This window comes from Triticum aestivum, chromosome 6B (assembly GCF_018294505.1).
Source record: "Triticum aestivum cultivar Chinese Spring chromosome 6B, IWGSC CS RefSeq v2.1, whole genome shotgun sequence".
Taxonomy (NCBI): domain Eukaryota; kingdom Viridiplantae; phylum Streptophyta; class Magnoliopsida; order Poales; family Poaceae; genus Triticum; species Triticum aestivum.
In genome coordinates this window covers 393,345,150-393,417,238 of record NC_057810.1, presented here as the reverse complement: position 1 = coordinate 393,417,238, position 72,089 = coordinate 393,345,150, and positions in this window count along the sequence as shown.

The window sequence follows — 72,089 nt, the reverse complement described above, 5'->3', positions numbered from 1 at the left end:
CGGCCGTGGTGCCGAAGGCCCGGTTTCTGTCCTCGTGGCCCATTCCGAGCGGCGCTGCTCCTCGTCGTCTTCGTCGTCATCCGTCTAGGACCGGACGGCACCTCCTCCTCTCACGCCGCCTCCTGAGGATCTGCCTCCTCTGGCGCTGCCTCCTCTGGTGGCGTCGTCCTCGCCTCTGTCATCCAAGGCGGCCTCCCCCAGCTCAGGGTCGCCAACGTCGCTCGTCTCATGGTCCAACAATCATTGATGGCCCGGAGCCGGCGCGCCTTGGCCTGCGAAACGCTGCCGTGAGGCCGGGTGGTCAGGTCGGATGAAAAGTACTGCGTGGGCGAAGGCGGACCAGACACTTATCGGTGATGGCGGGTTGGCACGGCTGTATGGCTCCTTGCCGATGTGCCAATTAGTCTTGCTGAGCTTGCTGCCGAAAAAGTAATTCACATGTCTGACCACCTCGATAGTCGATAGATCCTTGGTGGAGACCCGGCACGGATCCTGGCGGCCGCTCATCTCGCAGATCAGATGCGGCCGGAGTAGGAGAGGCAAAACCCGGCGCTGGACGAAGGCGGCCAACAAATCCGCTGGCTTGAGGCCATCCGAGTCCGTCATCTCCTGGGGCTGGCAAGCGCTTGGGCGGCTGCTGGCCCCAGTTGTCTCGTGGCCTAGCAGGCCGCCCGATCACGAAATCCGGCAAGTTGATGTAGTCGTTCGTCGGGTGGAGATTCCATACATAAAAGTAAGATTTCTAGCAGAGCTTTGCCGACTCCAGCAGAGCGATAGGCGGAAAGCGGGTGCCGCCTCCTGAGCGCCGCATGGCGACGCAGGCCATGCACCGAGCCGTCTATTCCTTGGCTTGGGTGCCCAGTTTGAGGTATAAAAACCTGCCCACAACTCAAGTGAGGGCAGGACCGAGGTAGCCCTTGCAGAAGGTCATGAAGGCAGGCAACAACACCACTGTGTTGGGGGTGAGATGGTGCGATTGAAGATGATAGAAGTCGAGAAAAGAACTGAAGAAGTTGCTCATGGGCAGCGTGAAGCCTCAAAGTAAGTGGGTCCTAAAGACGATGAACTCGCCGGCCTATGGTGCCGGCGAGATCTCCCGCTCATCGGAAAGGCGCGCCTCCAAGACGCCTGCATGGGGAGGCCTCCGTGTCGCGCGGAGGAAGTCGATGTGCCCTTTGTGCACATTGGAGCCGTCCCACCCGCTCTTCACCATGGATTTGGGCAGCTCGGTGATGGCTCGGTGAAACGCGGGGGAGATGGTGCCACGGCGATGTTGCGGCAGTGCGAGGTATGGTGCAGCAGCAACGGTGGAGCAGCGACAGTAGAGCACCAGCATCGAAGCAGCAACATCGAGGGAGAAGAGGCGAGGAAGAAGATCAAGATGGAGGGGGCACGCGTGCATTCTGCCGCCCCCCTCCTCCCCTATTTATAGGTTGCTGCGACGAAGCTGAGGCGATGTGGGGGGTGTGGGATTAACTGCTCCCACTCACCACACACCCCCACAAATCCTGCGTCGTAAAGGCGCATTCAAACCACCACGGAAGGGCAACCACCCACCTCGGTCGCAGTGGATCCGCGTGCCATCGAGGCCCTGTAGCGGTGGGCCCAGAACTGCGATGACATCCCGTCGTGCGCGTGGGCTGGCAGACTGACCTAGTCTGCTGGCGCCGCGTGGTGCTCAAGCGGCGGGCGGCGTCTCCCCAGCGCCCGCCTCGCCCATTCAAATTCCAATAAGAGGTTGCCTTTGCCGCGGCCGGCTCCTGGTACACGACTTCTCCCAGCCGGATGGAGCAATAGTGTAGGATCCCTTAGAGGGGGAAACTACTGAGGCACTCCGGTTTGAATCTGTAGCGCCTCACCAGCTTCGGGGACTACTATCGAGGGGATAAACCCCGGGTAGCCTCATCCAAACCCAAGGATATTTCAAGACGTCGGGGCTAGCAGAGCCCCTCAGGCTGACTGGTCACGAGGCCGGCTTCCAGGGCCGACCGGAACCATGCGACCGCCTCCTAGAAGACGGCAAAAAGTGCAACTAATCCCTTGGTGGTTTTGGTAATTTTTAACGACATATAGTTCATTGAACTAATGCACTTTCAAGATGATCATTTCAGAAAGTTCAATGAATGGCATGGCATGGACTAGAGATGTGGACCCCTCAAAAATGCTAAGGACACATATTGGCAACAAGCTCAAGACTCTACATTTTTTCATTTAAGTGATCCAAGATCACATTGAGTCAATAGGAAAGCCAATACTATTAAAAGGGGATGAGGTGTTGCTTAATGGCTTACTTGCTCAAAATGCTTATTGATATGCTCCAAAACCCTCAACCACTTTCTCATTTCCACATATGTCCTAAACCCAAAAGTCAAATTCGGCCCCACCGATTTGATCTATCCGGCGCCACCGAGTTTCATTTGACATAGCCACTGCCACAAACCCTAGTCACTTCGGTTTCACCGAGATGGGATTGCAAACTCACTTTTCCATTTTGTAACATTTCGGTCCAGCCAAAATGAGTGAATCGGTCCCACCAAGTCTGCAATGCAAATTCATTGTTTCCCTTTCGTAACACTTTGGTCCCACCAAAGTGAGCGAATTGGTCCCACCGAGTTTGCCCGACCAACTCTCTGTCGGCGTTTTCGGAACGGGGGTCACCAGACATGCCTGCCTGCAGTCTACAGCTTGGCTCGACCGGTGGCCCAGTACGGCCCGTCTTCATCAACCAACGCTCAAGAGCCTCGTGAGGGGCCAAGCCTCACGGGGCGGACGACGCAAGGCCTCCTCAGGGGTGGCCTCGCTAGGCAGGCTCGTGAGGAGGCAGAGAGATCAAGGCGAGGGGTACCTCGCAAGGTGCCCATGACGCAAGCCATGACGACCAAGGCCAGGCGGGCGCCAGGCGGGCACCAGCCCGCGCAATATCCTCGTTTCCTCTTTGGTGCAAAAGGGGCAAGCGCAGGTGCGGAGTACCGAGGCAATAGGTAAAGGTTTCCTTGTCGGTGCAACAAGACCAAGACCAGCAGAACGGTAGGATGGAGGTCACCATGGAGCCCAAGATGGCGTCACCACCAGTGCCTTTTGCAGGCGAAGACCACCTTTAGCCAGAATAGCTTGTACTAGCTGTCCCCTTTTAAAATGGCCGTTGTTGGATCCCTTCCCGCTCAATATTTGGGAAGAGGACAAGGGCCTCTATAAATAGGGCTAGCCACCACAGTAGAAGGCATCTCATCTGATCCAGAGATGGATCGATTCCTCCTCAAGCACACCACCAAACAAAAGAACACCTCTCCTCGCGAGGCTGCTCTTCCCTTGTATTGTTCATCATCAGCCCAAGAGGCAATCCACCACACCACACACAGGAGTACGGTATTACACCACAACGGTGGCCCAAACTTGTATAAACATTGTGTCTCTTGTGTTGTTCATCGATCTAGCTTAGAAACCACGGCGAGGCTAAGGGCGTGTTTCGGTAGGGAGAGATCTTCGTGCGCAGCCCAGAGTTCGAACCTTAAGGGTTTTGCTGGAACCCGTTATCTGACATTTGGCGCGCCAGGTAGGGGTGCGCCGAAATCTTCTTTCCGCTAATCTGCGTCCCATTGCTTCATCGCATCCATGGCAGATGCTCGCCAAGCCCGCGCTGAGCGCCGGGCTGCTCTCGCCGCTTGCGTCGCCCAGATAGCTGCTCTTGTCGTTCTCCGTCACCTGCCGCCAACGCTGCCACCGGCCCGGTGGGGAATGAGTAGCAAGCATCTTCACTGCACCCCTCGGTGCGGCGGGAAGGCCGCACCGCTACTCCGTCGCTGACCCCAGTTGGTTTGTCATCTCACACTCGTCACACCCCCACGGACAGGTCGTGTTGCTCCTGGCACGTGAGCTCCTGCACTACCGTCCCGTCGACGACCTCTACGAAGAATGCCTCGCTCCCATCACCCAGCTTGTCAGCGCCGCAGGGGGCTCTCCCGCATTGTCCCTCTCGCTGCCTCGCCCTCCGTCATGCATGGGCAACGCGGCTCAGGGAGCGCCTCGGTCATGTCTCCCCAAGACGGCGCCCTAGCTCCAAGGCGCGTGGCCCCTGGACGTGACCCACCGCATCCAGCACCCGCACGACAAGAGAGAAGCTGCCAAGAAATCCCTCGACCTCAAGAAGGCACTCACGTGCTCCCTGCACCAGCACAACAGGACCGCATCCCGGCGCGCCCAGACCTCGTGCTGCCCCTGGCGGCGGTGCACAGGTACCACCAGGAGCAAGCCCCGCGTCAGCAAAGGGCCCGGTGGCCACGACAGGTTGCCGTGCCTTCACCATCGAGCTGCGTAGCGTTTCCTGGCCGGGCAAGTTCAAGCCGGACCTGCCTCCTTGCTACGACGGTATTGCCGACCCCGCGGAGTTCCTGCAGCTCTATGAGTTGGGCATCGAGGCGGCAAACAGAGATGAAAAGGTCATAGCGAACTAGTTTCCCATGGCGCTCAAGGATGGTGCCCACACATGGCTCCTGAACCTACCTCCCGGCTCGATCTCCTCCTGGGACGAGATGCGTAGCCGCTTCATCACCAACTTCCAGGGCACTCGGGACCGCCCTCCGGCCGCGGGTGACCTACGCCGCATCAAGCAGTAGTCTGGAGAGACCCTGCAGAAATACATCCAGCACTTCAACAGCCCCCGCCTCAAGATCTCCAAGGTGACAGACGAGGCCATCATCTTAGCATTCTCTGATGGCGTCCGCTACGTCAAGTTGAAGGAGGAGCTTGCCATCCACGAGGAGCTGTGCACATCTCTGGAGCTATTCAACCTGGCGACCAAGTGCGCAAGGGCTGAGGAAGGATGCCTCTCCGTCCTCGAGCTTCTAGCTGTTGACCCAAAAGAGAAGAAGGCCAAGGCCAAGGACGTGAAGCGCAAATGAGCAGCCGTGCTCGCAGCAGAGCCAGACACGAAGGGAGGTAGGGACCAGCCGGACTCGTCCAAGGGTAGCCGACCATTCTGCGCCTACCACAACCTCCACACCCACAACACCAACGAGTGCCAAGAGCTCAGGGCCATTCGAGAAGGACGCTTCGGTTGACGCCCCGAGCGCAATGACCTGGGCTACGACCTAGGAGGAGGACGAGGCGGAGGACGATGGGACGACCATGGCCCTCGCCAGGAGTGGCATGACCGACCTCGTGAGGATCGCTGGCAGGACTAGCCTCGCGAGGGAGCCTGGAGGGATCAGCATCGCGAGGACTGCCCGCAGGGTAACGCAGGTCTTCCTCCTCTGCCTCCACCACCAAGAAGGAACGACGACCACCACCAGGACGAGGGGGCTGGGGGCTTCTAGGAGCCACGTGCTATCGCTTGCATCTTGGGCGGAGCTCAGGCCCCAGCCTCTCAGCGCATCTTCAAGTAGTTTGATCGCGAGGTGAATGTGGTCCTCCCCAGGCTTGAGGCCACATGCCCGCTCTGGTGGTCCAAGTGCGCCATCACCTTCAGCTCAACAGATCAACTCAAGTGTGCGGCTACCACTGGCATCCTCCCGATGCTTTGTTCCCCAGTCATCAGCAATGTGCAAGTCACCAGGACACTCATCGATGGTGGCGCAGGGCTTAACGTCCTGTCCATGGAGACGTTCAACAACCTTCAAGTGCCATATGATCAACTTCAGCCTACCAAGCCTTTATCGGGAGTTACTGACGGCTCCACCCCCCGATAGGGCAGGTCCGCCTCCCTGTCACCTTCGGACAGCGCAACAACTACCACACCAAGCTCATCGACTTCGACGTCGCCCACATCCGCCTGCCATACAATGCCATCCTCGGGTATCCAGCCCTGGCCAAGTTCATGGCGGTGACCCACCATGGTTAAAACGTCCTCAAGATGCCAGGAAGCGGTGGAATCATCACGGTCCCCTGTGAGGAAAGAGATGCGGTGTGCTCCCTCGAGCGCGCCTTCCAAGCTGCATCAATCAAGGACCTGGACAGCATGGGCGAGAACCCTCCTGAGGCAGTCCCCAAGAAGAACAAGACATCGTTCAGCTCAAGGCTTCAGGAGGTTGGCATCTCAGGAGATGCCGCATCAGTATCGGCGCCAGTGCTAGGGGCGCCTCCTTCCATCGCATAGGAAGGCGCGCCCGGTGCCCTCCTCGGGCAGGGCTCGGGGGCTCTCTTATGGAGGGCTTCGGACTTCGCCAAAATCACGAGGGAGGCACTCGGGCACCACTTGGAGGTGTGCTTCGCAGCATGTTTCCCTCAGGAAGGCATAGGGCGAGGGAAGCCCAACCCTCATGAGATCATCACCAAGACCACTCAGGAGCTTCAGGAAGCAAGAGGCATATGCGGTGGTCGATGTTTGCCTGGCGTGGCTCCCCATCCAGGCGAGGATGGTGGGCTTCGCGTCTGCATCGACGTCCCAGGGCTCAACCGAGCCACATCCCAGGAGCGCTTCTGGCCTTCGCGCGTCGAACACTGCGAGGGTCCGCCACAGAACTACGTTCGCATACCTTTCGGCCTGGGGAACGCGGCTTCCACCCACCAGCGCCATCTGCGAAGCATTCTGGCGGCTCAGGAGGCCAGGCATCACGCGGTCCTGGCGGAGATGGAGATGGTCCTCGGGAAGCCGCCTAGACCCCCAGAGCCTCCCGAGGCTCAGGGCTCCGGTGGCTCATGATGGTCGGCCTCTTCACCGTGCGTCTTCAGCTACTCCAACACCCCCTCTACAATGGTACCAAGTGACATTTTCCAAGTTCATTTCAGCTGGGAGTGCCCACAGGGCTGCCTCATTCCCAGGCCGCATGGGTCCGTCCCTGCGACAGGTATCCCTTTTGCTTATGTCTTTAGTTTACCTTGTTGGGGCGCCCCTCGGGCTGCATCATCCCCAAGCCGCTCGGGCCTAACCCAGTGGCATGTATCCCTCCTGCATTCACCTATGCTGATTTGTTTTTCGTGCTTAACCTGCCTGTGATTATCACCTGCCGCCCGCTATGGGCCTCCTCTCTCTCTCATGCAAATCACTTGCACATTAAAAGGGGGTTCCTGATCATCGCGACTCAGGAGCTCTTACTGGCTCTCCAGCCCTCACCCCCTGGCCTTGTCCACGGCATCGCGACCTGGCATACCAGCGGCGGCTGAGCTCGCTCGAGGGCCGGGACCTGAGGACGTAGAGCATTTGTATCTAACCATCTCACAGGAACACACAACTATCAAAGATCCAAGACTAGGCGCAACCCGCCTTGAGGTAGGGCCTCGTGAGTCCCGCGCTGGCTCATGAGTGCCCAGATACACCTCGTCTAGCCCTACCATGCAAGCCACATGTCAAGGCGGGGCTGTACATGCCCCGGGGGATCCTCCCGGAGGGGCCGCCCCTCCCACATATCAGTGGAAGCACCATGGTCCGTGCTGGCTGACGACATTGCCGAGGAGCGGCTATGCCCGTACACAAACGGAAGCGCTATGCTCCTTGCTGGTGATAAACAACTGAGGGTGGCCCACGGCCGTATCAACCCAAGGGAGCCCAGAGCTTAGTGTCTGGCCTCATCGCAACACCTCGCCTCGGAAGCGTCATGCGAGGGGGCTAGGCACAGGGGCTGTGCCCGGGTCACGCCCGAGCGCACGCCACCCAACTAGGTCCCTCGGACCTAGTCATCGCGCGCCCCTCCCCGAGCGGAGCCAAGGTATGAAGATCGATTGAACGTCAAGGGGGAATCCTGAGCATCACAACTCAGGAGCATAACTGGTCACGTAGTCCCTCACTCATTAGTCCCCTCCTGGTCGGGGCTAATGGCGGTTGAGGTATGCGTAGGGCCGGGCCCTGCCGATGTAGAACGCCAGATCTACCCCTACATTCCCTCCCTATTTGTTGTTTGCGTGTCAAGGGGGACTCCTGAGCATCGCGACTCAGGAGCCTAACCTTTCACGTAGCCCCTCACTCCTTGGTCCTGTCCTCGTGATCTGGTCGGGGCTAACGGCGGTTGAGGTATGCGTGGGGCCGGGCTCTGCCGATGTAAAGCATAAAGAAAATAGGAAGGAAACCGCAAAATCTCAAAGCAAATCCCGGAGCAAATATTACAAACCATAATTGTCTTCATAATACCAAACACAAGTTTAAACGCCTCCACAAGGCACGGTGCACATTGCAGGAGTTAATACAGGAAAGAATCCGTGAGGAGATCACCCTTGGACATTGCCGTCACCCGCCACAGACTCCACCCCCGTGGTGGCGCCACTCGGGGCCGCAGGATCAGCAGCTCCGCCTGCCATGGGCGCTGAAGCGATTGCGCGGAACTTCCCCAACAAGGCCTCCACCTGGCTCTTCACAGCTTCAGCAGCAGTGGCGAAGTGCTTGTTGTCCACGGGATCCAGCAGCTCGTCAAGATTGGCGTCAGGATCGCGAAGGTGGACGTGGCTGAAGACGCGCGTCAGCGCCATAGAAGAAAGGACGCGAGCTTCTACCTCGGCCATGGGGCTGACACCGGTCACGACTTCCTCGAGCGCCTCGACCTAGAAGGGAAGCAACTGGGCGGGGCCGTCCTTGGTGCCGGCTAGCGGCTTCTCCAGGCCATTCTCGTAGAGCGTCTCCACTGCCTTGCGAGACCTCTCCTCAACGAGCATGGAGGCCATGCAGTCCTCGGCCAGGACCTTCACCTTGACATCCAGCTCGGCCCTCTCCGCCCTCAACTTCTACTCCAGCGTCCCAAGCTGGCCGCCCTCAGCGGTCAGCTCGGCGCTGCGGTCCCTGACGGCGTCCTCCCGAGCCTTCATATTCTCCTCCTTGCCTGGCGGTCGCGAGCTTCTTTGGCATGCTCATCATGCAAACCCTGCAGCTCGACCTCTAGCACCTTGCAGCGGTCCTGGGTGACCGCGACATCCTTCAATACCGCCTCGCAAGTAGCTGCAGCCTGGGTGGCGGCCTGCTTCTCCTCCTCAGAAGCTGCCACGGCCCATGGACGGAGGTGTCGGAATGAATCCATTCGGAGACCAGCACCAGGGGCCCGACTACCAAGCGAGTGCCTTGGAGGTCTTCTCGTAGCTGGCCCAACTTGGAAAGGGCACGGTCCAAGACAACAGAGGAGGCAGAAGGACTCAGAACCAACGGTGCAGGAGGAGGAGGTGGCAACGTAACCACGGCTCGAGACACTGGGGGCTCCTGAGCCTTGGGTACCTCAGCAGCAGCAGCGGGCACTGGCACCTCCGGAGCCAGCAGGACCATGGGGGCTGGCCCCCCGCCAGGGTGCTCCTCCAGGACTCACGAGGATGATCGGGCAGGGGAGGTGCGAACGTCATTGCCTCCCCTTCCCACGGATGAAAGTGCGCCCGCGGCAGATGAGTCTGCCCCAGACGGAGTCACCGTGTCCCCCTTCTTGTTCTTTGCCGCAAGCGGCAGCCTAACCAATTGATGGAGAATGTCAAGCCCCGGCGGCATAATCAAGAACAAGATGGAGTTCGAGCACTTACTGGTCCATCACGGCATAGTTCACCGTCCTCTTGCCGAGCTTGAAGCCCGAGCGCCATGTGGCCCGGGGCGTAGCTGAAGGGATGGAAGCGGCTCTAGGTGGTGCCTGGGCAGAAGCAGCCTCTCGGGAGATCAGCACCGACCTATCCCACTTCGAGATCATGGGTGGATCCCCATCCTCCCGCCTGGCATCGGCCTCGTTGTCATCCAGCAAGGTGCAGAGGATGTTGGACCTGCATGGGGGAGAGGTCTCCCCCGCCCCCTCAAAGGTCGCCTTCGAGTCGCGCTCCTCTTCCTCTTCTCCGTCTCCTCCCCCGTGGGAGTCACCTGAAGACACGTCCACCGGCACTGTTGCTCCCTGGGCCACAGGAGGCGCCGCCGGCACCAGGCCGTGGCCATCAAAGGTGCACATAGCAGCCACCACCTGTTCCCGGTCCTCACGAATGAACAAGGAGGCAGTGGTACCCTCCAGACCTTCCTAGTCGTCTCCAACCAAGAGGCGAAGAGCCGAGGCCAGTTCATTGTCAGCTAGAGCCGCCGGATTCAGGTGGAGCTTTTCGTCTGCACCCCCAAGTGTCCATAAGGGGCGCGAGTGCGCCTGAAGCGGAGCCACCTACTATGTCAGGAACTCCCTCAGGAGTGTGGCCCCCGTCAGCTCCGCCGCCTTCACGTTGTCCGGCTTCAAGTCGACGTTCATCTTCTCCTGCACCAACTTCGCCCAATCATCGGCAAGCTTCACGCAAGACCACCCTTCGTCAAGTTGGGGCACCTCCATTGGCAACACCAACCGGGAGTGGACACATCTGGCATCCATCATGACCCACTTGCTCCGAAAGTTGTCGGCCCTCTTCCCGGTCTTCGAGATCGTGTTGGCCTTGGCATACCCGACGAAGTTGGCGCACGCCGAGGTGTGCTCGCTGTTGATTCTGAGGGAGAAGAAGTGGCGCAGCAGAGCCACGGACGGCATCACCCCAACATGCGCCTCGTAGTAGTAGGCAAAAACCGACAAAAGGAGAACGAAGTTGGGACGGATATGAAGGGCCTGCAACCTGTAATGGCGGAGAACGGCATAGAAGAAGTCAGAGAGGGGAGGAACCAAGCCGGCGACGATGGAGTTCATGAAGAAGGGGTAGAAGGTACTCCCCTTAGCCTCCGGCTCGGCGGAGCCAGCCCGGAGTTCGGTCTCCCCCATCTCGCTGCCCTCCACCACCGTCATCAGGTGCGTAGCAGCGAGATTCTTCTCCGACATATTGGGGGCATCCAGGGCCGGCGAATACCAAGCCGGCAGCACATCAACCTTGACCTTGCGGGGCACCATTGCTCGCTGAAAGGGAAGGAGTGGAGCAGATCTGGAGATTTCGGAAGCGAGGAAGCAAGGAAGGGGATCTGGAGCAAGACGAAGGAGAGCAATGAAGACAAGCCTTGCCCACGCCAGCCTTTTGTCAGTCGGGCAGTTGCCGAGGCAGCGTGGAGAAGCGGAGACGCCCACGTCCAATCAGTCGCCATGCGGCAACCAAGGCCGCAGGATGTTGGGGCCCGCGGCGCTCCGCACTTGACCTTTGGCATCGCCGCTAAGCCAAGTCCAAGCACACCTTGGGCCCGAGGACTACAGTCGGCGTTCTGGGAATGGGGGTCCTCAGACTTGCCTGCCTGCGGCCTGCAGCGTGGCTGGAACAGTGGCCCAGTACGGCCTGTCTTCATCAACCAACGCTCAAGACCCTCGCGAGGGGCCAAGCCTCACGGGGCGGACGATGCAAGGCCTCCTCAGGGGCGGCCTCACCAGGCAGGCTCGCGAGGAAGCGGAGAGATCAAGGCGAGGGGTACCTCGCGAGGTGCCCATGACTCAAGCCATGACAACGAAGGCCAGGCGGGCGCCAGCCCGCGCAATGTCCTCGTTTCCTCTTTGGTGCAAAAGGGGCAAGCGCAGGCGCGGAGTACCGAGGCAACACGCAAAGGTTTCCTTATCGGTGCAACAAGACCAAGACCAGCAGGACGGCAGGACGGAGGTCACCATGGAGCCCAAGACGGCGTCACCACCAGTGCCCTTGGCAGGCGAAGACCACCTTTAGTCAGGATAGCTTGTACTAGCTGTCCCCTTTCAAAATGGCCGTTGCTGGATCCCTTCCCGCTCAATATTTGGAAAGATGACCAGGGCCTTTATAAATAGGGCTAGCCACCACAGTAGAAGGCATCTCATCTGTTCCAGAGATGGATCGATTCCTCCTCAAGCACACCACCAAACACAAGAACACCTCTCCTCACGAGGCTGTTCTTCCCTTGTACTGTTCATCATTAGCCCAAGAGGCAATCCACCACAGCACACACATGAGTAGGGTATTACACCACAACGGTGGCCCGAACCTGTATAAACCTTGTGTCTCTTGTGTTGTTCATTGATCTAGCTTAGAAACCGGAGTGAGGCTAAGGGCATGTTTCGGTAGGGAGGGATCTTCATGCGCACCCCAGAGTTCGAACCTTAAGGGTTTTGCTGGAACCCGATATCCGACACTCTCTATGTGCCTATTACTGAAATTGGTCCCACCAAGTTTATGTAATCGGTCACACCGAGATTACATTATGCCCTAACCCTAGCATATCAGTCCCATCGAGATGTCTATATCAGTCCCACAGAAAAGCCTAATGTTCATATTTTGACCTGAATCAGTCTGACCGAGTTTCACCATTTGGTCTCACCGAGTTTGGGAATTTGTGTGTAACGGTTAGATTTTGTGTGGACGCTATATATACCCCTCCACCCACTCTTCATTTGCGGAGAGAGCCATCAGAACGTGTCTACACTTCCAACATTAATTTTCTGAGAGAGAACCACCTACTCATGTGTTGAGACCAAGATATTCCATTCCGACCACAAGAATCTTGATCTCTAGCCTTTCCCAAGTTGCTTTCCACTCAAATCATCTTTCCACCATTGCCAAATCTGTGAGAGACAGTTGAGTGTTGGGGAGACTATGATTTGAAGCACAAGAGCAAGGAGTTCATCATCAACACACCATCTATTACCTTTTGGAGAGTGGTGTCTCCTAGATTGGTTAGGTGTCACTTGGGAGCCTCTGTCAAGATTGTGGAGTTGAACCAAGGAGTTTGTAAGGGCGAGGAGATTGCCTACTTCGTGAAGATCTACCCGAGTGAGGCAAGTCCTTTGTGGGTGATGGCCGTGGTGGGATAGACAAGGTTGCTCCTTCGTGGACCCTTTGTGGGTGCAGCCCTCCGTGGACTCGCACAACTCTTACCCTTCGTGAGTTGAAGTCTCCATCAACATGGATGCACGATAGCACCACCTATCGGAACCACGTAAAAAATCTCCGTGCGAACATTGCGTTTGCTCCCTCCAAACTCCTCCCATTTACTTTCTAGCAAGTTGCATGCTTTACTTTCCGCTGCTCATATACTCTTTTCATGCTTGCTTGAATTGTGTTAAGATTGCTTGACTTGTGCTAAGTTGCTAAAATCTGCCAAGAACTAAAATTGGGAAAAGGTTAAGTTTTTATTTGCTCAAGTAGTCTCATCACCCCACCTCTAGACATACTTTCGATCCTATAAGTGGTATCAGAGCTTTGGTTTCCATTTGCCTTGGTTTCCATAGCTTTGGTGATCACAACCTTGGTTTCACAACCTAGGAGAGTATGGCGTCTAGCGAGGGAAATTACCACCGTAGAGGTCCTTACTTTGATGGTACTAATTTTGCTAGTTGTAAACATAAGATGAAAATGCATATTCTCGGACATAACCCCACCGTTTGGGCTATTGTGTGTATTGGTTTGCAAGGTGAATTCTTTGATGGGAGAGAACCAAACCGTGAAGCTACGCGGAAGAATTGAAGATGTTGCAGTACAATGCTCAAGCTTGCAATATCCTCTTCAACAGACTGTGCCTCGAAGAATTCAAGAAAATCTGCCGTCTTGAGAATGCAAAGGAGATTTGGGATACTTTGATTGATATGCACGAACGTACTGACTCCGTCAAGGAATCCAAGTTCGATGTTCTTCAAAGTCAACTTATAAAGTTCAAAATGAAGGATGGTGAAGGTGTCGCTGAAATGTACTCTAGGCTTGCTCTCATCACAAATGAGATTGCCGGCTTAGGAAGTGAACAGATGACTGACAAATTTATCATCAAAAATATCTTGAGAGCCTTGGATGGAAAATATGATACCGTGTGCACTTTGATCCAAATGATGCCAAACTACAAAGATCTCAAGCCAACCGAAGTCATTGGAAGAACTGTTGCTCATAAGATGTCACTCAAGGATAAAGAAGAACTTCACAACAAGTCTAGTGGTGCTTACAAAGCCTCATGTGATGCTCCTACATCATCAAATGAGAAACAAGCCTTCAATGAAGAATTGAGCTTAATGGTGAAGAACTTCAACAAATTCTACAAGTGTAGAAGCAAGGAAAGAAGTTCCAAGTCAAGGTCCTACAATGACAAAAGATCTTCTAGTCGTGAGCGAAATTGCTACAATTGTGGAAGACCCGGACACTACTCCAATGTGTGTACAGCTCCCTATAAAAGAAGAGAAGACTGACCTAAAATGAGAAGCAAAAGGGAAGAATCACCTCCAAGAGAGAGAAGGAGTAGAGATGATCGTTATTAACGAAGAACCTCTCGAAGAAGCAAGGATTCGAAAAGGAAGGACAAGTCATCAAGAAGCTACACAAAACTAAGACATCAAGCTCATGTTGGTGAATGGGTATCCGGCTCCGACTTCAACCACCACTCCGAGAGAAGTTATCACTCTGACTCCGAATATACTCAAGATGAAGGTGTTGCCGGTCTAGCACTTGTGTCAACCAACTCCCATGACATATTTGATTCACCAAATGAAGGGATTGGGAGATGCTTCATGGCTAAAGGCCCCAAGGTAACACACCCCGAGTCTGTTGATTTCAATAGTGATGAAGATGACTTGCTAGGAGATGATGATTTACTTGTTGACAACTCTAGTGATGCATACTACGATGAAAGTGCTATTAATCATGCTAATCAAGATGAAACGAATTACAATGAGAACAAGCAAATTGAGCGTCTAACTAAAGAACTAAACACTCGTAAGTTGGCTCATGAAACTACTTTAGAGGATCATCAAGAACTTTTAAAAACTCATGAGAAGTTATGCTTCGAGAAGCTCAATCTAGAGCAAGAACATGGGTTCTTAAAAGCCGTCAATGATGATCTTCGGAAGAAAAGTTCTTCTTACATTGCCAAGCGTTTACTCTTGTCTAGTTACATGCCACAAGTAAAATCTAGCAACAAGAACAAGAAAGATTCTTCTTCTAGTAATAAGAATAATCATGCTAAATCCAATATTGTTGCTTCTAGTAATTCTCTTGATTCCACTACTGATTCTCTTAGCCAAGTTACACTTGAGCAAGAAAATAGCTTATTGAAGGGAATTATAGAGAAAGGTGTTTACAAGAGCCTTGCCGGAAGTAAGCAATTTGAGGAAGTTTTACACAAGCAAGGAAGGCACCGGAAGAATCAAGGTGTTGGTTTTGAACGAAAGTTCAATGCCAATGGAATTGAGTGGGAAGAAGATCAATACCCCAAGAAGAAGTTTGTTCCTCAACAAGAGAAGTATGATCCTACTTCCTTTAAGGGGACACAAGCTCAAGATGATCTTCCACCACAAGACCATAGACTAAAAGGCAAGGACAAGCTTCAAGAGGAGATTGATGCATTTGAATATGCTCAAAAGGCCTTGGTCAAGTGGGTTCCCGAGACTACATCAAGTTCTACTTCATCAAGTACTCCTACAACTCCAAGGATTCCCATCAAGATTATGTGGATCCCAAAGAAGAAGAACTAGAGAGTTCTTGAGGGTGACTCTGCCACCATACTTCACTCATATTCATTTTGTCAAGGACAAGCGCAAACAACTTCCACATCTTGCACTAGTTCAAGGAGTCACAAACCCTCTTGTCGGTAAGACAAGGGACAAGGTAACCTAATTCTTTCATGGACATCATCATGTGTGTGCTTCACTCTATGTCTATGGATATCCTTGTTTTTTCCTTGTGGGACTAACCCATGTAGGTATTGAAAGTGCAACTCACTCCAATGGATTGCTTTGAATGATCTACATCAACAATAAGCATCCACATCTTCAACATCTACATGAAGTCGTCATCAACAAAACCCAAGGTTAGTTCATCCCTCTTAGGGGGGATATCACATCTAGGGGGAGCTTTACTCTAAGAACTGAGCTAAAGCAATTCTAATGGTGTGAACACAACAATGCTTTATGTAAAAGTGGTAACCCCACTTGTGCTTAAACGATGAGTATGACCTATGATCAAATGTTCTCATTTGACTCCTAAGTCAATATACTCATATATAGATGACCTAGTCATCGCCAATTGCTTGTTAGATGCTAGAGTGATTGTGCATGCTTTGCCACATATTTCATTTGCCATTTTATAGTGTGAGCATGTTGGTTGCATATTTTTTCTCATTCGAGGACATCCATTTGTTGCTTTGATTGTTTGGATCTTCTTTTTTTTCCCAAATCGATGGACAAGAATGCCTAAGAACTTCCTGTAGTTATCTATGCTTTTCTCTTCTCAAACTCTTTTCATGCTAAATCACAAAGTTTTATCAAAGTCAAATTCAAACACTCTGGGTGAGGAGCACTCAGAGTCGCGATTTGTCATAGACTTAAAACTTCCGAAACCTCTCTGTGTACTTCGATCTGACTGATCCATCCATTTCGGTCACACCGAGTTCATTGGGTTGATCAAGTTTTCAATCTCAATGCAACGATTAAAACTTTTTGGTATCACCGAGTTGCAGTAACCGCTTGCATTTCTGCATCTTGGTGCCACCGAGTTGTTCCACTCGGTCACACCTACAGTGCCAGGATATATATACCAACGGGTCAAATTTTGGAAATTTGTCCAAAACCTCTTCTCCCGCGTGTGTCCTGCTCTGCCACCTCGGGTCTCTAGATCATTTCCTCGTTGCCAGCAACCTCCCGCCGCTGGTCTCCGCCGCCGTCAACGGAAATCCTCCCATTCGTTGCCGCCGTAGCAAGCTCATCACCATGCTAGGTTATGAGCTCAACACTTTGTGCTTTCTTTTAACTCCAATTCCTAGCACAAAGGCAATGTCATGTTTCTTTCCAAGTATGAGATTGATCCAGCCACAGAAATCATCCTCTAGATTAGATTTGATTTGAAAATTTAGGGTTAGGTTTCCGCCGGACTCATCTCGGACCGACCGCATTGTAGAAATCGGTCCCACTGATTTGGCTTAGGCCAGTGCACATGTGATTTTTCGTCTGACCGAAAGTTGTAAATCGGTGTGACCGATACTAGGACTTTGTGAAACCCTAGCAAACTCGAAGTCACCGAACTGTGTTCGGTCTGACCGATTTCACTAGTTTAGTCTCCAAAGTTGCTTCTGTGTCACTGGGTTTTACAAATCGGTAGCTCCGAAATGCTTCCTGTAGAAAACTAAAACTAAGTTTTTTACTCATTCTTTTTGCAAAAACTCTGCACTTTGTGATGGTCATCTACTCTATCTCATCTACAACTATTCACATGGTCAGCTCTCTGTTTGTTGTGCAGAACGACTGATCAAAGGGATAGTCAGAACAAGTCAGAGGAGCAGATGGACTTGAGTGAGGGCACTAGTCCCTCTTGAAGCTATGATGAAGGTAGAAGGAGCACACCTAGTAACCTGCCTAAGGCTCAGACTAGGCAGAGGAAAAAGAAAACTTCAGAATCTGAGGATGAACACTTTGAGATTGAAGAAGTCAGCTCAAAGAAGAAGGTGCTAAAGAAGGAATATGCTGATGCTCCTTCTACCAAGCCAGGACAACACAAGAAAGCACCTGCCGGGAGAGTGCCAATGTCTAAGGCCAGCAGATCAACTCAAGAGACCATGGTATTCACACTTGAGCAAAGAACAGGTGAAGAGGGCAAGAAGAGGGCCAGGAAAACTACTGCTAGAGTTCTTGGAAATCCATCCATGAGGAGAGACTTTACTAGTGAGGAGGAAGAGGAAGAAGAAGTTGCTGCACAAGCACCTCCTGCTAAGTTACAGAAGCTAATGGGGGATGCCATCTAGTCTGGGGATGCTCCTTCAAAGCCCAATACAGCCCCCAAAGCTGCAGCTCAAGCCTCCAAAACAACTCCTAAGAGAAGCACCAGGAACATTGATACGTCTCCAACGTATATAATTTTTGATTGTTCCATGCTATTATATTACCCCTTTTGGATGTTTATGGGCTTTATTTTACACATTTATATCATTTTTGGGACTAACCTACTAACCGGAGGCCCAACCCATATTACTATTTTTTTGCCTATTTCAGTATTTCGAAGAAAAGGAATATCAAACGGAGTCCAAACGGAATGAAACCTTCGGGAGCGTTATTTTTGGAACAAATTTGATCTGGAGAGCCTGGGGTGCAAGTCAAGAAAGCTCTGAGGGCCCCACGAGATAGGAGGGCGTGCCCCCCTGTAGGGCGCGCCCCCTGTCTCGTGGGCCCCTTGGGAGGCCACCGACATACTTCTTCCTCCTATATATACCTACGTACCCCAAAAACATCCAGGAGCACCACGAAACACAATTTCCACCACCGCAACCTTCTGTATCCGCGAGATCCCATTTTGGAGCCCTTGCCGGCACTCTGTCGGAGGGGGAAGCAACCACAGAGGGCCTCTACATCAACATCCTTGCCCCTCCGATGAGTTGTGAGTAGTTTACCACAGACCTACGGGTCCATAGTTATTAGCTAGATGACATCTTCTCTCTTTTTGGATCTCAATACAATGTTCTCCCCCTCTCTTGTGGAGATCTATTCGATGTAAACTCTTTTTGCGGTGTGTTTGTCGAGATCCGATGAATTGTAGGTTTATGATCAAGTTTATCTATGAATAATATTTGAATCTTCTCTGGATTATTTTATGTATGATTGAGTTATCTTTGCAAGTCTCTTCGAATTATTAGTTTGGTTTGGCCTACTAGATTGGTCTTTCTTGCCATGGGAGAAGTGCTTAGCTTTGGGTTCAATCTTGCGGTGTTCTTACCAAGTGACAGAAAGGGTTGCAAGACACGTATTGTATTGTTGCCATCGAGGATAACAAGATGGGGTTTATATCATATTGCATGTGTTTATCCCTCTACATCATGTTCTTGCTTAATGCGTTACTCTGTTCTTATGAACTTAATACTCTAGATGCATGCTAGATAGCGGTCGATGTGTGGAGTAATAGTAGTAGATGCTGGCAGGAGTCGGTCTACTTGTTATGGATGTGATGCCTATATACATGATCATGCCTAGATAATCTCATAACTATGCGCTTTTCTATCAATTGCTCGATAGTAATTTGTTCACCCACAATAATACTTATGCTATCTTGAGAGAAGCCTCTAGTGAAACCTATGGCCCCCGGGTCTATCTCTTATCATATTTGCTTTTCATCTACATTATTTGCATCTTTACTTTTTTGCATCTATCTTACAAAATACCAAAAATATATTTATTTTATCATACTATCTTTATTAGATCTCACTTTCGCAAGTGGCCGTGAAGGGATTGACAACCCCTTTATTGCGTTGGTTGCGAGTTTTCAGTTTGTTTGTGTAGGTGCGTGGGACTTTTGAGGAGCCTCCTACTGGATTGATACCTTGGTTCTCAAAACTGAGGGAAATACTTACGCTACACTTTGCTGCATCACCCTCTCCTCTTGGAGGAAAACCAATGCAAGCTCAAGACGTAGCAAGAAGGATTTCTGGCGCCGTTGCTGGGGAGGTCTTCGCTCAAGTCAAGACATACCAAGTACCCATAACAAACCCATCTCCCTCGCATTTACATTATTTGCCATTTGCCTCTCGTTTTCCTCTCCCCCACTTCACCCTTGTCGTTTTATTCGCCCTCTCTCTCTTTCTCTCTTCTCTCTTTTGCTTGCCCTTTCGTTTTCTCATTTGGTTGGTATAGATGCTTATTTATTACTAAATAGAGAACCTAAGATTTATGGATCCTCATCCGCTTGCTAATCTTTTTAAGAGATCCAATTATGTTGAACCAATTGCTAGTGAGTTTTGTGCACTAGATTATCTTTATGAAGTTTTGCTTGTAATTTGTGAATTTGAAAATTGTGATGAAGAAATTTATGAAGTGATTCATGATAGATCTTTGAATAAAATGCATGATTGAAATGATTTTACTATAAATTCTCTTGATGTCAATTGTGCTAATAATATGCCAAACCCTAAGCTTGGGGATGCTAGTTTTGCTATGTCCACTACTTGTTGCAATGATCATGATTGGGGTGATTCTTCTTATGATATTGAAACTTTGTTTAAGACCCATGATGAATATGAGATTGATAATAGTGTTTGCAATAATATTGAAAGTGGGTTTGGAAGAGTGTCAACTTTAGATCCCACATATTTGGAGAATGTTCAATCTTATGGTATTTTTGCCAAAAGTGGGTTTGGAGAGGTCATGACTTTTGTTAATGTTAATCCCACTATTTTGGAAGAGTGTCAACTTCGCATGCATGTGGATCATGTTGGAAATATTTTATGTGATAGTTATTTTGTTGAATTTGCTTATGATCCTACATGTAATTATTATGAGATAGGAAAATATGGTTATAGAAATTTTCCTGTTACAAAATTACCTCTCGTTATGTTGAGATTGCTATTGTTTCTTTCCACTTCCTTGCATATGCTAAATTTTTCTTGCTATGATAATTTGTTTTCTTATAAAATGCCTATGCATAGGAAGTATGTTAGACTTAGATGTGTTTATCACATGTTTTATGATGCTCCCTTTATGCTTCAATTCTTGTCTTTCATGTGAGCATCATTGAAATCTCAATGCCTAGCTAAAAAGGCTTTAAAGATCAGCACTTGTTGGGAGACAACCCAATATATTTCTTTGCTGTTATTCAATAAATCTTGCATATACCTTCTGGATAGATGTGTTTTTATCTTTTAATTATTGTTTGTGCCAAGTAGAACCTATAGGATAACCTATGATTATAGTTGATTTGATTCTGCTGAAAAACAGAAACTTTGCACGCACGAATATAATTTTGTTAAATCACAGGAATGTATTTTTGCGTTGATTCTTTTTGCTTCTGTTCAATAGACAAATTTTCCAGGACTTACTATTTTGGTAGGATTTGTAGAGTTCCAGAAGTTTGCGTTAGTTACAGATTGCTACAGACTGTTCTGTTTTTGTCAGATTCTGTTTTTCGTGTGTTGTTTGCTTATTTCAATGCATCTATGGCTAGTAAATTAGTTTATAAACCATAAAGAAGTTGGAATACAGTAGGTTTAACACCATTATAAATAAAGAATGAGTTCATTGCAGTACCTTATGTGGTGGTTTTGTTTTCTTTCACAAACGGAGCTTATAAGATTTCCTGTTGAGTTTTGTGTTGTGAAGTTTTCAAGTTTTGGGTAAAGCTTTTATGGACTATGGAATAAAGGGTGGCAAGAGCCTAAGCTTGGGGATGCCCATGGCACCCCAAGATATTCAAGAATAGCCAAAAGCCTAAGCTTGGGGATGCCCCGGGAAGGCATCCCCTCTTTCGTCTTTGTTCATTGGTAACTTTACTTGGAGCTATATTTTTATTCGCCACATGATATGTGTTTTGCTTGGAGCGTCGTGTATTATATTAGTCTTTGCTTTTTAGTTTACCACAATCATCCTTGCTGTACACACCTTTTGGGAGAAGCCTATTTGATTAGAATTTGCTTGAATACTCTATGTGCTTCATTTATATCTTTTGAGCTTGATAGTTTTTGCTCTAGTGCTTCACTTATATCTTTTAGAGCACGGTGGTGTCTTAATTTTGAAGAAATTGCTAGTCTCTCATGCTTCACTTACATCATTTTGAGAGTCTTTTAGAACAGCATGGTATTTGCTATGATCATAAAGTTGTTCCTAGAATGATGAGCATCCAAGTTGGGTATAATAAAAACTATCATAGAAAGTGAATTGGATGCTATGATCAATTTGATGCTTGATAATTGTTTTGAGATATGGAGGTAGTGATATTAAAGTCATGCTAGTTGGGTGATTATGAATTTAAAGAATGCTTGTGTTGAAGCTTGTGATTCCTGTAGCATGCACATATGGTGAACCGCTTTGTGATGAAGTTGGAGCACAATTTTATTTATTGATTGTCTTCCTTATGAGTGGCGGTTGGGGACGAGCGATGGTCTTTTCCTACCAATCTATCCCCCTAGGAGCATGCTCGTAGTACTTTGGTTTTTGATGACTTCTAAATTTTTGCAACAAGTATATGAGTTCTTTTGATTAATGTTGAGTCCATGGATGATATGCACTCTTTTACCCTTCCACCATTGCTAGCCTCTCTTGTACCGCGCAACTTTCGCCGGTACCATACACTCACCATTTACCATCCTCAAAACAACCACCATACCTACCTATTATGGCATTTCCATAGCCATTCCGAGATATATTGCCTTGCAACTTTCCACCGTTCCATTCATATGAGACACATTACTTTTGTCATATTGCTTTTTGCATGATCATGTAGTTGACATTGTATTTGTGGTAAGGCCACCTTCATAATTTTCATACATGTCCTATCTTGATTCATTGCATATCCCGGTACACCGCCGGAGGCATTCATATAGAGTCATATCTTGTTCTAGCTTTGAGTTGTAAATCCATAAAAGTGTGATGATCTTCATTATTAGAGCATTGTCCTAGTGAGGAAAGGATGATCAAGACTATGATTCCCCCACTAGTCGGGATGAGACTTCATACTTTACAAAAAGAAAAAAATAATATAGAAAAAAGAAAAAAAAGAGAAAGGCCAAAAAGAAAAAAAGAAGGCCAAAGAAAAAAAAGAAAAAAAGAGAGAAAAAAGAAAAGAGAAAAAAATAAGATGAGATAAAAAGAGAGAAGGGACAATGCTACTATCTCTTTTTCCACACTTGTGCTTCAAAATAGCACCACGATCTTCATGATAGAGAGTCTCATATGTTGTCACTTTCATATACTAGTGGGAATTTTTCATTATAGAACTTGGCTTGTATATTCAAATGATGGGCTTCCTCAAAAGTGCCCTAGGTCTTCGTGAGCAAGCAAGTTGGATGCACCCCAATTAGTTTCTTTTATTGAGCTTTCATATATTTATAGCTCTAGTGCATCCGTTGCATGGCAATCCCTACTCACTCACATTGATATCTATTAATGAGCATCTCCATAGCCTGTTGATATGCCTAGTTGATGTGAGACTATCTTCTCCTTTTTTGTCTTCTCCACAACCACCATACTATTCCACATATAGTGCTATGTCCATGGCTCACGCTCATGTATTGCGTGAAAGTTGAAAAAGTTTGAGATTATTAAAGTATGAAACAATTGCTTGGCTTGTCATCGGGGTTGTGCATGATTAAATACTTTGTGTGATGAAAATAGAGCATAGCCAGACTATATGATTTTGTAGGGATAACTTTCTTTAGCCATGTTATTTTGAGAAGACATGATTACTTTGATTAGTATGCTTGAAGTATTACTATTTCTTATGTCAATATGAACTTTTATTTTGTATTCATTTGGATCTGAACATTCATGCCACAATAAAGAAAATTACATTATGAATTATTCTAGGTAGCATTCCACATCAAAAATTTCTTTTTTATCATTTACTTACTCGAGGACGAGCAGGAATTAAGCTTGGGCATGCTTCATACGTCTCCAATGTATCTATAATTTTTTATTGTTCCATGCTATTATATTACCCCTTTTGGATGTTTATGGGATTTATTTTACACATTAATATCATTTTTGGGACTAACCTACTAACCGGAGGCCCAGCCCATATTGCTGTTTTTTTGCCTATTTCAGTATTTCGTAGAAAAGGAGTATCAAACGGAGTCCAAACGGAATGAAACCTTCGGGAGCGTTATTTTGGGACAAATCTGATCCCGAGAGTCTAGATTGCAAGTCAAGAAAGCTTCGAGGGCCCCACGAGATAGGAGGGCGCACCCCCCTGTAGGGCGCGCCCCCTGTCTCGTGGGTCCCTCCGGCGGCCACCGACATACTTCTTCCTCCTATATATACCTATGTACCCCGAAAACATCCAGGGGCACCACGAAACACAACTTTCACCGCCGTAACCTTCTGTATCCGCGAGATCCCCTCTTGGAGCCCTTGCCGGCACTCTTGTGGAGGGGGAAGCAACCATGGAGGGCCTCTACATCAACATCCTTGCCCCTCCGATGAGTTGTGAGTAGTTTACCGCAGACCTATGGGTCCATAGTTGTTAGCTAGATGGCTTCTTCTCTCTTTTTGGATCTCAATACAATGTTCTCCCCCTCTCTTGTGGAGATCTATTCGATGTAAACTCTTTTTGCGGTGTGTTTGTCGAGATCCGATGAATTGTGGGTTTATGATCAAGTTTATCTATGAATAATATTTGAATCTTATTTGAATTCTTTTATGTATGATTGAGTTATCTTTGCAAGTCTCTTAGAATTATCAGTTTGGTTTGGCCTACTAGATTGGTCTTTCTTGCCATGGGAGAAGTGCTTAGCTTTGGGTTCAATCTTGCGGTGTTCTTACCCAGTGATAGAAAGGGTTGCAAGACACGTATTGTATTGTTGCCATCGAGGATAACAAGATGGGGTTTATATCATATTGCATGTGTTTATCCCTCTACATCATGTCATCTTGCTTAATGCGTTACTCTGTTATTATGAACTTAATACTCTAGATGCATGCTGGATAGCAGTCGATGTGTGGAGTAATAGTAGTAGATGCAGGCAGGAGTCGCTCTACTTGTTATGGACATGATGCCTATATACATGATCATGCCTAGATAATCTCATAACTATGCGCTTTTCTATCAATTGCTCGACAGTAATTTTTTCACCCACCGTAATACTTATGCTATCTTGATAGAAGCCTCTAGTGAAACCTATGGCCCCCGGATCTATCTCTTATCATCTTTGCTTTCCATCTACTTTATTTGCATCTATCTTACAAAATACCAAAAATATATTTATCTTATCATACTATCTTTATTAGATCTCACTTTTGCAAGTGGCCGTGAAGGGATTGACAACCCCTTTATTGCGTTGGTTGCGAGTTCTCACTTTGTTTGTGTAGGTGCGTGGGACTTTTGAGGAGCCTCCTACTGGATTGATACCTTGGTTCTCAAAACTGAGGGAAATACTTATGCTACTCTTTGCTGCATCACCCTCTCCTCTTCGAGGAAAACCAATGCAAGCTCAAGACGTAGAAAACATCCTAGCTGTAGAAAAGAACAAGGCCCCAGTGCTTGAAGTTGAGGAAGAAGATGCTGAAGCCCAAGTGCAAAGGAAGCTCAAACCAAAAATTCCAAACCATGATGACAATCATCCAGTGGCTGAGAATATGAAGGAAAGGAAAGATGCAGGTCTCAGATTGTGGAGACAAGCTGATCCATATGCAGTAAGGAGAAGGACAACTGTGGACTGTGTATTCCACACCAAAGAACAGCAAGATTTCTATGAAACAGTTCTGCTTGACAAGAAGCCCATTGTCAGTGACATGAAGTGGGTTGACTGGAAGTATATTGATGCTAATGAAGACCATTTCCCAGGAGTGCCTGAGAGCTTCAAGCTCAATGGTGTTGACAAATTTGTGGGTCAAAAGCTGACCAAATGTAATGATGAGCTCATAATGTAGTTTTACTCTACAACTCATTTCTATCCAGATGGGAAGATAGTATGGATGACTGAAGGAACAAGATATCAGTCTACAATGGATGAGTGGGCAAAACTCATCAAAGCACCCAAGGAGCATGAGAAAGACATTGATGTCTATGCTAAGAAAAAGAAAAACCACAACTATATGGCAAACATGTACAAGGAAATACCTGACAAAGCTTTGGAGACTCACAATCTAGGGTCAGTGTACTACTTGATGTCTAGTCTGGCCACTATGAACACAATATTGAGGCACACCTTGTTGCCCAAATCAAGAGATCACAGGATGATCAGAGGCCATTCCATCAATCTGTTTCAGATGTTTGATTTGCCACAGAAGTTCAAAGTCACGAGTCTGATTGTTGAGAGAATCAAGAGCTGCTGACCAGAAAAGGTCATGTGGGTATGCTCCACACATTCAAATGCTGATCAACTCCAAGATGCCCACGGGAGTGTACTTGTTGGACAAAGAGCATCTGCCTTTGCAACCATACTTTGAGGACAACATTGTTGTCATGACAGCTGAGGATCCAACATCCCTAGAAGCTCAAGAGAAAAGACAGAAAGCCAAAGCAAAGAAGGCAACAAAGATGGCTAGTGCTAAAGAATGTTCAGAAGTATTCCTCAAGTCAAAGCAAGACCAGCTTGGATATCTGTTTCAACCAACCTTGAGAATTGAGAAAGAACTGGCCACCCTAAATCAGAACCAAGAGAGCTTGGAGAGGATAATTGAGACAAAATTCTATGATCTTGACTTGAAGGTGACTGAAATTCAGACTGTAGTTGAAGAGCTCCAGGAAGAAGCAGAAGAGAGGAAGGGAAAAGCAACTACACATGTGTTTCACAGAGTGCCTAGAGGACAGAGGTCTACAACAGTGCTAGTGCGAGATACAAGAGCAACAACTTCAGCACCTGCACCCACAACTCCAGTTGCCCCTCCAGTGGCAACTCCACCAGCTCCAACATCTTCCACTAATGCTTTTGTCCTTGGAGTCATCTCAATACCTCCTCCTGAAGATCAAGCCTAGAGAGACGCATAGCACTATGCATTTTCAACCTTTTTGGTAACTTGTTGCCAAAGGGGGAGAAAGTGTATAGATCATAGGCTTCGGAGAGAGAGAGCTTTGCTTCTTTTGCTACTCATTTGCTTTGTTTGTTTGCTTGTGTGAGATACTTTATGTCTGTGTGTGTGAGATACTTTGTATGATCATGCGCTTGATCATATTATGCTTAATTCTTGTGCTTGAATAATGACATTATCTCTCTCTTATATATGATCATTCACTTTGCCTTAGTGATGAGTGCTTGCATCTACTTTTTATCATTTTGAGTGCTCCACCAAGATGTATGTGACATGGAAGAGTAACCCATGATCCTATTTATTTGTGCATTTGCATTCGAAAGAAAATTTTTAAATAACGCATAAATTTAGGGGGAGCTCTTGCTTATCCCATACTTCTCAAATCGGCGATGTATTTCATTCTTATTATCATTTGTCGAAGCTTTGATCTATATGTTGTCATCAATTACCAAAAAGGGGGAGATTGAAAGTGCAACTAATCCATGGGTGGTTTTGGTAATTCTTGACAACATATAGTTCATTGAACTAATGCACTTTCAAGATGATCATATCAGAAAGTTCAATGATTGGTATGGCGTGGACTAGAGATGTGGACCCCTCAAAATGCTAAGGACACATATTGGCAACAAGCTCATGACCCTACATTTTTTTCATTTAAGTGATCCAAGATCACATTGAGTCAATAGGAAAGCTAATACTATTAAAAGGGGGTGAGGCGTTTCTTAATGGCTTACTTGCTCAAAATGCTTAGTGACATGCTCCAAAACCCTCAACCACTTTCTCATTTCCACATATGTCCTAAACCCAAAAGTCAAATTCGGCCCCACCGATTTGATCTATCCGGCTCCACCGAGTTTCATTTGACATAGCCATTGCCACAAACCCTAGTCATTTCGGTTTCACTGATAGGGATCTCGGTCACACCGAGATGGGATTGAAGACTCACTGTTTCCTTTTTGTAACATTTTGGTCCAACCGAAATGAGAGAATCGGTCCCACCGAGTATGCAATGCAAATTCACTGTTTCCCTTTTGTAACACTTCGGTACCACCAAAGTGAGTGAATTGGTCCCACCGAGTTTGCCTGACCAACTCTCTATGTGCCCATTACTGAAATCGGTCCCACTGAGTTTATGTAATCGGTCACACCGAGATTAGGTTATGCCCTAACCGTAGCATATCGGTCCCACCGAGATGACTGTGTCAGTCCTACCGAAAAACCTAACGTTCATATTTTGACTTGAATCGGTCTGACCAAGTTTCACCATTCGGTCTCACTCAGTTTGGGAATCTGTGTGTAACACTTAGATTTTGTGTGGAGGCTATATATGTTGGGGAACGTTGCAGAAAATTAAATTTTTTCCTACGGTTTCACCAAGATCCATCTATGAGTTCATCTAGCAACGAGTCATGGGAGAGTGATTGCATCTACATACCACTTGTAGATCGCGTGCGGAAGCGTTCAATTGAACGGGGATGATGGAGTCGTACTCGCCGTGATTCAGATCACCGATGACCTAGTGCTGAACGGACAGCACCTCCGCGTTCAACACACGTACGGAGCGGATGAAGTCTCCTCCTTCTTGATCCAGCAAGGGGGAAGGAGAGGTTGATGATGATACAGCAGCATGACGGCGTGATGGTGGATGCAACAGAACTCTGGCAGGGCTTCGCTAAGCAACTACGGGAGGAGGAGGAGGTGTTGCAGGGAGGAGGGAGGCGCCAGGGCTTATGGGTGCAGCTGCCCCTCCCTCCCCTCCCTTTATATAGGGGCAAGGGAGAGGGGGGGGGGCGCAGCCTTGCCCCTTCCTCCAAGGAAGGGGTGCAGCCAAGAGGGGGGGGGGAGGAGTCCATCGTCCCCAAGGCACCTCGGAGGTGCCTTCCCCCTTTAGGACTCTCCCCTCCCCAAGTCTCCTTGGCGCATGGGCCTCTTGGGGCTGGTGCCCTTGGCCCACATAGGCCAAGGCGCACCCCCTACAGCCCATGTGGCCCCCCCTGGGGCAGGTGGACCCCCGGACCCCTTTCGGCACTCCCGGTACAATACTGATAAAGTGCGAAACTTTTCCGGCGACCAAAATAAGACTTCCTATATATAAATATTTACCTCCGGACCATTCAGGAACTCCTCGTGATGTCCGGGATCTCATCCGGGACTCCGAACAACATTCGGTATACTGCATACTCATATTCATACAACTCTAGCATCACCGAACCTTAAGTGTGTAGACCCTACGGGTTCGGGAGACACGTAGACATGACCGAGACGGCTCTCGGGAAATAACCAACAGAGGGATCTAGATACCCATGTTGGCTCCCACATGCTCCTCGATGATCTCATCGGATGAACCACGATGTCGAGGATTCGAACAACCCCGTATACAATTCCCTTTGTCAGACGGTATGTTACTTGCCCGAGACTCGATCATCGGTATCCCAATACCTCGTTCAGTCTCGTTACCGACAAGTCACTTTACTCGTACCGTAATGCATGATCCCGTGACCAGACACTTGGTCACTTTGATCTCATTATGATGATGCACTACCGAGTGGGCCCAGTGATACCTCTCCGTAAACCGGAGTGACAAATCCCAGTCTCGATCCGTGTCAACCCAACAGACACTTTCGGAGATACCTGTAGTGCACCTTTATAGTCACTCAGTTACGTTGTGACGTTTGGTACACCCAAAGCACTCCTACGGTATCCGGGAGTTACACGATCTCATGGTCTAAGGAAGAGATACTTGACATTGGAAAAGCTCTAGCAAAACGAACTACACGATCTTGTGCTATGCTTAGGATTGGGTCTTGTCCATCACATCATTCTCCTAATGATGTGATCCCGTTGTCATTGACATCTAATGTCCATAGTCAGGAAACCATGACTATCTGTCGACCAATGAGCTAGTCAACTAGAGGCTCACTAGGGACATGTTATGGTCTATGTATTCACACATGTATTACGATTTCCGGATAATACAGTTATAGCATGACTAAAATACAATCATCATGAACAAGGAAATATAATAATAACACTTTTATTATTGCCTCTAGGGCATATTTCCAACAGTCTCCCACTTGCACTAGAGTCAATAATCTAGTTACATTGTGATGAATCGAACACCCATAGAGTTCTGGTGTTGATCATGTTTTGCTCGCGAGAGAGGTTTAGTCAACGGATCTGCAACATTTAGATCCGTATGTACTTTGCAAATATCTATGTCTCCATCTTGAACATTTTCACGGATGGAGTTGAAACGAAGCTTGATGTGCCTGGTCTTCTTGTGAAACCTGGGCTCCTTGGCAAGGGTAATAGCTCCAGTGTTGTCACAGAAGAGTTTGATCGGCCCCGACGCATTGGGTATGACTCCTAGGTCGGTGATGAACTCCTTCACCCAAATTGCTTCATGCGCTGGCTCCAAGGCTGCCATGTACTCCGCTTCACATGTAGATCCCTCCACGACGCTCTGCTTGCAGCTGCACCAGCTTACTGCTCCACCATTCAACATATACACGTATCCGATTTGTGACTTAGAGTCATCCAGATCTGTATCGAAGCTAGCGTCGACGTAACCCTTTACGACGAGCTCTTCGTCACCTCCATAAACGAGAAACATGTCCTTTGTCCTTTTCAGGTACTTCAGGATATTCTTGACCGCTGTCCAGTGTTCCTTGCCGGTATTACTTTGGTACCTTCCTACCAAACTTACGGCAAGGTTTACATCAGGTCTGGTACACAGCATGGCATACATAATAGATCCTATGGCTGAAGCATAGGGGATGACACTCATCTCTTCTTTATCTTTTGCCGTGGTCGGGCATTGAGCCGAGCTCAATCTCACACCTTGCAGTACGGGCAAGAACCCTTTCTTGGACTGATCCATTTTGAACTTCTTCAAAATCTTATCAAGGTATGTGCTTTGTGAAAGACCTATGAGGCGTCTCGATCTATTTCTATAGATCTTGATGCCTAATATATAAGCAACTTCTCCAAGGTCCTTCATTGAAAAACACTTATTCAAGTAGGCCTTAATGCTGTCCAAGAATTCTATATCATTTCCCATCAAAAGTATGTCATCTACATATAATATGAGAAATGCTACAGAGCTCCCACTCACTTTCTTGTAAACGCAGGCTTCTCCATAAGTCTGCATAAACCCAAACGCTTTGATCATCTCATCAAAGCGAATGTTCCAACTCCGAGATGCTTGCACCAGCCCATAAATGGATCGCTGGAGCTTGCACACTTTGTTAGCGTTCTTAGGATCAACAAAACCTTCCGGCTGCATCATATACAACTCTTCCTTAAGATAACCGTTAAGGAATGCCGTTTTGACGTCCATCTGCCATATCTCATAATCATAGTATGCGGCAATTGCTAACATGATTCGGACGGACTTAAGCTTCGCTACAGGAGAGAAAGTCTCATCGTAGTCAATCCCTTGAACTTGCCGATAACCCTTAGCGACAAGTCGAGCTTTATAGATGCGTGACATTACCATCCGCGTCCGTCTTCTTCTTAAAGATCCATTTGTTTTCTATCGCTCGCGATCATCGGGCAAGTCAGTCAAAGTCCATACTTTGTTTTCATACATGGATTCTATCTCGGATTTCATGGCTTCAAGCCATTTGTTGGAATCTGGGCCCGCCATTGCTTCTTCATAGTTCGAAGGTTCACCGTTGTCTAACAACATGATTTCCAGGACAGGGTTGCCGTACCACTCTGGTGCGGAACGTGTCCTTGTGGACCTATGAAGTTCAGTAGCAACTTGATCCGAAGTACCTTGATCATCGTTATTATTTTCCTCTTCAGTTGGTGTAGGCATCACAGGAACATCTTCCTGAGATGCGCTACTATCCCGCTCAAGAGGTAGTACTTCATCGAGTTCTACTTTCCTCCCACTTACTTCTTTCGAGAGAAACTCTTTTTCCAGAAAGGATCCGTTCTTGGCAACAAAGATCTTGCCTTCGGATCTTAAGTAGAAGGTATACCCAATGGTTTCCTTAGGGTATCCTATGAAGACGCATTTTTCCGACTTGGATTCGAGCTTTTCAGGTTGAAGTTTCTTGACATAAGCATCGCATCCCCAAACTTTTAGAAACGACAGCTTAGGTTTCTTCCCAAACCATAATTCATACGGTGTCGTCTCAACGGATTTAGACGGTGCCCTATTTAAAGTGAATGTAGCTGTCTCTAGAGCGTATCCCCAAAATGATAGCGGTAAATCGGTAAGAGACATCATAGACCGTACCATATCCAATAGAGTGCAATTACGACGTTCGGACACACTGTTACGCTGAGGTGTTCCAGGCGGCATGAGTTGTGAAACGGTTCCACATTTCCTTAAGTGTGTACCAAATTCGTGACTTAAGTATTCTCCTCCATGATCTGATCGTAGGAATTTTATCTTTCGGTCATGTTGATTCTCTACCTCATTCTGAAATTCCTTGAACTTTTCAAGGGTCTTAGACTTGTGTTTCATTAAGTAGACATACCCGTATCTACTCAAGTCATCAGTGAGAGTGAGAACATAACGATATCCTCCGCGAGCCTCAACGCTCATCGGACCGCACACATCGGTATGTATGATTTCCAACAAGTTGGTTGCTCGCTCCATTGTTCCGGAGAATGGAGTCTTGGTCATCTTGCCCATGAGGCATGGTTCGCATGTGTCAAATGATTCATAATCGAGAGACTCCAAAAGTCCATCAGCATGGTGCTTCTTCATGCGCTTGACACCAATGTGACCAAGGCGGCAGTGCCACAAGTATGTGGGACTATCGTTATCAACTTTACATCTTTTGGTATTCACGCTATGAATATGTGTAACATTACGCTCGAGATTCATTAAGAATAAACCATTGACCATAGGGGCATGACCATAAAACATATCTCTCATATAAATAGAACAACCATTATTCTCGGATTTAAATGAGTAGCCATCTCGTATCAAACGAGATCCAGATACAATGTTCATGCTCAAACTTGGCACCAAATAACAATTATTAAGGTTTATAACTAATCCCGTAGGTAAATGTAGAGGTAGCGTGCCGACGGCGATCACATCGACCTTGGAACCATTCCCGACGCGCATCGTCACCTCGTCCTTCGCCAGTCTCCGCTTATTCCGCAGCTCCTGCTGTGAGTTACAAATATGAGCAACAGCACTGGTATCAAATACCCAGGAGTTACTACGAGTACTGGTAAGGTACACATCAATTACATGTATATCAAATATACCTTTAGTGTTGCCGGCCTTCTTATCCGCTAAGTATTTGGGGCAGTTCCGCTTCCAGTGACCCTTCCCCTTGCAATAAAAGCACTCAGTCTTGGGCTTGGGTCCATTCTTTGACTTCTTCCCGGCAACTGACTTACCGGGCGCGGCAACACCTTTGCCGTCCTTCTTGAAGTTCTTCTTACCCTTGCCCTTCTTGAACTTAGTGGTCTTATTGACCATCAACACTTGATGTTCTTTCTTGATTTCAACCTCTACCGACTTCAGCATTGAAAATACTTCAGGAATGGTCTTAACCATCCCCTACATATTATAGTTCATCACAAAGCTCTTGTAGCTAGGTGGGAGTGACTGAAGGATTCTGTCAATGACCGCCTCATCCGGGAGGTTAATGTCCAGCTAGGACAGGCGGTTGTGCAACCCAGACATTTTGAGTATGTGCCCACTGACAGAACTGTTTTCCTCCATCTTACAACTATAGAACTTGTCGGAGACTTCATATCTCTCGACCCGGGCATGATCTTGGAAAACTAGTTTCAGCTCCTCGAACATCTCATATGCTCCGTGTTGCTCAAAATGCTTTTGGAGCCCCGGTTCTAAGCTGTAAAGCATGCCGCACTGAACGAGGGAGTAATCATCAGCACGTGTCTGCCAAACGTTCAAATCGTCTTGCAGTGCTGGGAGAGCAGGTGGGTCACCTAACGGTGCTGTAAGGACATATGATTTCTTGGCTGCTATGAGGATGATCCTCAGGTTCTGGACCCAGTCCGTATAGTTGCTGCCATCATCTTTCAGCTTGGTTTTCTCTAGGAACGCGTTGAAGTTCATGTTGACATGAGCGTTGGCCATTTGATCTACAAGACATATTTTACAAAGGTTTTAGACTAAGTTCATGATAATTAAGTTCATCTAATCAAATTATTTAATGAACTCCCACTCAGATTTGACATCCCTCTAGTCATCTAAGTGTTACACGATCCGAGTCGACTAGGCCGTGTCCGATCATCACGTGAGACGGACTAGTCATCGTCGGTGAACATTCTCATGTTGATCGTATCTTCCATACGACTCGTGTTCGACCTTTCGGTCTCCGTGTTCCGAGGCCATGTCTGTACATGCTAGGCTCGTCAAGTTAACCCTAAGTGTTTTGCATGTGTAAAACTGTCTTACACCTGTTGTATGTGAATGTAAGGATCTATCACACCCGATCATCACGTGGTGCTTCGAAACAACGAACTTTAGCAACGGTGCACAGTTAGGGGAGAACACTTCTTGAAATTGTTGTAAGGGGTCATCTTATTTACTACCGTCGTTCTAAGTAAACAAGATGTATAAACATAATAAACATCACATGCAATTATATAGAGTAGTGACATGATATGGCCAATATCATATAGCTCCTTTGATCTTTATCTTCGGGGCTCCATGATCATCTTGTCACCGGCATGACACGATGATCTCCATCATCATGATCTCCATCATCGTGTCTTCATGAAGTTGTCACGCCAACGACTACTTCTACTTCTATGACTAACGCATTTAGCAATAAAGTAAAGTAGTTTACATGGCGTTCTTCAATGACACGCAGGTCATACAAAAAATAAAGACAACTCCTATGGCTCCTGCCGGTTGTCATACTCATCGACATGAAAGTCGTGATTCCTATTACAAGAAGATGATCTCATACATCACAATATATCATTCATCATTCATCACAACTTCTGGCCATATCACATCACATGACAATTGCTGCAAAAACAAGTTAGACGTCCTCTAATTGTTGTTGCATCTTTTACGTGGCTGCAATTGGGTTCTAGCAAGAACGTTTTTCTTACCTATGAATAACCACAACATGATTTTGTCAACTTCTATTTACCCTTCATAAGGACCCTTTTCATCGAATCCGCTCCAAGTAAAGTGGGAGAGACAGACACCCGCCAGCCACCTTATGCAACTAGTGCATGTTAGCCGGTGGAACCGGTCTCACGTAAGCGTACGTGTAAGGTTGGTCCGGGCCGCTTCATCCCACAATACTGCTGAAGCAAGATAAGACTAGTAGCGGCAAGCAAGTTGACAAGATCTACGCCCACAACAAAATTGTGTTCTACTCGTGCAATAGAGAACTACGCATAGACCTAGCTCATGATGCCACTGTTGGGGAACGTTGCAGAAAATTAAAATTTTTCCTATGGTGTCACCAAGATCCATCTTTGAGTTCATCTAGCAAGGAGTCATGGGAGAGTGATTGCATCTACATACCACTTGTAGATCGCGTGCGGAAGCGTTCAATTGAACGGGGATGATGGAGTCGTACTCGCCGTGATTCAGATCACCGATGACCTAGTGCTGAATGGACAACACCTCCGCGTTCAACACACGTACGGAGCGGATGACGTCTCCTCCTTCTTAATCCAGCAAGGGGAAAGGAGAGGTTGATGATGATCCAGCAGCACGACAGCGTGATGGTGGATGCAACAGAACTCCGGCAGGGCTTCGCTAAGCAACTACGGGAGGAGGAGGAGGTATTGCAGGGAGGAGGGAGGCGCCAGGGCTTATGGGTGCGGCTGCCCCTCCCTCCCCTCCCTTTATATAGGGGCAAGGGAGAGGGGGGGGGGCGCAGCCTTGCCCCTTCCTCCAAGGAAGGGGTGCGGCCAAGAGGGGGGGGGAGGAGTCCATCCTCCCCAAGGCACCTCGGAGGTGCCTTCCCCCTTTAGGACTCTCCCCTCCCCAAGTCTCCTTGGCGCATGGGCCTCTTGGGGCTGGTGCCCTTGGCCCACATAGGCCCCGGGGCAGGTGGACCCCCCCGGTGGACCCCCGGACCCCTTTCGGCACTCCCGGTATAATACCGATAAAGTGCGAAACTTTTCCGGCGACCAAAATAAGACTTCCTATATATGAATCTTTACCTCTGGACCATTCCGGAACTCCTCGTGACATCCGGGATCTCATCCGGGACTCCGAACAACATTCAGTATACTGCATACTCATATTCATACAACCCTAGCGTCACCGAACCTTAAGTGTGTGGACCCTACGGGTTCGGGAGACACGTAGACATGACCGAGACGCCTCTCGGGCAATAACCAACAACGGGATCTGGATACCCATGTTGGCTCCCACATGCTCCTCGATGATCTCATCAGATGAACCACGATGTCGAGGATTCGAACAACCCTGTATACAATTCCCTTTGTCAGACGGTATGTTACTTGCCCGAGACTCGATCGTCGGTATCCCAATACCTCGTTCAGTCTCGTTACCGACAAGTCAATTTACTCGTACCGTAATGCATGATCCCGTGACCAGACACTTGGTCACTTTGAGCTCATTATGATGATGCACTACCGAGTGGGCCCAGTGATACCTCTCCGTAAACCGGAGTGACAAATCCCAGTCTCGATCCGTGTCAACCCAACAGACACTTTCGGAGATACCTGTAGTGCACCTTTATAGTCACCCAGTTACGTTGTGATGTTTGGTACAACCAAAGCACTCCTACGGTATCCGGGAGTTACACGATCTCATGGTCTAAGGAAGAGATACTTGACATTGGAAAAGCTCTAGCAAAACGAACTACACGATCTTGTGCTATGCTCAGGATTGGGTCTTGTCCATCACATCATTCTCCTAATGATGTGATCCCGTTGTCATTGACATCTAATGTCCATAGTCAGGAAACCATGACTATCTATCGACCAACAAGCTAGTCAACTAGAGGCTCACTAGGGACATGTTATGGTCTATGTATTCACACGTGTATTACGATTTCTTGATAATACAGTTATAGCATGAATAAAATACAATCATCATGAACAAGGGAATATAATAATAACACTTTTATTATTGCCTCTAGGGCATATTTCCAACAATATATACCCCTCCACCCACTCTTCATTCGTGGAGAGAGCCATCAGAATGTGCCTACACTTCCAGCATTAATTTTCTGAGAGAGAACCACCTACTCATGTGTTGAGACCAAGATCTTCCATTCCAACCACAAGAATCTTGATCTCCAGCCTTCGCCAAGTTGCTTTCCACTCAAATCATCTTTCCACCATAGCCAAATCTATGAGAGAGAGTTGAGTGTTGGGGAGACTATCATTCGAGGCACAAGAGCAAGGATTTCATCATCAACACACCATCTATTACCTTTTGGAGAGTGGTGTCTCCTAGATTGGTTAGGTGTCACTTGGGAGCCTCCGTCAAGATTGTGGAGTTCAACCAAGGAGTTTGTAAGGGCAAGGAGATCGCCTGCTTCATGAAGATCTACCCTAGTGAGGCAAGTCCTTCATGGGCGATGGCCATGGTGGGATAGACAAGGTTGCTTCTTCGTGGACCCTTTGTGGGTGGAGCCCTCCTTGGACTCGCGTAACCATTACCCTTCATGGGTTGAAGTCTCCATCAATGTGGATGCACGATAGCACCACCTATCGGAACCATGCCAAAAATCTCTGTGTCAACATTGCGTTTGCTCCCTTCAAACTCCTCCCATTTACTTTCTTGCAAGTTGCATGCTTTACTTTCCGCTGCTCATATACTCTTTGCATGCTTGCTTGGATTGTGTTAAGATTGCTTGACTTGTGCTAAGTTAGTAAAATCTGCCAAGAACTAAAATTGGGAAAAGGTTAAGTTTTTATTTTGTCAAGTAGTCTAATCACTCCCCCTCTAGACATACTTTCGATCCTACAATGGCGTGCCCCAAGAAGGTGCCTTGAGTGCGGGCCGGCCATCGGCTGGTGGCCCGTCCTCTCCCTCGGAGTCTGAGCCCGACCAAGCGACAAGCTAGAGCATGGCAAAAGTACCACATGCTCCCCCAAATCCCGGCCAGGCATGGTTACCGTATGCGCCGCCAGGCAGCCATCGACCTGCCCGCCGCAGCACTGTAGCCATGCAGCCTTCGACAAGGCCTCTGTCAGCATGGGCGGTGCTACAGCGAAGAGCCGTTAGCAGGGCCTGTAGGCGGCGGGCCCCACCTATCGGCTAGATTCTCGGTAGCCGGTGGGGCCCCCCAGAGGCGGACCCCAGCAGCCGACGGAGAACTCGGCGACCGTAGACACTGGCAGCCGGGTCCTACACCCGGTCGTATTACCATTGTACCCCTGGCGGGTTGGCCCATAAAACCCCCCCCAGGGCTCACCCATGCAATGGGTTCCAACCTCAGTTCACCCACACACCATAGCTAGGACAAGAGAGCTAGCCTTGCCCTTCTTCCTCCTCTAGCCACACAGCTCTAGGAGCACCCTTGTACTCATATTGATCATAATCATCATGCGGAGACCCCGTAGAGCAAGAGTAGGGTTTCATCTCTCCGGAGAGCCCTGCATCTTGGTATGTCTTATGTCTGATCGAGCTCGTGCTCACTCCCACCTCCAGGACCCTGACGTCATTCTTATGGCCCCATCCATGACAAGCCACCCCCTAGCATCTGATGTGAGATTACCGTGACAAAGACATTAAGTCGTTAGAAATAAAAATTGCCTCAGATGCCATATCAACTATCTCACTCTCTCTATGTGGTGGCTCACTCACTCCCTCAAAATTGGTGAACTCAAAGTCACATATGGTGGAGTCACTTGATACGTCTCCGTCGTATCTACTTTTCCTAACGCTTTTCCTCTTGTTTTGGACTCTAATTTGCATGATTTGAATGAAACTAACCCGGACTGACGCTGTTTTCAGCAGAACTACCATGGTGTTATTTTTGTGCAGAAACAAAAGTTCTCGGAATGAAACGAAACTTTGCAAGGATTTTTTATACAATAAAAGAGAATTTCTGGAGCCAAGAACCACCGGAGGGGGGCACCTGGGTGGACACAACCCACTAGGGCGTGCCACCCCCTCCAGGCGCACCCAGGTGGGTTGTCCCCACCTGGTGGCCCCGTAGCCCTGAAACCGATGCTATAAAATCATATTTTTCTCAAAAAAAATAAGGGAGAAAGAATTATCATGTTTCACGAGATGGAGCCGCCGTCGCCTCCTGTTCTTCATCGGGAGTCCAGATCTGGAGTCCGTTTGGGGCTCCAGAGAGGGGAATCTTCGATCTTCATCATCACCAACCCTTCTCCATCGCCAATTCCATGATGCTCTCCATCGGGAGTGAGTAATTCCTTCATAGGCTCGCTGGTCGATGAGGAGTTGGATGAGATTCATCATGTAATCAAGTTAGTTTTGTTAGGGCTTGATCCCTAGTATCCATTATGTTATGAGATTATTGTTGCTATGACTTTTCCATGCTTAATGCTTGTCACTTTGGGCCCGGGTGCCATCATTTCAGATCTGAACCGTTTATGTTATCACCTGTTGGCGTTCTGGATACGGGGGTACCCAGACTTGCCTGCCTGCGGCCCATTGCGTAGCTTCGTCAGCGGCCTAGTACGGCCCGGCTTCAACATCAACAGCTCAAGACCCTCGTGAGGGGCCAAGCCTCACGAGGCGGACAACTCCAGGACCCCCATGGGATCAGCCTCCTCAGGCTGGCTCCCGAGGGGCGGAGAGTTCTATGCAAGGTGCACCTCACGAGGCTCAGCTGACGTAATTAGGGCACCAGTTTCCCCTTTAGTGCAAAGGAGGCAAGCGGAAGGTGTGGACTCCAGAGGAATCAACCAAAGGTTTCCATTCTGGTGCAACAAGACCAAGACCACCAGGATGGCAGGACGGAGGTCATCACGGAGCCCACCACAGCGTCATGACCAGAAGCTTTTCGCAGGCCAAGACCACTTTGGTCAGGATAGGATGTACTACTTGTCCCCCTTCAAATTCGGCCGTTCTGGGATCCCTTCTCGCCAACATTTGGGAAGAGGACCAAGGCCACTATAAATAGGACAACCACCACCACAGAGGGGGACGATGAGATCAGATCACTTCTCATCCAGCCACCTCACTAGCTCTCTTGAGCTCAAGAACACCTCACCTCCTGAGGCCAGTTCATCCACTATACTAGATCAGCCTCAGCCCTTCGAGGCAATCCACCAAAACTCTGGAGTAGGGTATTACACCGCAAGGTGGCCCGAAACAGGATAAACTGCTGTGTCTCTTTGTCTCTTTGAGCTCGACGTGCTAGGCTTAGGAGGATTGCGATTAGGAAGTCTGGGTAGGTTGAGATCTCCAAACGCACCCCAGAGTTCGAACCTATCAAGGGTTTGCGGAACCCGAAATCCGACATTTGGCACACCAGGTAGGGGTCCGTCCGATCCTCTCTTCCGTCGATCGATCCACTGATACGTCTCCATCATATCTAATTTTCCAAACACTTTTCCCTTGTTTTGGACTCCAATTTTGCATGATTTGAATGGAACTAACCTGGACTGAAGCTGTTTTCAGCAGAACTGCCATGGTGTTATTTTTGTGCAGAAATAGAAGTTCTCGGAATGACCTGAAAGTCCACGGAGCAACCTTTTGGAATTAATAAAAAATACTGGCGAAAGAATCAAGACCAGGGGGCCCACATCCTGTCCACGAGGGTGGGACGCTCCCTACCCCCCTGGGCACGCCCCCTTGCCTTGTGGGCCCCCTGGTGCTCACCGACCTCAACTCCAACTCCATATATTCATGTTCGGGGAGAAAAAAATCAGAGAGAAGGATTCATCGCGTTTTACGATACGGAGACGCCACCAAGTCCTAAACTCTCTCGAGGGGCTGATCTGGAGTCCGTTCGGGGCTCCAGAGAGGGGAATCTGTCACTGTTGTCATCATCAACCATCCTCGATCGCCAATTTCATGATGCTCACTGTCGTGCGTGAGTAATTCCATTGTAGGCTTGCTGGACGGTGATGGGTTGGATGAGATTTACCATGTAATCGAGTTAGTTTTGTTAGGGTTTGATCCCTAGTATCCACTATGTTCTGAGATTGATGTTGCTATGACTTTGCTATGCTTAATGCTTGTCACTAGGGCCCGAGTGCCATGATTTCAGATCCGAACCTATTATGTTTTCATGAATATATGTGAGTTCTTGATCCTATCTTGCAAGTCCATAGTCACCTATTATGTGTTATGATCCGACAACCCCGAAGTGACAACAATTGGGAAGACTCTTGGTGATGACCATAGTTTGAGGAGTTCATGTATTCATTAAGTGTTAATGCTTTGGTCCGGTACTCTATTAAAAGAAGGCCATAATATCCCTTAGTTTCCAATAGGACCCCGCTGCCACGGGAGGGTAGGACAAAAGATGTCATGCAAGTTCTTTTCCATAAGCATGTATGACTATATTTGGAATACATGCTACATTACATTGATGAACTGGAGCTAGTTCTGTGTCACCCTATGTTATAATTGTTGCATGAGGAATCGTATCCGACATAATTATCCATCACTGATCCAATGCCTGCGAGCTTTTCACATATTGATCTTTGCTTAGTTACTTTACAGTTGCCACTGTTACAACTACTATACAACTGTAACTATTACTTTTGCCACTATTACCGTTACTTCCATACTACTTTGCTACTAAATACTTTGCTGCAGATATTAAGTTATCTAAGTGTGGTTGAATTGACAACTCAACTGCTAATACTTGAGAATATTCTTTGGCTCCCCTTGTGTCGAATCAATAAATTTGGGTTGAATACTCTACCCTCGAAAACTGTTGTGATCCCCTATACTTGTGGGTTATCATCCACCGTTGTTCCGACACCTCCATGGCTGATGCACGTCGGGTGCGCGCTGAGCGTCGGGCCGCTCTTGCTGCTCGCGTCGCTCAGACAGCTTTGGCAGGCGATGGTTGTCCCCGCCGTCCTTCATCACTGGCAGCCAACGCTGCCACTGGCCCTGCTGGCCACGAGCAGCAAGCTTCATCGCGGCACCCCTCGGTGCGCCTGACGGGTGCACCACCACTCCGTCACTGACCCCGGCTGCTTCGTGCTCCCACGCACGTCGCGGCCCGGCGAACACGCAAGCTGCTCTAGTCATGGCGAGGGAGCTCCTCCGCTACCGCCCAATTGACGACCTCTACAAGGAGAGGCTCGAGCGCATCGCCGAGAATGTCAGCGCCACCGGAGACTCCACTGCACCGGCCCGCTCGCTGCCCCAGCAACCGCCTGCCGCGGTCGATGTTGTCGGTGTTCTGGGAACGGGGGTCCCCAGACTTGCCTGCCTGCGGCCTGCGGCATGGCTCAAAGGGGGGCCCAGCGCGGACCATCTTCATCAACACAAACTCAAGACCCTCGCGAGGGGCCAAGCCTCGCGGGGCGGATGACAAGGAGCTTCCTCAGGCACGGCCTCGTCAGGCTAGCTCACGAGGAGGCGGAGAGTTTAAGGCGGGGTACCTCGCGAGGTGCCCATGACGCAAGCGATGACGACCAAGGGCGCGAGTCGGGCGCTAGCCCGCGCAGTGTCCTCCTTTCCTCTTTGGTGCAAAGGGAGCAAGCGCATGCGAGACCATCAAGAAAAGGCATCCATTTCAGTGCAACGAGACCAAGACCAGCCCAACGGCAGGGAAGAAGTCATTGTGGAGCCCAAGCAGGCGTCACCACCAAAGCCTTAGGCAGGCGAGGACCAACTTTAGTCAGGATAAGTGTACCCGCTAATCCCCTTCAAAATGGCCAATTGTTGGCGCCCTTCCCGCTCAATATTTGGGAAGAGGCCCAGGGCCTTTGCCTATAAATAGGACTAGCCACCCCTAGGGTAGAGGCATCTGGACCTCATCTAGCAATCTAGATCCTCGCCAAGAAACCAGTAGATAGAGCGATTGAACTCCTCCTAGCAGTTCGCCGCCCCAGCCAAGAACAGACCCTCGCGAGGCTGTTCTTCCTTGCATTGTTCATCATTGTCAGGACCCCGACTCAATGCCACATCGATCTAGCATGTAACACCTCATATCACTTTGCGGCCTCACGCACGGTATCCCCACGGGTGTCGCCTTACCTTTGCCCGGGACCGTTTGCGCCTTTTGGCACACGTATATGATGGTGTCGCTAGCATCCATATGATAAAGAGCCCGGGCTGACATGGCTAGTCGTAAACCCAAAGTGGCACTAACTTACAGGGACAGGCATCCATGACCCAGCATCGAACGTGTCGGTCATCAGCGAGTGAATCCAGGTTGTAGCACTGGGCTAACAGGACTCCGGTGAACCGGGCTGTAGCGGGCTAACAGGACTCCGGTATTCATCGCGTGACATTTCCCCGAAGGGACAGACACAGGAACGAAGAAGGACACATGCCGGCCAGCCTAAGTGTTCCGGAGCAGTAGCAAGCTACCAAGGCTCAGAGGAAACACTAGGAGACATTTCCCGGTAAGAGAGACTACTAAGGATAAACAACTAGATAGTCAGATCCCACACATAGCAATACACATTACACGTACGCATAACATGCAAGTATGTGCTGTACAACATGGCATCACAGCATAACTCAACAACTCATATAGATAAGGCTCAAGAGCCAACATAGCATTTATTACAAACAGGGGTCACATGACCCAACATTCAGAGCAATCAAGCAGCAAACGGAAACATTACATGTCTGAGTACAGACATCTATAAATGAAAAAGGCTGAAAGCCTGACTATCAACAACGTCCGATCAAGATCGTAGCTGAGGTACAAGCTACTTGTTGAAGTCCACGAGAACACTATTAAGACCGAAGTCTCCGCTGCAAAAACATAAATAAAGCAACATGAGTACAAAGGTACTCAGCAAGACTTACATCAGATCCTATCATACATGCATTTGTATCAAGGGGGTAATGTGGGGTTTAGTTGCAGCAAGCCAGCTTTGACTCTGTGGCTATCCTGTTCTACGACTACCAGAAACTCTGGAGGTGAGACAACATACACGAGTCCACTAATCACCACACAATACACTTACTATGGATTCATCCGCGTCTCCCTACGAGAAGGACATCCATAGCACTCACACTTGTGTTGAGCATTTTAGAGTATCCACTTCAAGTTGTCTATGTACCATGTAAGCATCCAAGAAGTCCATAACCGCGGACCCGGCTATTCGAATAGATCATGTTAACCCTGCAGGGGTGTACTTCTTCACACACGCTCTCGCCACTTACCGCCATGTACACGTCATGTATCTCGGCAACCTTCAAGCGGAAGCCTGGCGAGGGTGTCGGCCACGACCTGACTAACCACACAAGACTCTAGCCCAGGTTTATCGCCTATTCAGGTTCCATCCGCAAGGAGATCCGGCCGGGGTGTCGCTCACGGCCCCAAACGATGTGAGCAGGGTTCCCGAGCCCACCATCCAGGTGCCACTCGGTACACCAGGCCACGTGTGCCTAGTCTGTCCCAAGCCCACCCTGCCGGGTGCCACTTGGTAGAAAAATAGCACTACCTACAAACACCAGAAACTAGTTGCGACTCCTGGACAGAGATCAAGTTGGCTAATAAGTCGAGAGGGGCACTTAAGCATTCCAATGTGTGGTAGTATCGAGTCATTGGACAACATACATAGAACTCAGTGCTTAAGGACGGTTCCAGTGAGACAACCCACCATGTACTCCTACATGGCCTCTCACCGCTACCTTTACCAAATCGTGTTCACACACTTAACTCTCAGCACCAGAACATATCGTAACACTCCAATTCATCCCAATGAATCAGACCTGACACAATTCTAAGCAATAGCAGGCATAGCATGGTAGGAACACATCAGTGGCTCAATCAACTCCTACACATGCTAGTGGGTTTCAACTATTTACTGTGGCAATGACAGGTCATGCAGAGGAATGGGTTCAACTACCGCAGCACAAAGTAGCAGATGAATCGTTGTTGTCCTAATGCAATAACTGAGAGCAGGAGCGAGAGAGTAGGATTTTATCGAATGAACAAGGGGGTTTGCTTGCCTGGTAGATCAACAAGGAAGGCACTGCTTCATAGACAGGCACTCTGGAACAGACTCCGGAGCAGGACCTATCGAGAAGGAACAGTGTCGGCAATCAATACACAAACATATGCAACAATATGATGCATGAACATGGCATGAGGATGTGAGGTTGTTTGAGCTAATGCAACTAGTAATCATTTGGTGTGAAGTCCATTTGAACCATAAGCTCAAATGCAACTCCAAAGTAAGCTCTTATATATGCCATAATGTGTTTCTCATATTCAGCATGTATAAGTTGGTTTGTCATGCATGAAACTAGTACAGATGGATAGGTTGCATTTTTCTGATAATTTTTCATATATAAATTATTTCAATCTGAGCTACGGTTGAATTTCTATGAATTTTTGAAGTTTAAATCAATTTCTGGAATTTCCTGAATTATTTTAATTCCAGAAAATCATTATTGCGTCAGCATTGAGTAAGCATGACGTCAGCAGGTCAACTGTGGCTGGCTAGGGTCAAACCTGACGTGTGGGGTCCACACGTCAGTGTCAGGGGGTTAAACAGAGGTTAGTTTAATCCTAATTAGAAGTTAGTGGCGCTGGGGCCCACTGTCAGTGTCAGGGGGGGTTAGTTAACGGTGATTAGCACTAAGCTAATCACCTGGCCGACGGGGCCCACCCGTCAGGCTGGCGAGATCATCGGCGGCGACCTCTGGACGCGGCGGCGTCCGCGATACCGGCCACGGGGACGGCGTCGGAGAGCACCAGGGCGTAGCCCAGGCCCTCGCGCACCTGGAGGGGTAGGTGGGAGGAGCTGGGGAGGACGGAGCTCGCCGGAGCAAAGTTCGCGGCAGCGGCCGGAGCTCGGCTTCGAGCGAAAATGGGCTGCGGGGCACGGGGAGGCCACCTGAGGGGCTCGGCGGCACCCTCGTGGCACCGGGAGCATGATGGGGTGCTTGGTTTGGGCGGAGGCGGGCCGAGACGACGACGGCGACATGGACGGCAGTGAGAAGCTTCGGCCGTGGTGGGGAGGAGGGCTACGGCGAGCAGGCAGCTAAATGGAGAGAGGGGAACGGTGGCGGAGCTCACCGCGGTTGTAGCGGGCGTCGAAGCGGGCTCGGGGACGTCCTGCGTGCGGCGAATCGACGGCGGTGGTGGTCGGAGCCCGAGGTGGAAGACGACGGCGACGGCGGCTCCACAGGGCGTCCGGCGTCTTGTGGCTTGACGGAGAGCTTCAGGGCGAGGGGGCGGAGCTCCTGCGCGTGTCGGGAAGGCGAGGGGAGGCCGGTGGCGGCGGCTATGGCGAACTGCGGCGACCGGCGCGTTCGGACACGAGAGAGAGAGAGAGAGGAAGAGGAGAGGAAGAATCGGCGGAGAGTGAGAGGGTACGGGGGGCGTGGCGACGTCCGGGCGTTCCAGGGCGACGAGGAGGGCGCCAGGCAAGCAGGGAGGCTGGTGGCGTGGCGCGATGGCGCGCGCGCGCGCCGGGCACGCTCCCCTCCCTCTGTCGAGGACGAAGACGACAGAGGAGGAGGCGGGCTGGGCCGCCTGCTGGCTGCTGGGCTGCACAGGGAGGAGGCCCAGGTAAGTCTCCCTCTTTTACTGTTTTCTAATTTTTCTGACATTTGTTTTGATTTAATTAAAATATTAAATCATTTTATTACCTTATGCCAATTTTTGCAGGAGCTAACTATATTATTCCAGAGCTCCCCAACAGGTGGCATAATTTTGGACATATATTTATATATATAACAATATATATCCAAGGCAAATAATTATCGGTTTAATCCAAATGGCCAAAATTAAATACTTATGAGATCCTAAAAATATTGGTTTGATTTTTGTCTCTGCCCAATATTTTCAGAGAGCAACATGAGCATTTTCTTGGACCCTTTTGGAGAAATTTTTATTTGGGTCATTTTCAAAAATGATTCTGAGGGTTCCACCAATCCTCATTTCAAATTTAAATGAAATTTAAACATGATGCACAAATGACTAGCTAGTCTAGGTCATACCAGACTAGGGATGTGACAACTCGCCCCCACTTGGAAGAATCTCGTCCCGAGATTCAGGGGTCGACGGAAAGAAAGCGGGGTACTCCAGTCGAAGACGATCTTCTCGCTCCCAAGTAGCTTCTCTCTCGGAATGATGAGACCACTGAACTTTGAGAAACTTGATGTTCTGACGTCGAGTGACACGCTCTGCTTGATCAAGAATGCGAACCGGGTACTCTCGGTATGTGAGGTTATCTTGGAGATCAAGCGTTTCGTGGTCCACTCCGCGGATAGGGTCCGAGAAGCAACGCCTGAGTTGAGAGACGTGGAAGACATCATGAACTCGAGAAAGATGTGGGGGTAGTTCCAATTGGTAGGCAACCTCTCCTCGTTTAGCGAGAATGCGAAAGGGACCAATGTAACGAGGAGCCAACTTGCCCTTGATACCGAAACGATGGGTACCCTTCAAAGGAGTAACCCGAAGGTAAGCTTGGTCACCAATTTCATAAGTCATATCCTTATGATGACGATCATACTGACTCTTTTGACGAGATTGGGCTGTTTTCAAATTCTCACGAATGATGCGAACTTGTTCTTCTGCCTCCTGGATCATGTCCGGTCCAAAGAATTGTCTTCCACCGGTTTCTGACTAGTTCAAAGGTGTTCAACATCTTCGTCCATAGAGAACCTCAAAAGGAGCTTTCTTGTGGCTGGATTGATAGCTATTGTTATAAGCAAAATCGGCAAAAGGAAGACATTTCTCCCAATCCATACCGAATGAGATAACGCAAGCTCTAAGCATGTCTTCGAGAATTTGGTTGACCCGTTCCACCTGACCACTCGACTGAGGGTGGAAAGCGGTACTGAAGGAAAGATGGGTTCCCATGGCAGTTTGGAAACTCTCCCAGAAATGAGAAGTGAAAAGACTGCCACGGTCTGAATTGATCTCTAGTGGAACACCATGAAGTGACACTATTCGAGAAATGTATAAGTCAGCAAGCTGACTAGCAGTGATACTCTCTCGAACAGGAAGGAAGTGAGCCACTTTGGAAAGACGATCAACGACTACGAAGATAGCGTTATTCCCTCTCTTGGTCCTGGGAAAACCGGTGATGAAGTCCATACCAACTTTATCCCATTTCCATTCAGGAATAGCTAAAGGCTGAAGGGTGCCAGCAGGTCTTTGATGCTCTGCCTTAATGCGACGACAAACGTCACATTTAGCAATGAACTCAGCGATTTCTCTCTTCATCCTAGTCCACCAGAACCTCTGGCGTAGGTCCTGATACATCTTAGTGCTACCGGGATGAATTGTGAGAGGAGATTCATGCGCCTCCTTAAGAATCAATTGTCGCAGATGTTGATTCTTGGGAACCACCAAGCGATTCTCAAAGAAAACAACACCACGATCATCCATAGAGAAACATCCACCAACTCCCTTCTTAATGTTTCTCTTAATGCGGATAACACCCCTATCAAACTTCTGGTCAGAGATGATCTGATCCTCAAGGGTAGGTTTCGCCACCAAGGTAGAAAGGAATCCATGAGGAGCCATGTGAAGGTTAAGCTTACAGAATTCCTCATGGAGAAGTGGTTGGCCTTGCTGCAACATGAGATTGTTGCAATAGGATTTATGGCTTAGAGCATCAGCCATGACATTGGCTTTGCCTGGGGTGTAGGTAATCCCTAGATCATAATCTGTGATTAACTCCAACCAACGTCGTTGCCTAAGGTTCAGATCCGGTTGGGTGAAGATATACTTGAGACTCTGGTGATCGGTGTAGATCTCGCAACGTTTACCAAGGAGGTAATGTCGCCAGGTCTTGAGTGCATAGACCACGGCTGCAAGCTCTAGATCATGTGTAGGATAATTATCCTCATGTGGATGCAACTGTCGAGATGCATAGGCAATCACATGACGATCCTGCATAAGAATGCAACCTAGTCCCTGTCGTGAGGCGTCGCAGTAGATAACAAAGTCCTTTGTGAAATCCGGTGGCACAAGTATGGGAGCAGAAGTCAGGCGTCTTTTCAGTTCCTGAAAACTGTGCTCACACTATGGGGACCACTCGAACTTTTTATCTTTCTTGAGAAGTTCCGTGAGGGGTTTGGCTACTTTGGAGAAGTTTTCAACAAAGGGGCGACAATAGCTGGCTAGACCAAGGAAGCTCCTAACTTGTTTAACGGTTTCAGGTGGAGTCCAATCGAGAACATCCTGAACTCTCTCGGGATTGACAGCAATGCCCTTACCAGAGATTACGTGGCCTAGGTAGGTCACTTCTGGCAACCAAAATTCACACTTGGAGAACTTGGCATAAAGGCGGTGCTCTCTGAGTTTTTCTAACACAAGTCTAAGATGTTCGGCATGCTCTTCCTCGTTCTTCGAGTAAATAAGAATATCATTGAGGTAAACCACGACGAACTTATCTAAGTATTCCATGAAGATCGAGTTCATCAAGCGGGAGAAAGTGGCTGGGGCGTTGGTTAGACCAAAGGACATGACGGTGTACTCGTACTGGCCATAACGAGTGACAAAAGCTGTCTTGGGAATGTCCCCGTTTCTGATCTTGATTTGGTGGTAGCCTAACCTTAAATCCATCTTGGAGAAGACTGAGGATCCAGCGAGCTGATCATACAGATCGTTGATCCTGGGGAGCGGATACTTGTTCTTTATCGTGACCAAATTAACGGGACGATAATCTACAACCATCCAGTCCGTACCATCCTTCTTGTTAACAAAGAGGACGGGGCAAGCCCAAGGAGAAGAACTGGGACGGATGAAACCCTTTTGCAAGGACTCATCAAGTTGTTTCTTAAGCTCGGCTAGTTCTAAGGGTGCCATCTTGTAAGGTCTTCTGGAGATTGGAGCAGTTCCTGGAATAAGATCTATGACGAACTCTACATCTCTGTCAGGTGGAACACCTGGCAGTTCCTCTGGAAAGACATCCGGAAAGTCAGGGACTACCGGGATATCTTCAAGGTCTGGAAGAGGGCTGGCATTAAGAGAATAGAGCTGACGCTTTGCAACTCTAGTGGAGACAGTGACTATCTTGCCAGATGGGTGTGTAAGCTGAACAGATCTTGTGTAACAATCAATCTTGGCATGATGAGCTGTCATCCAGTCCATACCCAAGATGATATTGATATCTGAGGACTTGAGGGCTACAAGTGATGCAAGGAATACAAGTCTGTCAACAAGGATTTCATTACCATGGCTAATTCTGGTGGTTTGCCATCTAGACCCTGGGGTTTGTGTCAGGACCCCGACTCAATGCCACATAGATCTAGCATGTAACACTTCATATCACTTTGCGGCCTCACGCACGGTATTCCCACGGGTGTCGCCTTACCTTTACCCGGGACCGTTTGCGCCTTTTGGCACACGTATATGACAGTGTCGCTAGCATCCATATGATAAGAAGCCCGGGCTGACATGGCTAGTCGTAAACCCAAAGTGGCACAAACTTACAGGGACAGGCATCCATGACCCAGCATCGAACGTGTCGGTCATCAGCGAGTGAATCCAGGCTGTAGCACTGGGCTAGCAGGACTCCGGTGAACCGGGCTGTAGCGGGCTAACAGGACTCCGGTATTCATCGCGTGACATTTCCCCGAAGGGACAGACACAGGAACGAAGAAGGACACATGCCGGCCAGCCTAAGTGTTCCGGAGCAGTAGCAAGCTACCATGGCTCGGTGGAAACACTAGGAGACATTTCCCGGTAAGAGAGGCTACCAAGGATAAACAACTAGGTTGTCAGATCCCACACATACCAAGCATTTCAATAGCATACACACAATATGCTCGATATGTGCAAATACAACATGGCATCACAACATGACTCTACAACTCAAGTATTTATTCAATAGGCTCCGAGGAGCGAGATATTACAAACAGGGGTCTCATGACCCAACAATCAGAGCATACAAGTCAAAGCACAAGCGGAAGCTATCATGTCTGAGTACAGACATCTATAAATGAAAAGGCTGAGAAGCCTGACTATCTATCAGATCCTGCCGAGGGCACAAGATCGTAGCTGAGGTATCAAGCTAAACGTCGAAGTCCACGCGAAACTACTAGTGAGACCGAAGTCTCTCTGCAAAACATAAAATGGGCAAACGTGAGTACAAATGTACCCAGCAAGACTTACATCAGACCTAACTACATATGCATCATTATCAACAAAGGGGTGGTGGGGTTTAACTGCAGCAAGCCAGCTTTGACTCGGTGGCTATCCTGAACTACGACTGCAAGTAACTCTTTTGAGGTGGCGCACACGAGTCCACATATTCACCATATCAATACACCACTATGGAACCGCTCCCGTCTCCCTACGAGAACGCCATCCATAGCACTCACGCTTATCTTGCGTATTTTAGGGTATCCACTTTCACTTGTCTATGAACTGATATAAGCAACCCAGAAGTCCTTTTCCGCGGACACGGCTATTCGAATAGATGATGTTAACCCTGCAGGGGTGTACTTCTTCACACACGCTCTCACCACTTACCGCCGTTTACACGACATGTACTCGGCAACCTTCAAGCGGAAGCCCAACGTGGGTGTCGGCCACGGCCTGCCTAAACACTCAAGTCTCTAGTCCAGGTTTATCGCCTATTCGGGTTCCATCCATGAGGAGATCCGGCCGGAGTTTCGCTCACAGCCCCAAACGATGTGAACAGGGTTCCGTGACACCAAACGGGCGCCCGGTTACCCGGCCACGTGCCTACCGCATCACAGCCCACCCCTACGGTCAGCGCTGCGCACGGCCTCCAGCATACTACAAACACCAGAAACTACTTGCAACTCCTGGACAGAGGACAAGGGTGATCAAGAAGCCGAGAGGGTCCATTGGTTTCGGGCCCAATGCGTGGTAGTAGCTGAATCATGGATCACAAACACAGAACTCAGTTCCTGAGGACGGCTGCAATGAGACAACCCACCATGTACTCCTACATGGCCTCTCACCGCTACCTTTACCAAATCGTGTTCACACACTTAGCTCACACACAGTAGGACATGTTCACACGCCTCTGATTCATCCCCGATGAATCAGACCTGACTCAACTCTAAGCAGTAGCAGGCATGACAAACAAACATGAATGAGTAGGCACAACAGGGCTCAAACAACTCCTACTCATGCTAGTGGGTTTCATCTATTTACTGTGGAATGACAGGTCATGCAGAGGATAAAGGGGTTCAGCTACCGCAGCAAGTAACAGATGAATCGATGTTGTCCTAATGCAGTAAAAGAGAGCAGGAGCGAGAGAGTGGGATTGTATCGGAATGAACAAGGGGGTTTTGCTTGCCTGGCACTTCTGAAGATAACATTGAGTCTTCATCAGTGTCAACGATCACATCATCGGTATCACGTCTATCGAGAGGGGACAAATACCGGCAAACACAGAAAAACACGATCAATGCAATGCACAATATGATGCATGCTATGACATGGCAATATGAATGTGTTTTGGGCTAATGCAACTAGAAACAGATTAAATGAAGTTGGTTTGAATCCAAGATTCAAATTCAAACTCCATATGTGGATTATTTAAATGCCATTAGTATGATTTGTGCTAAACAGCATCTATAAGTTGTTCTAACATGCATGAAAATGGTACAGATGGATTCCTTGAATTTTTCTGATAATTTTTCATATATAAATTATTTAATTTGGAGTTACGGTTGAATTTCTATGAATTTTTGAAGTTTTAGCTATTTTCTGGAATTTCCTGAATTATAATAAATCCAGAAAATACTTATTGCGTCAGCATTGCGTCACTATGACGTCAGCGGGTCAACGGGCTGGTCCAGGTCAATCCTGACCTGTGGGTCCCATCCGTCAGTGACTAACCTAACTAATCTAATTTAGTTAGCGGCCTGGGGCCCATTGTCAGTGTCTATTAAACTAACTAATATTTAGTTAACACTAATCCTAGCCTAATTAACAGGCCGGCCCCACATGTCATGGACACAGGGGGGGGGTCCCTCCGGTCAGTGAGAGAGAGGGGGGGTCAAACCGGGCAGTGGGGTCAACCCACGCCGGTCATCGGGTCAGCGGTCGCCGGCGTTTATCTGCCGGCGAGTCCAGACGCGGCGGAGGGCTCGAAAACGAGCCACATGGCATCGTTTCGGCCGTGGTTTGTTGCATTCGAACGCGCGCAGTGGCGCGCATCTAGTGGTGGCGGTGACAGGTGCTGGGGTGGCCGGAAAAGTGGTCGGCGACGAGGTTTGGCGGCGGCAGCAGCTCGGGCAATCCTGGGGTGGCGCTATAGAGCACTAGAGGAGAGACCGAAGGGCGCTGCGGGCTCCTGGGAGAGCGGCAAACATGGTGACGCGCTCAGGCGCACGCTGGGATGGCCCTGGCCACGGCAACGACATGGCACGGCGGCGGCAAGCTCGACCGTGGTCGGAAGATGGAGCTAGGGGACGGGAACAGAGGGGGCGAGCAAAGAGGAGGCAGCAGGAGCTCACAGGGAGACCGATGAGGTGGTCAGCGAGCTCGGGGGCGTCTTCGGTGCTGCGAATCGAACGGCGGCGATCGCCGGCCGTGGCGATGAAGATGGCGGTGATGGCGTGGCTTCAGGGCACCCGGCGTCGCGTGCGTCGTGGTAGAGCTTCCCGGATCCAAGGCGGAGCTCGTGGCCTAACTGGCTGGGCGTGGGGATGCTGGTGGCTCCGGTGGTGCTCGTCGGCGGTCTCGGTGCGTCCGGGGATGAGCGAGGGAGAGAGACAGAGGAGGGAGAGGGGATGCAGCGAGTGAGGGAAAAGAGAGAGGGGACACGGGGCGTCGTCGTGGCGCGAATTAGGACGAAGGGCGGCCTCCAGCGCGAAGCAGGAGGTGGCCGGGGCTCTCGGGCGCGCGCCACGCCTCGCCTCTGCCTACTGGCAGAGGAAGACGACGAGCGGCGAGGTAGATGGGCTGGGCTGGGCCGCGGGAGAAGCTGGGCCAGGCAGGTAAGCAGGTAAGTGGCCTGGGCTCTCTCCCTTTTTTTCTATTTTGTTTCTCTTTTCTATTTCTGTAGTTTTGTTTCTGATTTAGTTTATAGCCCAAATCATTTTAATAAATCCTGCAAATAATTGTGGCCATTAAATGAATTATTACAGAGGCCCTTAACTATTTTCAGAATTGTTGGAGCATTTAAAAATATTAATAGTATTTAAATGCCCCAATTCAAATACAATATGGATTAATTCAAAAATCCAGAATGGCCTAGAAATATTTGCATCATTTTTTTGGCAGAGGTTTTCACCTTTACCAGAAATCATGAACATTTTCAGAGGGCATTTTGGGTTCATTGGAAAAGATTTTATTTTGACCCTAGTTGAATTGATTTGGTGCTAGGGCTTAGTCACTCCCCATCTCAGGTTTAAATGAAATTTAAACATGATGTAGCACTCTAATGCATGCACTAGGCATTGTCAGAACTAGGTATGTGACAACTCACCCCCACTAAACAAGAATCTCGTCTCGAGATTCAAGCGTAGGGTAAGGTGAAAGGTAAACGCAACTAGTATAATCTTCACGATCCAGGGTGCACTTCAGTTGAACGTTGATTCATTCACCATCATCGTCTCGACGTCTTGTTCTGAGAACTCCAGCCAACAGGACAACGAGAGGAGAAGAAGACTCTAGAAGGATCGATCTTCTAGAAGACTGAACACCTCAGCATCTCTTGAGCTGAGAGACGAAGCACACCCCTAGAGGGATGGAGTGGAACAGATAACGAGGGTTCACTAGGTAGACAACAATTTCACGCTTAAGAAGGTGGTAATCGATTGTCAACGTAGCGAGGAGTTGAGTTGCCATGAAACCACAACGAGGCACCTTAGGGAAGGTGACTCGTAGAAATATCCCCTTAAGTGGCAAAAAGAATTACTTTTGATTCAAAGATCATTGAAACTCTTTAAACCAGCCTAAGACAATCCTCGAGCGATCGTTTGGAGGGGGTCGGTAGAATGGCATACTCGGACTTGGATGATGTGGATTACCTTGTTGAAGACAACGTAATGGATGAATTTGCTTATCATCGGAAATGGAAGAGACCCATGGTAGAATGGCTCAATGACGGTGCAAGCTGGGAACAAAATGCAAATGCTGGGAATGATTCTGGTAACTGGGGAAGAACCCAACAATAGAGAGTGAATTCACTGTTTGAGTAGGTCATAGCATGTCGAGGAAAACTGAGAGGAATCCCAGTTAGTGCCGATGATAACACGTAGCGCTTGTGCGTGCTCTCAAGAACTTGAGCATTTCCACAATCATCAAGGTTTTATCAACAACCGCGTCAAGGGTGCTGACAACACAACATACTACCATGATGAATAGCGATGGACGATGCAGATGCGAAGGAGGATAACACTTTCTCAGATTTCACCTTAGCGAGGCCAAGGGGACAAAATCTGGATGATCGACCGAGAGACATTTAGCACTCCGCTTCTAATGTTCTCCTTGATGTACTAGCGTATCCCATTCATTGAAATGGTCTGGTATCTAGAACATCAAGTAAAGGTCGGACTTCGGAACACAAAAATCATAAGGCACAGCTAGGGAGTAAATCCTACGAAGTCCTTATGGGGAGGTGGCCAACTTCTTCAATCAAGATACTACCATAATAGGTCTTCCGGCGGGGTGTGTTGGCCACGACATCCTCTTGACCGGTTATCGAGAGACCAATATTGTAGTTCTTGGGAAATGAACTATGATAGCAAGCTCCAAAACATGAGCTGGTTCTGCTACAAACATGTGAACATGTTGTCCCAGACAAGCATGACCACATGGTAGTCTTATAATAAAGCACTACCGAGTTCTGGTTGGGAACCATCATCGAGGATATCAAAGTTCTTAATTAAGCCCGAGTTAGCTCTTATGAAGATACTCCTTCTCCTTGAACAAATCAGTCAGTGGCTTGGTGTGCTAGGATACACATATGGAATGAAGATGATCAGTCTATCAAACCACAGAATACTTCGCACGTGCATAACTGACTTGGAATGGTTCCAGAGGAGATAAAAACATGCTTCCTCGAATTCACGACGGCAACTTACATCAAAATGCACATGAATCAAAGGAAGTCACTCCTTTCATCAAACAAGTACTTCATGAGCTAGCATGAAGAAAATGCTTTCAAAAGTTTCCAACACTAACTTAATGTTCAACAACATCATGGAGGAGATAAGGATGTTGTCAATGGGCTCAACAACAACTCATCGGAATTTCCATATCACTGGACTTCCACCATCATGTGAACACGGTGATAGCATTGGTCAGACCCAAAAGATATAATGGTGTATGCTCGAGGGATCAACCACGAGGAAGACAACACTACGAACATCGTTGGTTCCGACTTGATTTGACGATAGCCCACACTCAAATCAAAGGATTGATAAGACAAAAGGTCCAGCAACTGATCACAGGGACCAATCGATGAAGATATCATCTTTCTTCAACACACACCACACAAGAATATCCCTTTGGAACGAACTAAGTCAGGCAAGCTTTTATCTTCCAACCCTCCAAGTTGTCGTTTAGCTTAACCAACTAGCTCAGGGATATCTAACTCCGATTCTTGGAGAGAAGGTGGTTCACAAGAAACCAACTTGATCACGAGCTCAACATAGCGGTCAGGTGACAACCTAGTAATACTTCCGAGAAGATCTTCGGAAATCACGAACCACCGATATGTTACTAAGCTCGAGAATAATCTCGCTTTTGAGGGCAAGACGATATGATCAAATGGATGAGGGCTTGACAAGATCCTAACTCATCAATCGAAGGGTGTACCGAAATAAGGACTAGGTAGCACGATCAGTCTTAGAGGGATGATTCAAAAACCAACATGCTAAGATTGAAATTATTATCCTTTTAACTACCAAGCAACAAGGTTGCTAGGAGTATTGATTTCACACATCACAATTCATTTGTCGGTATTCCGGTTGCATCAACACGATGGCCGAGGAATGACTAATGATGGTGAGAAGTATTACTACGTCAAAATTCATGAAAGTTGGTGCAGTTCTCATGAGAATTCTGACATAAAGGGGGTAATACTCCAAGGTAGAACAGAAACAAAAGCTGGATTGGCATTTGATCTGCGGAATACAACTACTTTGACCCAATCCTAGATATGGATGAGGTACTGGAGTTTGTTTCTCCAAGTCATTCAGGACAGAATGGCTTGACGGACCACAAGAGTAATAGGCATCGATGAACGAATGCATGCATACTCTTGACTATCAATTGATAGACGAGGGTCAGAAGACAACTAAAGAGGGACAACTCAAAGGAACATACGATTTTCTGAGTTGTGGGTGCATGGTTTAGCATGTCGAACGAATTCCACATATTTCTTCCGGATAACCCATGCAGAAAGGTAGAACTGGCAGAGTCACAATGTAGAATCGAGAACCCATCGAGAGCACTCTGATTGTGATCTTTCGATCAGCGAGGAACATCTGCCATAAGCGGTTCATAGTATTTGGAGGAAAGGAATACCACGAACATCGAGGACTAATGCAAAGGTTACTAATAACCTAAAGGAACGAGCAAAACTATCAACATGAAGCAAGTAGGGTGAATCTCGGGTTCAAAACCCAGGAGTAGAATACCTATTACTAAGTAGCATCACGGAATGCTTTCGAGAATAAAGGCCAGAATCATCACACTGGGACACCAAATCATGGCTAAATTACTAGGTGATCCCCTAAGACACCTAGGGTCATAATAATAACTCCAACATAATGTCAAGGCAATAGAATACCTCAACTCAACAATTAGTGTGATTGAGCTGGCATAAAGGAACATCGAAACCAGAGGGAAAGGATTTTGCAAATTGCATCAAACTATTTAGAAACCTGGGATGACTCGGACAGCATAACGGCTGTAAATGCTCAGAAAGATTTGAGACATTCACAAAAATGGTGGCATAACCACTCAGAAGCACAATATCAAGGTTTCGAGATCAACAGTTAACATACAGAAATAGTAGGAACTGAACTGAGGCTTAATCCAACAATCTTATAAGTCTACTGATTAGTAACACGTGATCCTGATAGAAAGAAGAGATAGCCTAGTTCTTAATCCCCGTAGAAGAGAAGATGATGACTCAGATCAGAAGGCATAAGGTATAAGGAGTAAAAAGAGCCTTACGTTCCATCCCACAATCAATTCCCTTATATAACTAAAGAATTTCTAGACTCAACTTCGACCAGTTTGGCTTGGTAATCCTACAGGCAGTCAAGCTCTGATACCAACGCTGTCAGGACCCCGACTCAATGCCACATAGATCTAGCATGTAACACTTCATATCACTTTGCGGCCTCACGCACGGTATTCCCACGGGTGTCGCCTTACCTTTACCCGGGACCGTTTGCGCCTTTTGGCACACGTATATGACAGTGTCGCTAGCATCCATATGATAAGGAGCCCGGGCTGACATGGCTAGTCGTAAACCCAAAGTGGCACAAACTTACAGGGACAGGCATCCATGACCCAGCATCGAACGTGTCGGTCATCAGCGAGTGAATCCAGGCTGTAGCACTGGGCTAGCAGGACTCCGGTGAACCGGGCTGTAGCGGGCTAACAGGACTCCGGTATTCATCGCGTGACATTTCCCCGAAGGGACAGACACAGGAACGAAGAAGGACACATGCCGGCCAGCCTAAGTGTTCCGGAGCAGTAGCAAGCTACCATGGCTCGGTGGAAACACTAGGAGACATTTCCCGGTAAGAGAGGCTACCAAGGATAAACAACTAGGTTGTCAGATCCCACACATACCAAGCATTTCAATAGCATACACACAATATGCTCGATATGTGCAAATACAACATGGCATCACAACATGACTCTACAACTCAAGTATTTATTCAATAGGCTCCGAGGAGCGAGATATTACAAACAGGGGTCTCATGACCCAACAATCAGAGCATACAAGTCAAAGCACAAGCGGAAGCTATCATGTCTGAGTACAGACATCTATAAATGAAAAGGCTGAGAAGCCTGACTATCTATCAGATCCTGCCGAGGGCACAAGATCGTAGCTGAGGTATCAAGCTAAACGTCGAAGTCCACGCGAAACTACTAGTGAGACCGAAGTCTCTCTGCAAAACATAAAATGGGCAAACGTGAGTACAAATGTACCCAGCAAGACTTACATCAGACCTAACTACATATGCATCATTATCAACAAAGGGGTGGTGGGGTTTAACTGCAGCAAGCCAGCTTTGACTCGGTGGCTATCCTGAACTACGACTGCAAGTAACTCTTTTGAGGTGGCGCACACGAGTCCACATATTCACCATATCAATACACCACTATGGATCCGCTCCCGTCTCCCTACGAGAACGCCATCCATAGCACTCACGCTTATCTTGCGTATTTTAGAGTATCCACTTTCAATTGTCTATGAACTGATATAAGCAACCCAGAAGTCCTTTTCCGCGGACACGGCTATTCGAATAGATGATGTTAACCCTGCAGGGGTGTACTTCTTCACACACGCTCTCACCACTTACCGCCGTTTACACGACATGTACTCGGCAACCTTCAAGCGGAAGCCCAACGTGGGTGTCGGCCACGACCTGCCTAAACACTCAAGTCTCTAGTCCAGGTTTATCGCCTATTCGGGTTCCATCCATGAGGAGATCCGGCCGGAGTTTCGCTCACAGCCCCAAACGATGTGAACAGGGTTCCCGAGACACCAAACGGGCGCCCGGTTACACCGTGCCACGTGCCTACCGCATCACAGCCCACCCCTACGGTCAGCGCTGCGCACGGCCTCCAGCATACTACAAACACCAGAAACTACTTGCAACTCCTGGACAGAGGACAAGGGTGATCAAGAAGCCGAGAGGGTCCATTGGTTTCGGGCCCAATGCGTGGTAGTAGCTGAATCATGGATCACAAACACAGAACTCAGTTCCTGAGGACGGCTGCAATGAGACAACCCACCATGTACTCCTACATGGCCTCTCACCGCTACCTTTACCAAATCGTGTTCACACACTTAGCTCACACACAGTAGGACATGTTCACACGCCTCTGATTCATCCCCGATGAATCAGACCTGACTCAACTCTAAGCAGTAGCAGGCATGACAAACAAACATGAAGGAGTAGGCACAACAGGGCTCAAACAACTCCTACTCATGCTAGTGGGTTTCATCTATTTACTGTGGAATGACAGGTCATGCAAAGGATAAAGGGGTTCAGCTACCGCAGCAAGTAACAGTTGAATCGTTGTTGTCCTAATGCAGTAAAAGAGAGCAGGAGCGAGAGAGTAGGATTGTATCGGAATGAACAAGGGGGTTTTGCTTGCCTGGCACTTCTGAAGATAACATTGAGTCTTCATCAGTGTCAACGATCACATCATCGGTACAACGTCTACCGAGGGGGAACAGCACCGGCAAACACAGAAGAAACACGATCAATGCAATGCACAGTATGATGCATGCTATGACATGGCAATATGAATGTGTTTTGAGCTAATGCAACTAGCAGCAAGTTAAATGGAGTTGGTTTGAACCCTAGGTTCAAATTCAAACTCCACATGTGATTATTTAAATGCCATTTAATTGATTTATGCTTAACAGCACCTATAAGTTGTTCTAACATGCATGAAAATGGTACAGATGGATTCCTTGAATTTTTCTGATAATTTTTCATATATAAATTATTTAATTTGGAGTTACGGTTAATTTTCTATGAATTTTTGAAGTTTTAGCTATTTTCTGGAATTTCCTGAATTATAATAAATCCAGAAAATACTTATTGCGTTAGCATTGCGTCACTATGACGTCAGCGGGTCAACGGGCTGGTCCAGGTCAATCCTGACCTATGGGTCCCATCCGTCAGTGACTAACCTAACTAATCTAATTTAGTTAGCGGCCTGGGGCCCATTGTCAGTGTCTATTAAACTAACTAATATTTAGTTAACACTAATCCTAGCCTAATTAACAGGCCGGCCCCACATGTCATGGACACAGGGGGTGGTCCCGCCGGTCAGTGAGAGAGAGGGGGGTCAAACCGGGCAGTGGGGTCAACCCACGCCGGTCATCGGGTCAGCGGTCGCCGGCGTTTAGCCGCCGGCGAGTCCAGACGCGGCGGAGGGCTCGGAAACGAGCCACATGGCATCGTTTCGGCCGTGGTTTGTTGCATTCGAACGCGTGCAGTGGCGCGCATCTAGTGGTGGCGGTGACAGGTGCTGGGGTGGCCGGAAAAGTGGTCGGCGACGAGGTTTGGCGGCGGCAGCAGCTCGGGCAATCCTGGGGTGGCGCTATAGAGCACTAGAGGAGAGACCGAAGGGCGCTGCGGGCTCCTGGGAGAGCGGCAAACATGGTGACGCGCTCAGGCGCACGCTGGGATGGCCCTGGCCACGGCAATGACATGGCACGGCGGCGGCAAGCTCGGCCGTGGTCGGAAGATGGAGCTAGGGGACGGGAACAGAGGGGGCGAGCAAAGAGGAGGCAGCAGGAGCTCACAGGGAGAACGATGAGGTGGTCAGCGAGCTCAGGGGCGTCTTCGGTGCTGCGAATCGAACGGCGGCGATCGCCGGCCGTGGCGATGAAGATGGCGGTGATGGCGTGGCTTCAGGGCACCCGGCGTCGCGTGCGTCGTGGTAGAGCTTCCCGGATCCAAGGCGGAGCTCGTGGCCTAACTGGCTGGGCGTGGGGATGCTGGTGGCTCCGGTGGTGCTCGTCGGTGGTCTCGGTGCGTCCGGGGATGAGCGAGGGAGAGAGACAGAGGAGGGGAGGGGATGCAGCGAGTGAGGGAAAAGAGAGAGGGGACACGGGGCGTCGTCGTGGCGCGAATTAGGACGAAGGGCGGCCTCCAGCGCGAAGTAGGAGGTGGCCGGGGCTCTCGGGCGCGCGCCACGCCTCGCCTCTGCCTACTGGCAGAGGAAGACGACGAGCGGCGAGGTAGATGGGCTGGGCTGGGCCGCGGGAGAAGCTGGGCCAGGCAGGTAAGTCAGGTAAGTGGCTGGGCTTCTCTTTTTTTTTAATTTTTTTTCTCTTTTCTATTTCTGTAGTTTTGTTTCTGATTTAGTTTATAGCCCAAATCATTTTAATAAATCCTGCAAATAATTGTGGCCATTAAATGAATTATTACAGAGGCCCTTAACTATTTTCGGAATTGTTGGAGCATTTAAAAATATTAATAGTATTTAAATGCCCCAATTCAAATACAATATGGATTAATTCAAAAATCCAGAATGGCCTAGAAATATTTGCATCATTTTTTTGGCAGAGGTTTTCACCTTTACCAGAAATCATGAACATTTTCAGAGGGCATTTTGGGTTCATTGGAAAAGATTTTATTTTGACCCTAGTTGAATTGATTTGGTGCTAGGGCTTAGTCACTCCCCATCTCAGGTTTAAATGAAATTTAAACATGATGTAGCACTCTAATGCATGCACTAGGCATTGTCAGAACTAGGGATGTGACAGTTTGGATTTCAAGCGGAGTTGGCATATCGCAAAATGACATGTCGTGCAAACGAGCATAGCCTTCAGAAAGGAAGGAGTGAGATGCTCCAATATCGAATAGAACCGATGCTGGATGACAATTGACAAGGAGTGTACCAAGAACGACATCCGGATCATCATGAGCGTCTTTAGCTGAGACGTGATGCACACGTCCACGTTCAGTGGGGGCTGGCTTGACACTGATCATCTTGCGTGATGGCTTAACACAGCCAACAGTCTTCTCGGGCTGGGGTGGAGCATAACTAGTCTGAGAGCAGTCACGTGCATAGTGTCCTGGCTTCCCGCATGTGAAGCAAGTTCCCAAGGTTGGACGTGGACCCGCACTGACAAACGGTCTACCAGTAGGCCTGGGTGGAACATATGACTGAGTTGGGGGAGGCACCACATGGGATGGCCTCGGTGCATGTCCGGAAGGAAGAGCGGAGTTTGGAACCCAAATCCGGCGCTTCTGGGAACTAGAGCCAGAGGAAGATCCCAAATCACGGGTGTGCTTACGAGACTCCTCGTAAGTGAGTTGAGCTGTCTCTGCATTGATGGCCTTGTTCACAATTGCTTGGAATGTATCACAATGATGCAGGTGGAGATCACGGCGCAACTTGGGGTTGAGACCCTTCCGGAACCTAGCCTGCTTCTTGGCATCCGTGGACACTTCTTCTGTGGCATAGCGGGCAAGGTTCTCGAACTCTCTGCTGTAAGCATCAACAGCCATCTTACTCTGGGTGAAACTACAGAACTCTTCTCTCTTGCGATCAAGGAGGGCCTGGGGAATGTGATGCTCGCAAAAAGCCTCAGTGAAATCCCTCTAGGTAGGAATCTGGCCAGCTGGAAGCATAGCCTCATAGTTCTGCCACCAAAGACTAGCAGGACCTTCCAGGTGGTATGTGGCATAGGTGACCTTGTCATCTTCAGCTACGTTCGCGGAACGCAGCTTATGAGTGATGCTACGGAGCCAGTCATCTGCATCGAGTGGCTCGATGGAATGATGAAAGGTAGGTGGGTGCAAGCGAATGAAATCATGAATGGTCGCACACTTATTGGACTGATGTGCGGTGTTCTCCTTGATACGTGCCAACAAACGGTTTGACTCATGCTTGTTCCTCTCCAATTCTAGCATGAACTCTGTCAACGAAGGCGGGTCGGGAGGATCCTCGTCCCTACCATCTCCGTGGTTCTGGCTACGAACAATAGAACTAGATGACATCCTGTGAAACGAAACCAAGGATGGAATCAGCATCAATCTATAGGCTATAGAATATAGGATAAGGAAATTAGTATCTCTCGAATTCCTAGGGCAATTCCGGCAGCATAACGGCAGTAAAATGCTCAGAATGAGACATCCTGCTAAAAATGGGGTGGTAACATACTCATCATCATCACTCAAGGTTCTGAGATCATACTAAACAGACTACACCGGAAATACTCAAAACTGGGGTATGACTCTGATCAACCAATCCTATGGGACTACGGAGTAGTAACACGTGATCCTAATAGACGGAAGAGAAGCCTAGTTCCTTAATCCCGTCGGAAAGATAGGATGCCTCAGATCAGAAGGCCATGAGGTAAAGGAGTAAAAAGAGCCTTGCGTTCCTTCCCACAATCAATTCCCTTAGATAACTAAAGAATTTCTAGACTCAACTTCGACCAGTTGGCTTGGTAAACCTACAGGCAGTCAGGCTCTGATACCAACGCTATCAGGACCCCGACTCAATGCCACATCGATCTAGCATGTAACACCTCATATCACTTTGCGGCCTCACGCACGGTATCCCCACGGGTGTCGCCTTACCTTTGCCCGGGACCGTTTGCGCCTTTTGGCACACGTATATGATGGTGTCGCTAGCATCCATATGATAAAGAGCCCGGGCTGACATGGCTAGTCGTAAACCCAAAGTGGCACTAACTTACAGGGACAGGCATCCATGACCCAGCATCGAACGTGTCGGTCATCAGCGAGTGAATCCAGGCTGTAGCACTGGGCTAACAGGACTCCGGTGAACCGGGCTGTAGCGGGCTAACAGGACTCCGGTATTCATCGCGTGACATTTCCCCGAAGGGACAGACACAGGAACGAAGAAGGACACATGCCGGCCAGCCTAAGTGTTCCGTAGCAGTAGGAAGCTACCAGGGCTCAGAGGAAACACTAGGAGACATTTCCCGGTAAGAGAGACTACTAAGGATAAACAACTAGATAGTCAGATCCCACACATAGCAATACACATTACACGTACGCATAACATGCAAGTATGTGCTGTACAACATGGCATCACAGCATAACTCAACAACTCATATAGATAAGGCTCAAGAGCCAAGATAGCATTTATTACAAACAGGGGTCACATGACCCAACATTCAGAGCAATCAAGCAGCAAACGGAAACATTACATGTCTGAGTACAGACATCTATAAATGAAAAAGGCTGAAAGCCTGACTATCTACAACGTCCGAAGTCCACGAGAACACTATTAAGATCGAAGTCTCCGCTGCAAAAACATAAATAAAGCAACATGAGTACAAAGGTACTCAGCAAGACTTACATCAGATCCTATCATACATGCATTTGTATCAAGGGGGTAATGTGGGTTTTAGTTGCAGCAAGCCAGCTTTGACTCTGTGGCTATCCTGTTCTACGACTACCAGAAACTCTGGAGGTGAGACAACGTACACGAGTCCACTAATCACCACACAATACACTTACTATGGATTCATCCCCGTCTCCCTATGAGAAGGCCATCCATAGCACTCACACTTGTCTTGAGCATTTTAGAGTATCCACTTCAAGTTGTCTATGTACCATGTAAGCATCCAAGAAGTCCATAACCGCGGACCCGGCTATTCGAATAGATCATGTTAACCCTGCAGGGGTGTACTTCTTCACACACGCTCTCGCCACTTACCGCCATGTACACGTCATGTATCTCGGCAACCTTCAAGCGGAAGCCTGGCGAGGGTGTCGTCCACGACCTGACTAACCACACAAGACTCTAGCCCAGGTTTATCGCCTATTCGGGTTCCATCCGCAAGGAGATCCGGCCGGGGTGTCGCTCACGGCCCCAAACGATGTGAGCAGGGTTCCCGAGCCCACCATCCGGGTGCCACTCGGTACACCAGGCCACGTGTGCCTAGTCTGTCCCAAGCCCACCCTGCCGGGTGCCACTTGGTAGAAAAATAGCACTACCTACAAACACCAGAAACTAGTTGCGACTCCTGGACAGAGATCAAGTTGGCTAATAAGTCGAGAGGGGCACTTAAGCATTCCAATGTGTGGTAGTATCGAGTCATTGGACAACATACATAGAACTCAGTGCTTAAGGACGGTTCCAGTGAGACAACCCACCATGTACTCCTACATGGCCTCTCACCGCTACCTTTACCAAATCGTGTTCACACACTTAACTCTCAGCACCAGAACATATCGTAACACTCCAATTCATCCCAATGAATCAGACCTGACACAATTCTAAGGAATAGCAGGAATAGCATGGTAGGAACACATCAGTGGCTGCAATCAACTCCTACACATGCTAGTGGGTTTCAACTATTTACTGTGGCAATGACAGGTCATGCAGAGGAATGGGTTCAACTACCGCAGCACAAAGTAGCAGATGAATCGTTGTTGTCCTAATGCAATAACTGAGAGCAGGAGTGAGAGAGTAGGATTTTATCGGAATGAACAAGGGGGTTTGCTTGCCTGGTAGATCAACAAGGAAGGCACTGCTTCATAGACAGGCATTCTGGAATAGACTCCGGAGCAGGACCTATCGAGAAGGAACAGTGTCGGCAATCAATACACAAACATATGCAACAATATGATGCATGAACATGGCATGAGGATGTGAGGTTATTTGAGCTAATGCAACTAGTAATCATTTGGTGTGAAGTCCATTTGAACCATAAGCTCAAATGCAACTCCAAAGTAAGCTCTTATATATGCCATAATGTGTTTCCTCATATTCAGCATGTATAAGTTGGTTTGTCATGCATGAAACTAGTACAGATGGATAGGTTGCATTTTTCTGATAATTTTTCATATATAAATTATTTCAATCAGAGCTATGGTTGAATTTCTATGAATTTTTGAAGTTTAAATCAATTTCTGGAATTTCCTGAATTATTTTAATTCCAGAAAATCATTATTGCGTCAGCATTGACTAAGCATGACGTCAGCAGGTCAACTGCGGCTGGCTAGGGTCAAACCTGACGTGTGGGGTCCACACGTCAGTGTCAGGGGGTTAAACAGAGGTTAGTTTAATCCTAATTAGAAGTTAGTGGCGCTGGGGCCCACTGTCAGTGTCAGGGGGGTTAGTTAACGGTGTTTAGCACTAAGCTAATCACCTGGCCGACGGGGCCCACCTGTCAGGCCGGCGAGGTCATCGGCGGCGACCTCTGGACGCGGCGGCGTCCGCGATACCGGCCACGGGGACGGCGTCGGAGAGCACCGGGGCGTAGCCCGGGCTCTCGCGCACCTGGAGGGGTAGGTGGGAGGAGCTGGGGAGGACGGAGCTCGCCGGAGAAAAGTTCGCGGCGGCGGCCGGAGCTCAGCTTTGAGCGGAAACGGGCTGCGGGGCACGGGGAGGCCACCTGAGGGGCTCGGCGGCACCCTCGTGGCACCGGGAGCATGATGGGGTGCTTGGTTTGGGCGGAGGCGGGCCGAGACGACGACGGCGACATGGACGGCGGCGAGAAGCTTCGGCCGTGGTGGGGAGGAGGGCTACGGCGAGCGGGCAGCTAAATGGAGAGAGGGGAACGGTGGCGGAGCTCACCGCGGTTGCAGCGGGCGTCGAAGCGGGCTCGGGGACGTCCTACGTGCAGCGAATCGACGGCGGTGGTGGTCGGAGCCCGAGGTGGAAGACGACGGCGACGGCGGCTCCACAGGGCGTCTGGCGTCTTGTGGCTTGACGGAGAGCTTCAGGGCGAGGGGGCGGAGCTCTTGCGCGTGTCGGGGAGGCGAGGGGAGGCCGGTGGCGGCGGCTATGGCGAACGATGGCGACCGGCGCGTTCGGACACGAGAGAGAGAGAGCGAGGGAGAGGAGAGGAAGAATCGGGGGAGAGTGAGAGGGTACGGGGGGGGGCGTGGCGACGTCCGGGCGTTCCAGGGCGACGAGGAGGGCGCCAGGCAAGCAGGGAGGCTGGTGGCGTGGCGCGGTGGCGCGCGCGCGCGCCGGGCACGCTCCCCTCCCTGTGTCGAGGACGAAGACGACAGAGGAGGAGGCGGGCTGGGCCGCCTGCTGGCTGCTGGGCTGCACAGGGAGGAGGCCCAGGTAAGTCTCCCTCTTTTACTGTTTTCTAATTTTTCTGACATTTGTTTTGATTTAATTAAAATATTAAATCATTTTATTACCTTATGCCAATTTTTGCAGGAGCTAACTATATTATTCCAGAGCTCCCCAACAGGTGGCATAAATTTTGGACATATATTATATATATATAACAATATATATCCAAGGCAACTAATTATCGGTTTAATCCAAATGGCCAAAATTAAATACTTATGAGATCCTAAAAATATTGGTTTGATTTTTATCTCTGCCCAATATTTCCAGAGAGCAACATGAGCATTTTCTTGGACCCTTTTGGAGAAATTTTTATTTGGGTCATTTTCAAAAATGATTCTGAGGGTTCCACCAATCCTCATTTCAAATTTAAATGAAATTTAAACATGATGCACAAATGACTAGCTAGTCTAGGTCATACCAGACTAGGGATGTGACAATCATCAGCCCAAGAGGCAATCCACCACACCACACACTGGAGTAGGGTATTACACCACAATGGTGGCCTGAACCAGTATAAATCTTGTGTCTCTTGTGTTGTTCTGTTTGGTAGTTTAGATCCTAGCGATTCGGCGAGGAGCAGGCAGGCAGAGGGTTAAATCTCCGCGCGCACCCCAGTGTTCGAACCTCAAGGGTCTACCGGAACCCGAAATCCGACATTTGGCGTGCCAGGTAGGGGTGCGCTGGAATTTGCCTTCCGTCGTCTTGTTCTTCTCCGACCACCGCATCCATGTCTGACGCTCGTCGGGCTCGCGCCGAGCGCCGAGCCGCCCTCGCTTCCCACGTCGCCCAGACGGCTCCCGTCGGCGGGCGCCCTCGTCGTTCCCCGTCACCTACCATCAACGCCGCCACCGGCCTGGCGGGGAACGAACAGCAAGCATCGTCCCAGCATCCATCCATGAGGCGGGACGGCCGCACTGCCACACCCTCACTCACCCCCGCTGGTTCTTCGTCACGCGCGCCCCGCGCGGCCATGGAGGCCTGAGCCGCGCTCATCGCGGCAAACGAGCTCCTGCGCTACCGCCCCATCGAAGACGTCTATGAAGAGTGGCTCGACCGAGTCGTCGAGCTCGTGCGTGCCACCGGGGGCTCCCCCGCGTTGTCCTTCTCGCTGCGCCGCGCCCCGCCCTGTGCAGGAATGAAGCTCCTGGGGCGCCCCGGCAGCCTCCTCCTCAAGAAGGCGCCCTGGCCCCAAGGCGCGTGGCCCCTGGGCGGAACCCGCTCCGTCAGGCGCCAGCGCGGCAAGAGCAGAGCTGCCAAGAAGTCCCTAGCCCTCGAGAAGCTGCCCAAGCGCTCCCTGCTCCAGCACTTCAAGACCCTGCGCTGCCCCCAGCTGCGGCGCATGGGGACCCACAGGACCAAGCTATTCGTCGCCCAAGGCCTCTTGTGGCCACAGCTGGCTGCCGCGCCTTCACCTCCGAGCTACGCAGCGTCGCATGGCCTGGCAAGTTCAAACCAGACCTGCCTCCTCGCTACGACGGCACGGCTGACCCTGCAGAGTTCCTCCAGCTCTACGAGTTGGGCATCGAGGCTGCCAACCCAGACGAAAAGGTCATGGCAAACTGGTTTCCCATGGCGCTCAAGGACGGGGCCCTCACCTGGCTCCTGAATCTGGCCCCAGGCACGATCTCCTCCTGGGACGAGATGCGCACCCGCTTCATCGCCAACTTCCGGGGTACTCGCGACCGGCCACCCGCCGTGAGCGACATGCGCCATATCAAGCAGCAACCAGGGGAAACCCTGCAGAAGTACATCCAGCGCTTCAACAACGCGCGCCTCAAGATCCCCAAGGTGACGGAGGAGGCCATCATCTCAGCCTTCTCTGACGGTGTGCGCGACGTCAAGATGAAGGAGGAGCTGGCGATGCATGAAGACCTGTGCACCTCCTTGGAGCTGTTCAACTTGGCGACCAAGTGCGCCAGGGCTGAGGAGGGACGCCTCTCCCTCCTCGAGCTGCCTGCCGCGGACCCAGAAGAGAAGAAGCCCAAGGCCAAGGACGTGAAGCGCAAGGGGGCTGCCATACTCGCGGCAGAGCCAGACACCAAGCGGGGCAGAGATCAGCCCGAATCCTCCAAGGGCAGTCGGTACTGTGTGTACCACGACCTCCACACCCACAACACCAATGAATGCCAAGATCTCCAGGCCGTGCGTGAAGGAAGGGTCGGCAGACGTCCCGACCGCAGTGACCGGGGCTATGGCCGAGGAGGATGAAGGAATGCAGGACGTTGGGAAGACCGCGGCCCACGCCAAGGGTGGCGCGACCAACCTCGCGAGGATCGCTGGCAGGACCCGCCTCGCAAGGGAGGCTGGAGGGATCAACCTCGCAAGGATCGCCCGTAAGGGAATGCGGGCCTCCCTCCGCTACCACCGCAACCAAGGAGAAATGAAGATCGTCATCAGGACGAGGGGGCTTCCAGGAACCACGTGCAATCGCCTGCATCCTGGGTGGAGCTCAAGCCCCAACCTCTCAATGCATCTTCAAGCAGTTCGCCCGCGAAGTGAATGCAGTCCTCCCCAAGCTCGAGGCCACGCGCCCTCTCAGGTGGTCAGCATGCGCCATCATGTTCAGCTCAGCGGATCAGCTCAAGTGCGCGGCCACAGCCGGAGTCCTCCCGATGCTTTGTTCCCCAATCATCAGCAATGTGCTAGTCACCAGGACCCTCATCGACGGCGGGGCAGGGCTCAACGTCCTGTCCATGGAAACGTTCAAAAATCTCCAAGTACCCTACAGCCAGCTTCGGCCAACCAAGCATTTCTCCAGAGTCACTGACGGCTCCACGGTCCCGATTGGGTAGGTCCGCCTTCCTGTCACCTTTGGGGCACACGACAACTACCGCACCGAGCTCATCGACTTCGACGTCGCCCACATTCGCCTGCTGTACAACGCCATCCTCGGGTACCCGGCACTGGCCAAGTTCATGGTCGTAACCCACCACGGCTACAACGTCCTCAAGATGCCAGGAAGTGGTGGAGTCATCACGGTGCCCTGCGAAGAGAGAGACGCAGTGTGCTCCCTAGAGCGAGCCTTTCAGGCCGCATCACTGGAAGACCCGGACCGCGGAAGCAGGAGGCTTCCCAAGGCCGCCCCCAAGAAGAAGAAGACATCGTCCGGCCCGGCCCCTCAGGAGGCAGGCCCCTCAGGGCCCGCGCCTGCTTAGGGGGAACCTCCTTCCATCGCATAGGGAAGTGCGACCGGCGCCCTCCTCAGGCAGGGCTTGGGGGCTCTCCCCGGAGGGCCGCCGACCTCGCCAAGGTCACGAGGGAGGCGCTTGGACACCACGTGGAGGCGTGTTTCGAAGCACGTTTCCCTCAAGAAGGAGCAAGGCAAGGAGGGCCAAACCCTCAGGAGTTCATCAGCAAGGCCATTCAGGAGCTACAGGAGTCAAGGGTCATGAGAGGCAGCCGACGCTTACCCGCAGTGGCCCCCCATCCAGGCGAGGATGGTGGGCTGCGTGTCTGCATCGACATACCGGGGCTCAACCGAGCCGCGTCTCAGGACTGCCTGTAGCCCTCGCAAGTGGGATGCTGCGAGGGTCCGCCTCACAGCTACGTTCGCATGCCTTATGGCTTGCCTAACGCGGCTGCTGCGCACCAGTGCCTCATGAGGGCCATCCTGGAGGCTCAAGAGGTCAGGTGTTCCGCAGCCCTGGTGGAGATGCAGATGGCCCGCGAGGAGCCGCCAGCGCCTCTAGAGCCTCCTGAGGCCCCTGGGCCTGGGGGCTCGTGAGGATCGGCTCCCGCAGCCCGCCGAGTCGGCTACACCAACACCCCTTCGTCCCCAACATCATCAGGTGACATCTTTCAAGTTTCATTTCCGGCTGGGAGCGCCCTCAGGGCCGCATTATTCCCAAGCCGCGTGGGTCCGTCCCTGCGGCGTGTATCCCTTTTATTTCATGTTCTTAACTTACCTTATTGGGGGCGCCCCTCAGGTTGCATCATCCCCAAGTCTCTCGGGCCTGACCCAGCGGCGTGTACCCTTCTTGCGTTTACCTTAGGGCTATGCTTTCGACCCATCATGCTTGTTATTTGGTGCCTTTTCCTCTTGGGTGTCGGAATCTTGGGCGTTAAATGGGGGGTGCCTGAGCATCGCGACTCAGGGCTCCTACCGGCTCTCCAGCCCTCACCCTCTGGTCTGGTCCATGGCATCGCGACCTGGCATGCCAGCGATGGCTGAGACCAGCTCGAGAGCCGGGACCCGAGGACGTAGAGTTTCGACATCTAACCCAGCTTGCGCGTTATAGGGGGGGTGCCTGAGCATCGCAACTCAGGGCTCCTACCGGCTCTCTAGCCCTCACCCTCTGGTCTTGTCCATGGCATCGTGACCTGGCATGCCAGCAACGGTTGAGACCAGCTCGAGAGCCGGGACCCGAGGATGTAGAGTTTCGACATCTAACCCAGCTTGCGCGTTAAAGGGGGGTGCCTGAGCATCGCGACTCAGGGCTCCTACCGGCTCTCCAGCCCTCACCCTCTGGTCTTGTCCATGGCATCGCGACCTGGCATGCCAGCGACGGCTGAGACCAGCTCGAGAGCCGGGACCCGAGGACGTAGAGCACCGGCATCTGGCCAAATCTCCAGGAACACACTCCAAGATAAGGCCCAGAGCCTGGCGCAACCCGCCTTGAGGTAGGGCCCCATGAGTCCCGCACTGGCCCACGGGTGCCCAGATACACCTCGTCAAGCCCTACCGTGTCAGCCACGTGTCAGGGTGGGGCTGTATACGCCCCGGGGGCTCCTCCCGGAGGGGAGCCCCCTCCCACGCACCAGTGGAAGCACCATGCTCCGCGCTGGCTGACGACACTGCCGAGGAGCGGCTATGCCCGTACGCATACAGAAGCGCTATGCTCCGCGCTGGTGATAAACAACTGAGGGTGGCCCCCGAGCCGCATCAACCTTAGGGAGCCCGGAGCTCAGTGTCTGGCCTCATCGCAACGCCTCCCCTTAGGAGTGCCACGTGAAGGGGCTGGGTGCGGGGGCTGCGCCTGGGTCACGCCTAGACGCAGGCCACCTGGCCAGGCCCCCCGGGCCTGGTTCGTCGCACGTCCCTCCCCGAGCGGAGCCAAGGTACGAAGGCCGTTTGAGCGCCAAGGGGGACTCTTGAGCATCGCGACTCAGGAGGCTAACT